Source organism: Quercus lobata, chromosome 11, assembly GCF_001633185.2.
Source record: "Quercus lobata isolate SW786 chromosome 11, ValleyOak3.0 Primary Assembly, whole genome shotgun sequence".
Lineage (NCBI taxonomy): Eukaryota > Viridiplantae > Streptophyta > Magnoliopsida > Fagales > Fagaceae > Quercus > Quercus lobata.
In genome coordinates, this window is record NC_044914.1 from 25473752 (window position 1) to 25545483 (window position 71732).

General features: G+C 34.9%; 5 protein-coding genes across 6 annotated transcripts; 3 read left to right on the forward strand and 2 right to left on the reverse strand.

Annotated features, from left to right (window-relative positions):
• The first annotated feature begins 409 nt into the window (after positions 1 to 409).
• On the forward strand, positions 410 to 7137 carry LOC115968483 (GATA transcription factor 28-like). Its single transcript, XM_031087892.1, has 7 exons — positions 410 to 918; positions 2147 to 2230; positions 2402 to 2535; positions 4273 to 4395; positions 4618 to 4723; positions 6593 to 6664; positions 6762 to 7137. Exons 1-7 carry the CDS (start codon positions 607 to 609, stop codon positions 6858 to 6860), a joined length of 930 nt encoding a protein of 309 aa, XP_030943752.1. The 5' UTR covers positions 410 to 606; the 3' UTR covers positions 6861 to 7137.
• A 24145-nt stretch (positions 7138 to 31282) lies between these two features.
• Positions 31283 to 31783, reverse strand: LOC115966618 (putative receptor like protein 25). The gene has a single exon (XM_031085818.1). The coding sequence runs from the start codon at positions 31781 to 31783 to the stop codon at positions 31283 to 31285; it is 501 nt and encodes a 166-aa protein (XP_030941678.1).
• A 12413-nt stretch (positions 31784 to 44196) lies between these two features.
• On the forward strand, positions 44197 to 56290 carry LOC115968281 (GATA transcription factor 19-like). 2 transcript variants are annotated; one of them, XM_031087625.1, is made up of 11 exons: positions 44197 to 44852; positions 45913 to 45999; positions 46092 to 46225; positions 46620 to 46721; positions 46855 to 46969; positions 51365 to 51424; positions 51823 to 51891; positions 52570 to 52638; positions 54645 to 54725; positions 55733 to 55801; positions 55915 to 56205. In XM_031087625.1, exons 1-11 carry the CDS (start codon positions 44532 to 44534, stop codon positions 55960 to 55962), a joined length of 1155 nt encoding a protein of 384 aa, XP_030943485.1. In that variant the 5' UTR covers positions 44197 to 44531; the 3' UTR covers positions 55963 to 56205. The 2 variants fall into 2 exon arrangements, with proteins under 2 accessions (XP_030943485.1, XP_030943486.1); XM_031087626.1 differs by lacking the exon at positions 52570 to 52638 and having other exon boundaries at positions 44198 to 44852; positions 55915 to 56290.
• A 13-nt stretch (positions 56291 to 56303) lies between these two features.
• On the forward strand, positions 56304 to 57431 carry LOC115968282. Its single transcript, XM_031087627.1, has 3 exons — positions 56304 to 56656; positions 56971 to 57059; positions 57188 to 57431. The coding sequence occupies exons 1-3, from the start codon at positions 56409 to 56411 to the stop codon at positions 57292 to 57294; spliced, it is 444 nt and encodes a 147-aa protein (XP_030943487.1). The 5' UTR covers positions 56304 to 56408; the 3' UTR covers positions 57295 to 57431.
• Positions 57432 to 60557: 3126 nt separating this feature from the next.
• LOC115969578 (probable glycosyltransferase At5g25310) lies at positions 60558 to 64087 on the reverse strand. The gene is made up of 5 exons (XM_031089254.1): positions 63307 to 64087; positions 62862 to 63118; positions 62300 to 62424; positions 61420 to 61595; positions 60558 to 60886 (listed from the first exon to the last, which is right to left on the reverse strand). Exons 1-5 carry the CDS (start codon positions 63934 to 63936, stop codon positions 60794 to 60796), a joined length of 1281 nt encoding a protein of 426 aa, XP_030945114.1. The 5' UTR covers positions 63937 to 64087; the 3' UTR covers positions 60558 to 60793.
• Between the last annotated feature and the right edge of the window lie 7645 nt (positions 64088 to 71732).

The window sequence follows — 71732 nt, forward strand, 5'->3', positions numbered from 1 at the left end:
CCACAATTCAGAGGTGACCTGACCTTATCACGACACGTCACGACCACTCACTACTAATTAAGACTAAATTCAGCCAATGCAAACAAACAAACACTCTTTTGTCTTTTTTTGACCACTCACACTATACTCCACAGTGGCATTCTGCGTAAATAACTCCATAAAACAGTGGCCATTATTTCTTCCTCTTCTTCAACGTTGTCTCCCTCTCCCTCTCCCAATACCAAAATTCTCACTTTTCATCAAATCCAACAAATTTCAAATTTCCTTCTTTTATTTCAACCTTCAAATTTTTTTTTTTTTTTTTAAGTTTTTCAATTATAATTACTAATAATTATATTATTGCATTTTTTTTATTTAATTTACTTCAAAAACAAAATTAACGAATAGATTTTTTTTTTTACTTATAGATTTTATTATTCAAATTGGACTTTTTTTTTGTTTTTTTTTTGTTTTGTGGTTCTGAATTATTGTCCCTCTCAAAGCTTTTAATTTTGTTTACTGTATTTGTAAAATCAAATTTCACTAAGAATTCTAGGGTTTCATTCTTTTTGCTTTTTCAAATTAGTGTAAAGCTGTAAATGGTGTAATTGTTTGTGACTGTTGACAATGGCGGAATCGAATCACGAAGCTTCGATTTACAATAGCAACATTCAACAACAACAGCAGCAGCAGAATGAAATTGAGGATGAAGACGACGACGTTGTGGGGGGAGACGAGGAGTCTATAGACAATCCCCAATTGCGATTCGTACCGGTGTCGACGCTAAACGGTGCCGTCCAAGAAGTTGCTCCCAATGCCGTGTTTGTGCCCGGTGGCTCGGATTATCCTCCGGTGAACACCGGGAACGGTGGCTCTGACCAGCTCACGCTCTCGTTCCAGGGCGAGGTTTACGTGTTCGACGCTGTCTCGCCCGATAAGGTATTGAATTTTGTGAATTATTTTTTTTTTTTTTTTTTTTTTTTTTTTTTTTTTTTGTGTTTTGGTGGTAATTTGAGTGAAGGGGGCTTGTGGGTTTTGGTTAGTTTTGATGAATTCTCAAAGTTTGTGGTGCTTTTTAGATAAATGGGTTTTGGTTACTTTGTCGAAAACTAAGCAAATGCTGTGTAATTGAGGTTTATAAGTAGTAGGGGAACCCTGTTTCAAGTTGAAATTAATGAATTTTATGAATTATGATACCTTGTTTATGCGTTTTGGTTGTAATTTGAGTGAAGGGGGTTGGGGAATTGGACTCGGGTTTGATTAGTTTGGTGAATTCTCAAATTTTGTGGTGCTTTTTAGCCAATAGTGTAATCACGCTTTATAAGTAATTGCCTAGTTGTTGAAGTAAGTGTTTCAGCTTGAGATTATGAATTTTGTGAATTTTGACACCTTGTTTTTTTGTGTTTCACTGTGTTGGTGTTAATTTGAGTGAAGGGTTTAGTAATTTGGCATGGTTTTTGGTTAGTTTGATGAATTTTAAAAGTTTTTGGTGCCTTTTAGCCATATGCTTTTCAGTTACTTTGTTGAATTATGCAGTGGAATTGTGCTTTATAAGTAGCTGGAGAAGTTAGGGTTTTCAGCTTGCTGTTGATTAGTTTTGTGAATTATGCTACGTTTTGTAGCTCTATGTTGCTGCTTAGCCAAAAATGTCTGGATTATTTTTTTTGTTTTTGTTTTTAATACAATTCACCTCAACTAGTTTCTTTTCTTTTCTTTTACTTCCCTCTCCCCTTCATGGGTCATTTTTGAGAATGTGCTGTACTTACAGTTGTATGCTAAAAATTGTTCAATTATGCGGTGTTTTGTGTTTTGGTGCTGTTTGAACTGGAAAAAGGTTTAGTTTTTCTATCTTCTGACTGTGTATTTTGACCATGTGGCTTTTTCTTCTTCTTTTTTGGTCCAAATTGTAATTATGTATTTCCATTTGTTGAAAATAGGTCCTGTTAGGATTTTATTTTGGTGAGACTTAAAGTCTGTTGGTTTTGGTTTATTTTGTGGTCTATGCAAGTTAAATTTCTGGATATTTTATGTGCATCAAGCTGAATCATTTTAGAGGTTTGGACTTGAGAAGGAGTTATGTGTGTTTTAGTTGATTCTTAAAAGTATTCTCGTCCCTCCCTCCCTCTTTCCAAATTACTTATTAACAATGGAATGTTTTCTTTAACAGGTACAGGCAGTTTTGTTACTTTTGGGTGGATATGAAATCCCTTCTGGCATTCCTGCTGTGGGAACAATCCCTCTTAATCAAAGGGTATGTAAATGCTTAATCCTATATCTGGATGGATGGAAGGGTCGCTTACGGCCTTCCTTCTCCTTATATTCCAAATATTCCTACAATCATTCAAGTTTTCTCAAAACTATAAGTGCTCCAAAAGGTGTTGGTTTTTTTTTACATTCACTGCCCTGAGTACATCTCTTCCAGGGTATGAATGACTTTTCTGGAAGGTCAATTCAACCACAGAGAGCTGCTTCCTTAAGCCGATTCCGGGAGAAGAGAAAAGAGCGATGTTTTGATAAGAAGATCCGTTACAACGTGCGGAAGGAAGTTGCACTCAGGTATTTTATTGGATTTAAGTTTAAACTTGTCATCCTTCATTTAATAGTGAAGTTTTAAAAAATTCTATATCTTTTTAATGCAAAAAAAATTTCAGAATAAAAGCTTATCAGCATGTTGAATTGCAATTCTAATTAATGTTATCAAAGAGAAGGAAGTTGAAAAATATTGGCGTCCTATTTTGTTGTTGTATAATTTCATATCATTGAGGTGTTTACTCTAGGAAGCATCAAGACAAATTCTGTAATGGTAAAATGAACAAACAAATTCTGTAATGGTTTAGGAGCATTTATAAAAAGAGAATACTTTCACCTTTTGGAGATTTCTGATTTGTGTTGTTTTTTGTTAAGAAAACATATTTCATTATGGTAATGGCGATTACTTGGATGTGTCTTAGCAGCACTGTTCAGAAAATGTTAAGAGATGTCTCAGTGTATAAATGATCAAAGAAGTTATAAATTGAGTTGGGTGAGAGGTCGTGGGTTAAGGGTATGACATCACCAAAGTTATCATAATACAATATTGATGGCACAGGTCTGAGAGGTTGAGAAGGGTTCAGGGGTTTGATACCTTTAACACCCAAAATAAGGTAACCTTGAGGATTTATATTCTCTGCCAACAATCATTCTTGTCTTTCTTTACATGGAAGTGGAACCTATAAATTTTTGACTGATTTAATGAACTAAAGATACTTGCTGATGGACAGATCATGTAATTCTTGCCTTGTCTTTGAGTTTATATGGATGATCCAAGTTTCTGTGTGGACATTTTATTGTTCCAGTTAGCTATGTGGACAATCTAGCACATGTTCCAATTGTAATAAAGAGTTGGTGTGTTTGTACAATGATGGATGGATATTGATCTATGTTCCTCACTATTCTCAGAAGCAGAACCTGGCCTCTTGCTATGTGAAGTATTAGGGCATGCAACTTTAGTCCCATGGTCTAGCTCTAGTTTGAAGAGATGGCTTTGTCCCATGTATTGGTCTAGCAGCTTCAATTTTAGTCTTGAATCATTACTTCCTTTTTTGATTGGTAATAAGACTTTTATTGAAAAAAATTGAACATCGTGTTCACGATGGTGAACACTCTGAATAAGAAACAAATACAATTTAATCAAGAACTAAAGGAAATAGATACTAAGAATTCAGATAAATCAGTACTTCATTAGTGTGAGTACATGTAATTATAAAATATTTCTTGAAGTTTTAGAAGTTCTATTCTTTGGCGTTGTTTATGAGAATGTTTATTTCTTTTCTTTTTTGCTTCAAATCCTAGATAGGAATGTGAAGTTCTATATCTATAGGAATGTTATGTCCTACAGACTCAAAGAGGTTGCTCTTAGAATATAATGTGAAAGTTTATTGATATTATGATATACATGAGGCATTGTTAAGTTGTTGCATGCTTGCCAATCACTGTGCCCAAGTGATTAATACTTATCAAGATTGGTTGATTAATGGATTTTGAGAGAACTGATGGGTCTTGAATGCTGAAATAATGAATATTTGTTCATGTCTATTGGTTCTAAGTGCAACATATATAAATGTGTATAAACTCGCTTTTCATGTTCAGCATGAGAATATGGTTGAAGTGGCCTTCTGCAAGCCTTTTTTTCTTCTTCTTCTTCTTCTTCCCCCCTTCCTGCAGCCTGTTCCTATATCTCTGTTTCCTTCGTTATCTTGTGAGAAAGGGTTTCCTTCTGGTCATCTTCTCATTTTCCATATGTGGCTATATCAGAATGCAGCGAAAGAAGGGTCAGTTTACCTCATCCAAAGCCATATCTGAAGAACTGGGCTCAGATTCTTCAGTTTACAGTACGACACAAGGTTCTGGACAAGATGACAGCATGCAAGAGACAATGTGAGTCTAAATCTATCATTCCAATGTATAACTTTTTATATAGTCCAAGGACCATTAGAATGATTTCCTATCTCCTGTCCATTGCCATTTTCCATTCACCGTAATATACATTTTCACTGTAATTCTAATGTGTCTAAAATGAAGATGATAGTTCTATTCTTGTTTATAAATACAACGTTATATGTCCTCTTTTTGTAAATCCTTGCCCAATGCTCTGTGCAGATGTACACACTGTGGAATTAGTTCAAAGTCTACTCCGATGATGCGTCGTGGGCCAGCTGGTCCGAGGACTCTGTGTAATGCATGTGGACTCAAGTGGGCCAACAAGGTTTGCACAATCACAAAAAATATACTGACTGATTTTTCTTTTTTTCCTTTAAACGGATATATGCATACAAAAAAAATCTGTATTTCGAGTGCATGGTGAGTCATAGTATTGGTTGCATAATCATCCCCATTAGGGTTTATTGTTATAGCCCACCAGATCCTTCTTGATTTTAGTTGCAGTATATGGTGATTTAGGGAATGGCTTGACAAATTCTTAACTGATTATTGGAGTTAAATATGATTTTACCCAATTATTGTTGCAATTGACCCCCTCCTTTTATTCCTTGGTTTTCTTTTCTTTGGGTCAAATTATCTTTGACCTATGATTCAAATTCAAGCAGTTCTGTAGCTTGTGTTGTTTGCTGATGCTGACAATAGTTTTAGATGGCAAGCTAGAGAAGGGAAGTAAAACTGTGAGAGATGATTTTTGAATTGAAGATTAAGGATAAGCAATACAAGCTTACATGGTCTACAGTTTTCATGAGTTGCAAGTGATTTCAAAAGTTGTTTTCTAGGTCTCCAGAAATGACCTTTCTGAAAAGTTGAGTTTGAAGGGGACGTCACTTATATATTAGGGGTGTATTGTAATGAATTTTTTCAGTCTAAAGGAAAATTTTCATGGAGAGACTTTGAGGCCATTGTTACATCTGGTCATATATATTGGTTGATTGGGTGAGAACAATGGGTCATAGTACAGGATGCTGTGTAGTTGGAGATATGTCCATATGGTATTTAACTAACGTGAGGATGTTAAGAGAACAGAGGATTGACACATAAGAAACAGATACATGTGGTGAAACATTAGCATCAGCTAAGAAGGGGATTTTATAATGTTCTGCAAAATTTGAGGACTCGGACAGTTTGGTGGTATATGGAGGCTACACACTACGATTTTTAAACATACTATAGAAGATTGGGAAATCTATGGTTGAGTAGAAAACTGTATAGAAGAGCTAATGTAAGATGGGGATTTTATAATGTGCTACAAAATTTGATGACTCAGATGGTTTGCTGGTGTATGGAGGCTACACTACATTCATTAAAAAAACATTATCATAGATTGAGAAAGCTATGCTAGAGTAGCAAATTGTATAGAAGAGCTTCTGTAACCCTTTTGTGATCAATAAATGAACTTTGAAAGAAATAGAAAGGAAGAAACACTGTTCTCTTGAATGATTTTAGTTGAGTCTTCATTGTTTGCATCAATGAAATTCTTATTCATCCATGGCCTTGTATACTAGTGATACAGGACAATATACTCAAAGAAGGGGACTTGTGTTGGAAAAATAGAAGAGGAATAAAACAAAGGGATATGACCTAGGGATTAGTAGCTAGGGTTTGATCAAATGTACCACCAAGTGATGAAAACCAAAAAAATATAGAATGTAACAATCAAAACCTAGGTTGCTTGGAATCAGCACCTGGACTTGCTTAGAATCAGCATCAAACATTGGAAGAATACTTCCAACTCATATATCATCAATTTAATCGTCTACAATAGTCCCGAATTACCAATAATAAAAGAAAATAAAACTCATAACGAGATTACATCATATATTGAAATAAAATTCAAATAGCAATCAAATATCTCTAGTAGCATCAATTAGTGAAATCAGTATCAAATATCAATCACGGTCATTTAGGTCCGACAAAATCAATTGATATTAATATGTCTAATTTGGTACTCCTCTTGGTCCCACCTTGTGTTTGCGTGTGTATTACACAGTGCTTGTCATCCTCTGGCCTGCTCATAAAATAAAAACTAAATAAGAAAAGAATTGTTTCCCTTTTTCTTCATCCTTATTCCACTCTCATTGTGGAACTAACTCCTGCTGCTTTCGGTGATATTGTGGGAAATTGAATTTTGCAGGGAATTTTAAGAGATCTGTCTAAGGTTTCAAATGTGGCTATCCAGGATCCTCCTGTGAAGCTAATTGAACAGGTATAGCTACTTCCCTAGTGTTTGATATTTGAAGCCTTCCCCCAGAAGACAATTCTTACCCTTTGTCTTCTGCTCTTCTCATGGGTGTTTATCACAGAATAATGGTGAAGCTAATGACTTAGTCATGGTAACCACAACTACAGACATTGTCCCCTCCTCTAATGGCGATATCTCTGCTGTAACTGCCGAAAGGTGAGTGAAAAGTTGCATCTCCTGCAGCAGTTGCTGTGCCATTTGTTGTTTTAGAGAAAAATGTTAAATAGATCTGAATTCAATGTAGTAACTTTCAACTTACTTTGACCAGGTGTAGATATATATATTCGTGCCCTCAATAGGTGTACTATTCTTCATACTTATTACTTCTGTAATTTGGGTATAGTAGAGCATGGGCCATTATGATTGTCATCTAAATTTTGTCATTTGTATTATATCTCCGCAATGAAAAAAGCAGAAATTGCCAATTTTTTTTCCCCCGTAAACAATGGTGAATTCAATTTCTACTAGTTTCACATATTCAAATCCCACCCTCAACTCCTCATGCACACATGTCTGAAGTATAGTTGGAATAATCAACAAGATCAATCTCATATCTTGAAGCTTTTTAAATTTTTATTTGTTATTTTTTATAATTGAAAATTTTAATGTGAAAGGGAACTAGGGTCCTCACCAGCTTCCTTAGCCTATATTCTCATCCTCTACTTCCTTTCCAACGTGTATAAATTTTACATATAGACTTTCTGAGAGTAAAAATTCTCTAACACAAGCTCCATTTTCCAAGGAAATAGCTATAGTTCATTCAACAATCAGATCTGCAAGCTAGGTTGCTCACTTGTAAACAAACTTGAACTATTTCTATATCTTCCCTTTTCTCATTTGCTTATTGGGTTGAAGGGGTAGGCCCTAAAACTTTAGGCAAATTGGACTTACCTCTCGTGAGGTTTCTTGAAATGACACACCTAACTAAATGTTTCATGGAATGACAATCTGTCTCTTGAAGTTTGTATAAATATTTTTTTTCCCTTAAAGTTGTTACTTTCCTAATGAAATATTTGATTTTTAAAAAAAGATACATATCTATACCATGAGAATACTCCCCTCCTTGAGAATGACACTCTTACCCTTGAAGTTTGTATAAATGTTTAGGAATGTTTATTGAATATTTAGCTAAGAAATTAAAAGTATGAGTGGATATGAACTAGTTTCATTTAGAAAAATTCTCAAAAATGGAAATGTCCTTTATTGAAATGTTTGGAGAAAGTATCATTTCAAGAAATCTCAAGGTTGTTTGGTTTATTCTTAAGAATCCTTATATTTGGTTTATTCTAAGAATCTTGTATTCTTCCCAAAATATTCTTAGATTATAAATAAAATGTCATGCTTTTTACCCACCACTTCTATGTGGCTTCCTATAAATAAATAAATAAATAATTAATATGAATCATATATTATTAAGTAAAATCTCCTAAAATAGTAGTCTAAGATTTCCAAATGACAACATTCTCAAAAAAAAAAAAAAAGATTTCCAAATGACACATACCAAAGTAACCAAACCAAAAAAATTATTTCAAAATTATTTTATGGTTTATCAGAAAATTATGCATTATCAATCAAACTTAAAAAAAGAAAAAAAAGAAAAGAAAAAAAAAAGAGACTAACAATTACAAATATGAGATAAAAATTAAAGTCAACAGTAATCCTGGAAGATAAATATAGCCGTAATACAAAATCGGTTTGAATACACAAAATAATCAGGTGATTAGAAAGTGTTACTAACTTCCTATATTTTAGTTGTAGTCTATTCCATTAGGGATATAATCATTCTCATATGTGTGAACAAGTTTGTTTGTTTTTTTGTGGGAATGTGAGAAAAAGTTGGTCAAAGAGAATATGTCTTGGTCTTGTTATTTTCGTAAATATTCATGACTTTTGGGACAGATTTTGGACTTTTATAGAGTTTGGTCTTGTTATTTTCTACGTGTGACTCGTTGTTTCTTTTTTATTCTTACACCAAAAAAAGAAAAACACAATTACATACAAATGCCCATAAATCATAAAATTGGGTCTCCTCCATTCCTAATACTGTAATTTAACAGTCATATGCTTGGGAATAATGCTCCATATCAATTTTCCACCAAGGGAATCCTTTCTATTAGAAGCTATCTCATGAGATGATTTCATGACTCATGTGACCACTCTCTCATAACATATGAGACCCACATATGTGGGATCCATACATATTATAAGAGAGATATCTTAAAAGACCGTCTCATACTCTCATAAGATAACTTTACCCTTTCTATAGTGATGTAGATGGACATCTTTCCTCACCCTTCACATGGCACATACCCTCCCTTACATGTGACTCACCCTCCCTAGGCTCCACCTAATCTCCGTCACACCATCCTCTACCGTCTACCCGATGTGAATTATGTTGATTGCCTCTTAAAATATGTGGTTTGACTAATGACATTTGACCCCCTATGTCTACGGATTTACACATATTCATTACTTATTTTATTAAATTGGAAAAAAAAAAACCACAATAATAAATAAATACCTCATTTTTATTTATTCAAATGAATATTTACATTTGGTAGAACATAAAAAAGAATATACTTGATTTTATTCTTAGATACAATCTAAAAAAAAATTAAATGACTTTGATTTCCTAGTTACATTCTAAACAAAAAAAATGAAAATTACATGATAAAGTCAAGTTTAGAATCATTGATCTAAGAGGCTAAATTATAGGGTGGGAAGGTATTAGACTCCCACCCTTCCCAATGAGCCAGTCTTATAGAATATGTTGGTCATGGTCATTTCATACAAGCATTGTCCCAACATGTTATGATCAATAAAACATATTGAAAATTAGGGTTTTTTTTTTTAAATTAAAAAAAAAAAATTTTATCGTTATTATATTAGGTACCGAAATTTATAACTAGCATGTTCATCAAATACAAACATGTTTTCATACATAATAATTAACCAAAGATTTGGATCTATACTACTCGGTTCAAGGTTTACACATGCATGCAGGCAAAAATGGCAAAATACCCCTTTCGCCCAAAAGTTCTAGTAAAATGTCCATGTTTTGAAACTATCTTGCAATATACCCCTATTTTGAAACTTGATTTTCTAAAAATCGATTTCAATGTAAAACTTGATTTGTAGAAAATTGAGTTATAGGCAATCAAACTTAAAATATATATATATATATATATATGGAACTCGAGTTCCATTTGAAAATTTTCAAGGAACTCGAGTTCCATGAACTCAAGTTCCTTACTGAAATTCGATTTTTAGAAAATTGAGTTTCAAAATAGGGGCATTTTGTTGGAACTTTTGGACGAAAGGGGTATTTTGCCACTTTGGCCCATGCATGCATGGTTGGCTCGGTGAAACAAAGTCAATGGTAGGGCTTCTAGTTATATAGACAATGCCTCTCTCTGAACATCATCTCAAAATTCCTTTTTTCTTTTGGAAATTTGGGCAAAGTCATGGCTTATTGATGATTATTTTTGAACATGGGTTTGGATGTTCTTTGAGATTGAATCTTGGTCTTGGGCAGCACCTCCTCTCTTCAAGGTTCCTTGGGTAATTAGGAATTAGTGTAGCACCTCCTTCCTTCAACCTAGAAAATTAGGTTAGCACCTCCTTCCTCCAATAGTTTTGTTGACACCTCCATTGAATCTTTGAAGATTTCAGTAGAGTTCAGATATTTTTACTATGGGAAGTGATTGGGCTTTTCTTTGAGTCACATTAATGCTAAGGACGTCATAAATTTGAGGCTTTTGAGGGATAAAGTGTTGTGATTAACAAAAAGGATTAGAAATAACCTAATGCCTCCTTACCAAAATTTTTATCGAAGAGCGAATTATACTTTTAAAGTCAAGATCCCTCATCTATTTATAGAAGAGAATATTACGATCTGTGTCCCACATAACTTAAGTGCAAATTTATGATTACTTTTAGTTTTGATCCAATTAGGCTATGCCAAGTAATTAATTAAATCAATTCTTTAAAAAACCAATCATCATAATCCAAAAATGCATATTAACTTGTAAAGATTTTATTTGGTTATGATTTTTTATTTGATTTAAGTATGCAAAATATCATTTTGATCATTAAAACTTTTAAATTTATTTTCAATGTAATACTGCACAATATAAGGATTAAATTTACGATATATATGTCCTTACGTCGTGAAGGTTGTAAACAAGGTTGTTAAACCCGGACAGGACCGTACAGTCCGACTGGGAAACCCGTGAACCGTTCAGATTCACGGTCCGTTTAAGGTAAAGAACCGTTTCACGCGAAAAAAGCATGGAATCGTCCGGACCGCGGTCCGACCGTCCGGTTCACATGGTTCGGACGGTTCCCTTGTTTCAGCCCTTAAACGACGTCATTCCAACCTTTTTTTCCCCCCCTATACGGCGTCGTTCCATCTTTTTTTTTTAACCCTCTCTCAAAAATCACTCTTAGCCTCACTTTGAAACCCTCTCTCAATCACTCTCAATCCTCACTCGTCTCTGCCTCTCTCAAAAATCACTCTCAATCCTCACTCTCTCAAGTCTCAATCACTCTCTCGTCTTTGCCTCTCTTCCTCGTCGCTGTCGCACTGTCACAACTCAGCCCAGATTTCTTCCTCAATCCTCACTCTCTCAATCACTCTCTCCCTCATCGCCGTCGCACTGTCGCAGCTCAGCCCAGATCTCTTCCTCACTCTCTCAAAGTCTCAATCACTCTCTCGTCTTTGCCTCTCTCCCTCGTCACTGTCGCAGCTCAGCCCAGATCGCAGCTCACTCTCTCACGCTCATCTCTGCCTCTCTCCCTCGTCCTCGTCGCAGCTCACTCTGTGCCTCGTCACCGTCGCCGTCGTTGGTACTTTAATCTGTTTTTTTTTTTTTGTTAATATTTGCAAGTTGATTGTGGATGATGATATAAATTTGAAGTGTTGGTGTGTAAATTGATTTGGGTCAATTGAAAATTGATTGTGGATGATGACATAGATCTGAAGTGTTGGTGTATGTGAAGACAAGGCTTGTGATATTATTGTAATTGTGAAAATTGATTTGGGTCAATTGGTGTTTCCGTCTGCCAAAATTACTTTGTTGTGTCTGCAGCTTCTTACTGCATGTTTTTTTTTTTTTTTTTTTTTTTATTGCTTTTGATTTCAATAATATTTACATTATTCTCAAATCATTTGCCCCATTACTAAAAGCAATCTCAACATAATTGAAATCCCAGAATTAACACAGCATCTAAATATGCTAGATTTCAAATTTACTCAACTACAATTATCAGACCACATATTAATAAAAAAATAAAAAGAGAAGAAGAAAAATGGCCCTCAAGAATAGAACAGGTGGACCATGGACCTGTTTCAAAATGAGTTCAGTGATAGAACAGGCAGACACCTTATAGTATCTTAACTAGTTTTTTCTTATGATGGTGTCCTGAAAACAATTGGCCCTAATGTCTCACATACTTGACAAGCACAATGAAGAAGAAATGACTAATCAAAATGTGAAACAAAAGTAAGCTAATAGCTAGTCAAAGTGAGAAGAAGCAAAAATAGCAATACAAGTACCAATGACTTGCAGAAACCTTGTGCTTTCCCAGATAAGAAGACATTATTCTCAGAAACCTGTGCTTTCCTAGCAATACAAGTTAATTATTTAGTTTTTTTTTTTTTTTTTTTTTTTGGGTCTGTTGTATAATGAGTAGGTTCTGTGGAAAGTTGAAAAGGAAAAGTGAATGTGGGATTAGGATGTTTCAGGGATCAGTTTTTGTATTATGGTTCAATTAACTTGTGGAAAGGATGTTACATTTGAAAAGTTTTTTTGTCTAGTGACTTGTTTCTTTCATGCATTTTTTATGGAAAGGAGTTTTTTTTGTCTAGTGTGTAACAATGTGTAATTGTGTACTATATTTTTGTAAGTTTTATGTATTTTTTAGAAATAAGCTTTTCTAAATGAATTAGGCTATTTTAGTTAATTTTTCTATTTTTTTATTAATTTAATTTTTTTATATATATTTAAAATAATTATTAAATTAATTATGACGTCATCACGGTTCGACTCCGGTTCAACCTCGGTCCGACCCCAAAACCCTTGAACCTCTCCCTTTTATGGTTCAATGAATGGTCCGGGTCTGAAAACCTTGGTTGTAAATTGGGTGCTACACTATTCCTTTATTAAATTTTCTCCAACAAAACTTAAGGATGCTTTTCCCACTATGTGTATGTATATTTTTTATATATTATTTTTTTAAATGAAGTTTTTGCCAATATTATAAGAGTGCAAGATGTTATATTCAAGTTATGCTCACCTTTTTAGTATGAACTCATTTTACTTGCACATGAAGAGCCATAACCCTCTAGTTTTTTCTGCTAATCTATTCCAGTTAACCCAAAAAAAGAAAGAAAAGAAGAGTTATATATTATCCCAAATCTGGTAAAATTAAATGGATATTGGATGGTGAACTATTTTATATTAAGTTCTATTACTCATAAAATAAAGTAATAAAGCTATTCTATATTACTTTCATTGGATTATTGATTGCATGATCTCAATATTTTTTATGTAGTATTAGACCTCGGGCTTGCTTCATTTAAAAAACAATAATAATATAAAATTTAAAGTTAGTTGCAGTGAAAAGTAAAGGTCGGGTTTTGGTGCGATGACAAGTGCCTTCTACTAAACACAACATGATAATGCCGAAAATTGTCAGTAAGTCACACAATCCTCACGTGCTCAAGACAACACTTGCAAAATAAAAGCAAAGAAGACCTTGTAGAGAGTACCAGTGTGGTATCGGCTAAATACCCTCCGAAGGTCAAGTTAGAGAACTTTCACAACTCTAGAGTGCCAGAGATGGAGAAATTATGTGTACCTCGGTTTGTGAGGGCTTTGAGGTTTTTATAGTAGTGTAGAGTTGACATTCATTTCTTGGCGGAAAAGATCCTCATTAATGCATGTATTTTGTGGAATCCTTTCCTTATAGGGGTTTTCTCGATTAGGGTTAATCGTGAGGCGTTAAGATATTTCCTTATGTCTTTATTTGTGGAGCCTAAGCAAAAACCATGCTGGAACCGTCAAGAGACCTTTTACTCTCGTCAGCTTCTTTCCATTAGCTTTCCATCATGTCAAGGCGGTCTGGTCGTCCAACAGAAAGTCGTCAGCTTGAGGGCAGAGTTGTCGTCTTCTATATAGTAAAGCTAATGAGTCCAAGACTGATATCTTTCTAAAAATTACCCTTATCAACTGCCCCCTACTCCATGGTCCCGTCAGCTTCAACTGATGGGTTATGGAGTTTGAGTTGTAGACCCTTTTTTTTTTTTTTTCAAGAAATAGGAATGGAGTATTTATTGATGATTTCTCGAGCAGCCAATATTAAATGTCAGAACATGTGGCATAAGCTAGTTGGCCTCGTTTCTAATTCATCTCCCGTGCATTCTTCTTCATCTCCCATGCATTCTTCTTGCTATATATATCTCACTTCCTTCCTCATTTCTTCTATTCCATCATTGCTGATCTTCAGAGAGAGAGCTCATCACTTTGAGAACTTTGCTTCCGTCATCTTGCTAACTTTGTTGCCTTTGTTGCCGTTCTTTTGCTGAGGCCATCACCTCTTAAGGAATCGTCTACTAACTTTGTAAGTCATCTTTTTCTTTTATTTCATTTTGACTTTTACTTTCATTTTTCTAGTTGATTGTTTAACTCTTTTAGAGAGGCCGTCAACTTAGGTTCTTAGAATACCTCTATCGCTTATAGGTGAATAGATGTTTAGAGAAGCAACGAGTGAGCAGTTGTCAGTCCGTAAGGGAGCGAGCTATGACGAAGTCTTCCAGTCAAGTCATGAGCCCAAGGAGGGCCTTTCCTGGTCGTTAGAGAGGGAAACGTTAGCCCATTCTCTTGACAAGGAAGTGGAAAGTTGTGATGGAGAGGAAGGTGATGAAGAAGAGGTAGATGAGTGTGAGGATGATGGTGATAAGGGAGGAAAGGAGGGAGAGGATGACAAGGACGAGGGTGAAGTTGATGGGAGAACCCCCGAATGTGGAAGTTCAGGAAGCCCTGGGGATGGGCATACCCATCCATTCATCTTCCCAAAAATGTGGACCGTTAATGACTTTAAGCCGATGATGATGGCGAACATCTTTAAGAATCTAAGGGATCGTTTCCAAATTCCTGACCACATCCCAATCCATCTCCCTAGGAAATTTGAGAAGTATTACTCGGGAAAGACTGCAGACATCGGCATGTACGATGCCATGTTTGCTGTAGGGTTGAGATTGCCACTGACGGCATTGCACCGCCAGTTGGCCAACTTTCTGGGATTGTTCGTCAGTCGGATTGCTCTAAATGCCTAGAGGATATTCATTGAAGCTAAGATTTTGTGGGGTCATCTTAGTGGTAGGAACCTTCAGCTTTCGTTGGACGAGTTCTTTTGGTACTATAGACCCCAACATATTGTCTCATCCCAAGGAATATACCATTTCACTGCACGGAAGAAAGGGCTTAGGCTCGTGTCAGATATGCCCGACTCTAATAGGAACTGGAAGGGTGGATATTTCTTTATTCGGGGGACGGATTGGGTATGCCCTCCAGAGGAGTGAGCTACGATGCCCCATGGTTTCGACAATACTTGGGGTATTGTCAAAGATTCAGGTTTAGCACCGTCAGTTTTTAATTTTACTTTTTCTATTTATTTGTTAAGTGTTTTAATGTCGTCGTTTTCTTTTTCAGCCAATGTTCGTCTGCGCATAACTAACGAGCAAGAGGCTTTCATTCGTCGGGTTCTTGAAATCCATTCGTCGGGTTCTTGAAATCCCGTTTGAGCAACGGAAGTGTAGGGATTTGATCACCCTTGATGTGCTACATGCCTACTATGGTGGTCCAGAGCCATCACCTGCAGCACGTAGATTAAATACTTATTCTCATCGACATAAGTTATTACCTATTTCTTTCCGTCGTTTTTTTTTCTTTTTGTTGTCTTTGTCTAACTTTCGTCACTTATCCTTTGCAGAAATGGAGGTAGCCAGATAAAGGGCATTGGTGACAGCAGCGGTGGCGCGCAAGAATTTGGAGAAGGGGAAGGAAGGGGAGTCATCGTCAGCCCCTAAGGTTGTCGGAAAGGGAGCACCAAAAAGGAAGGCTGACTGGAAGGATGACTACCCTTCCAAGAAAGTGTCAGTCACCCCTGGGGAGAAGCAGCCTAAGAAGTTGTCGCCTCCCAAGCCAAGCCATGGGGCAGGCAAAAGCTTGATGACGTCGTCAGGCCTCGTCATTTAGGGAGCTCGTTGTCTTCTTACGCACAAAGGGTACGCCATCTAGATGGTAAAATCAATCATCAAACAAGTGGACTGGACCCTTGCGCTAAGCAGGAGATGGAGGACCTGGGAGCGTCGGGTCTTTTTGATCTCTCTAGGGTATGCCCTTCTTTCAATACAACTTTACTTTATTGTTTGTTCATAAGCTGATGGTTGTGTTCCATTTTCAGGTGCTGGTACACATGAAGGCGCTCCAAGACAAGTGCGTTGCTGAGGAGGGGGTAATCAGTTGTCTTAGGAAGTGTAATGAAACGTCGACTAACAAACATGATCAGTACAAGCAGGCCCTCCGCACCCTCAACAAGGACGTGAAGGAGTTGAATGAGAAGCTGAAGGAGGAGACCCGTCAGCGGGTGAAAGAGCAAGAGGCCAAGGCATCTTTGGAAAAAGAGCTGACGGCTCTCCTTGAGCAGGTGGAGATGGCAAGGACTGATGTCGTGACAAAATTTAAGGCTTCACAGCCTTTATTGACTCATGTGCCGTCTACTATGGTAACAGGTTTGAGGACTGCCTCAAGCAGGTTAATTTTGTCTACCCACATTTGGATTTATCCAAGGTCACTATGGACGACTCCCTGCTGGCGACGCTATCTTTGGGGAGACCGACAACTCCACCCAGTTGGAGCGGGATCCAAAAGATGATGTTGTTGTCCTCACTCAGCCTGTTGTGGAGAAGCCTGTCACCTCTTTGATCCTGTCCAACAAAGCTCAAGAGGCTAAAAACCCATCTGCTCAGGACCCTCCTCCTAAGGATGACGTGAACCCTCAAGACGCCCCGGCTGCCTTAGTCTAGCTTCCCTCTTTTTTATTTTTAACAATATCTTGTTATGTGCTTTTGTCCAATGTTCAAACAATGTTAAGTGCTCCTTTGTGTTTTGGGCCTTTATTTGTAAAGATTTACTCTATTTATTATTTTATATCCGTTGCTTTTTATCATGTGTGTGGATTTTTATTTGTTGATATGTGTATGTCCATCCATTCTTGTATCTATGTGTTGAGATGTATTTGTCCCTTAAAGGACTTTGGTAGATAACTAGCATAAACCCGTCTACTTTGGTGGACTCGTCTTCCTTTAGGTATGAAAAATGAACTGGCTTTAATAATAAATTCGTCCACTTGTGTACTTAATGACAATATTTGATGAGTTTAGCCACTTGATAATCTCTAAGGTGATCTTATGGGATGGGCTTGTCTACCTTTTCATAATGGACTTGTCCGCTTTGTGGACTTGATAATAAACTGGCCCATTTGAGGGCCTTGGTAATGAATTTGTCCACTTGTGGACTTAACAATGAACTCGTCCACTTATGGACCTTCTAATTTTAACTCGTCCACTTTGTGGACTAGGTAAAGAACTCGCCCACTTAATGAACTCGTCTTCTTATGGACTAATTTTAATACGTCCACTTTGTGGACTTAGTAATGAACTCGTCCACTTGTGGACTGTAATTTTAATACGTCCACTTTGTGGAATGAACTCGTCCATTTGTGGATTTGGTAATATTAACTTGTCCTCATGGGATGAACTCGTCCACTTATGGACTTAATAATGAACTCGTCCACTTGTGGACCTGGTAATATTAACTCATCCTTATGAGATGAACTTGTCCACTTGTAAGATGAACTCGTCCATTTGCGGACTTAATAATATTAACTCGTCTTCATGGGATGAACTCGTTCACTCGTGGACTTAATAATGAACTCGTTCACTTGTGGATTTAATAATATTAACTTATCCTCATGGGATGAACTCATCCACTTGTGGACTTAGTAATAAAAGCAGTTTTGTAGAGACAGATAAATACATAGGTTGTATCTGAAAAACTCCTCTTATTATAATAAATGCGTGCATAAGTAAAAAATTGTTCTTTTAAAAAAAAAAAGATAAAAACTTGCCCTTTAGGCTTAGAAAGTATTGTAGGTAAAAATTAAGTAAATAAATAAATTGGAAAATGATGAGTGTCATTCTTCATGCTATCATCTACTGATAATATCTCCTGAGATGCTTGGTGTTTCATGGATGGTGTAACTTCTATTCGTCCAGCATCTCTAGGTGGTAGGTGCCTTTCCTCTGCCATGAAGTGATTTTGTAGGGTCCCTCCCAATTAGGGCCAAGCTTTCCTTGGGTGGGGTCTCTAGTGGCACCCATTACTTTCCTTAAGACGAGGTCTCAGACCTTGAAGTCTATGTGTCTGACTTTGGAGTTGTAATACCTGGCCATGAGGTCTTGGTATCGTGTAAGTCTTTGTTTGGTTGTTGCCCTGACTTCGTCTACTAGGTCGAGCTATAGACGCATGGCATTGTCGTTCCTCCTTTCATCATAATTGTCCAACCTGTAACTTGTGAGTTCGACCTCAGCCAGGATAACTACCTCACTCCCATAAGCTAGTCAAAATGGTGTCTCCCTTATAGGTGTTTTGATTGTCGTTCTATACGCCCATAGTATGCTTGGCAGCTCTTTTGGCCATATACCCTTGCCCCCTCAAGCCAAGTCTTAATGATTTTAAGCAAGGATTAGTTCGTGACCTCAACCTGCCCGTTGGCTTGAGGATGGGTGAGGGAGGATTAGTGGTTCTTGATTCCTAATTGTGAGCAAAAATCCTTGAAGGAGTCATTGTCGAACTGTTTCCCGTTATCTGAGACCAAGACTTTAGGGATCCCATACTTGCAGACAATGTTTCTCCAAACGAAACTTCTCACGTTCTTCTCTGTTATGGTGGCCAAGGCTTTAGCTTTTACCCATTTGTTGAAATAGTCTATACTGACTATAAGGAACTTTAGTTGTCGCATTGCTATTGGGAATAGGCCCATGATGTTCAATCCCCATTGAGCAAATGGCCACGAGGCTGTCGTTGGTGTGAGTTCTTCCATCGGTTCTCTAATGACGTTATTGAACCTTTGGCATTTGTCACAGGCTTTAATATAAGTCTGGGCATCTTTCTGTATGGTAGGCCAATAGTATCCAGCTTTAATCTATTTGTGCACCAACGACCTCGACCATGAGTGGTTTTTGCAAATCCATTCATGGACTTCTCTCATGACATAATCTGCTTCTTCGGGGCTTAAGCACCTTAGGTACGGGCAGGAGAAGCCTTTTTTGTACAAGACATCCTTTATCAAAATAAATCGTGCTACTTGGACCTTCAACTTCCTTCTGGCTCCCTTTTTGTCAGGTAATGCGTTATTTTTTAAGTAGGAGACTAATGGTGTGGTTCGGTTGCTTTCAGAACTTATCTCCTGCACATTGATGGGATCTATTAATGGTGAACACTGAATAAAGGAAAGTACCTTATCAGGGATGATCATGTGTTCTGCTGATGCGGCTTTGGCAAGGTGGTCGGCTTACTTATTCTCTCCTCTGGGGATCTGAACAATCTTGGCTTGTAGGTCATCCACCCTTCTCTTCACTTGATTTGTAACGACTTGGGAGTCACAATGAATAACCACACTCACGGCTCCTACTGCTTTAGCGAGATCTACTCGCGCCACTAAAGTTTCGTACTCCGCTTCATTGTTAGTTATAGGGAAGTCAAGACGAATCATGCATTCAATCTTGTCCCCTTCTAAAGAACAAAGTACAACACCCGCTCCACTAGCCTGTCTGTTGGACAATCCATCTGTGTGTATACTCCATTGAGGATACTCTTCTGCCCCTTGGTCTTCCACGTTAGTGAACTCCACAATAAAATCATCGACCACCTGCCCCTAATTGGCAGTATGTCGGCAGTACTGTATGTCGAACTCACTCAGCTTGATAGCCCATAGTGCCATTCGTCTGATAGCTTCCGAATTGCTCATTGCTTGCCGTAAAGGCTTGCCCAGTCAGGACGAACACTGTGTGGGCTTGGAAGTATGGCTTGAGCTTGCGGGCTGTTGTAATCAAAGCGAAGGCGTGCTTCTCCATCGATGGATACCTATCCTCTGCACTGCAAAGTACCCGGTTGGCATAGTATACAAGTTTTTGCACCTTATCTTCTTCTTTGATCAAGGCCGCGTTGATGGCGACCAAGGATACAGCCAAGTAGAGGAACAATTCTTCCCTTGGTTTTGAGGGACTCAGCAATGACAGGGAAGAGAGGTAGGCCTTCAGATCCTCGAATACTTGCGGACACTCGGCTGTCCATTCAAAAGATTTCTTCAACGTGCGGAAGAAAGGTAGACACTTATCCGTCGCCTTCGATACAAACCTATTCAGTGCGACTACCCTGCCATTGAGGCTTTGTACTTCCTTCACGTTCTTTAGGGGTGCCATATCTATCATGGCCCTGATCCTATCTGGGTTAACCTCAATACCTCTCTAAGATACCATGAACCCTAGGAACTTTCTTGCCGTCACCCCAAATGCACACTTGCCTAGATTGAGCTTCGTGTTGTAAGAGAGAAAGGTGTTGAAGGTTTTCCTGAGATCATCCAAATGACTATCCTCCTTTCAGCTTTTTACCAGCATGTCGTCAACATAAACTTGGACATTTCTTCCAATCGTGTGAACATCTTGTTCATGAGCCTCTTATATGTTGTGCTCGCATTCTTGAGGTTGAACGACATCACTTTGTAGTAGAAGAGGCCCTGGCTGTAATGAACAAAGTCTTCTCCTGATTCGTTTCGTCTATTTTGATTTGGTTATTGATAGGCCAAAAACGAATAAACCATTGTGATAAATTAATCAATTAATTTAGCTAAGTGAATTAATTAAGTTAATTAACATGCAAACGCGTGGTAGCATAAACAAATCACCAATAAACTAATTATGCAGCGGAAAATAAATAATACGGTGATTTGTTTACGAATGGGGAAAATCTAATGGCAAAAACCCCATCGGGTGATTTTCAGGTCACCACTTCCGAAATTCTATTATTATCACAACAAGCGGTTACAAGTAAAGGAATCCCAGTACCTTATACTAACCTACAGTTGAACCCTTACCCCAATATCCAATTGGACTTATTCTGTAGTGACAATTTCCTCTTTTGATGCATGGCTCCCAAGTACGTGACTAACCAATTTGATGCACGGATCCCAATACGCGGCTTACTCCTTTGCACGAATCCAAGTACGTGACTAACACCACAACAACCCCTTGATTGTTGTAGTTGATTTTTAGCAGCTTCACATAGAAACACCAATAAGATTTTCAATGTTGGTGCAAGAGACTTTGCTTGGTTATAGAACCCAAAGGCGTACAAGGAATGCAGCAAGAGCTCTTTCTTCTGTAGGAGGAGGCTAGGGTTTCAAAAAGAAAACCTAATGAAGCTCTCTAGGGTTAGATTTTTCTTTTTCCACCTTCTTTTAAATAAGAGCTTAATGGGCTCTCCTATTCCAAATAGGTTTACACAAACCTTGGGCTTTCCTAGTCTAATAAGGATTATACAAACCCATAAACAAATAGCCTTTTAGAGTAAAAACGTTGCTGGCTATAATTTGAAAACTCATAAGCTCGATAGATCGAGACATCTGTCATGCTTTAATGAATCTCAACAGATCAAGCTTCTGTCGAGGAGGTATTGAGACTTGCATATTGCACTTTTCTTGAACAATTCTTGAGTAATCTTTATGTCTTTAATGTAACCACTTGTAATGATCATCTTGAACCTACTTAGATTTACCCAAATACAAGTAAAGTGCATTTTGTCAAAAGATTTGCCAAATACATAAAAATATCCCTAACAACCTCCCCCTTTGGCAATCCGTGACAAAACCACAAGAGTACATTGAATGTCCTAGAATACATTCTACTCAAGATTACAGAATAAATAAGCCTAGTTTAAAAGATCTGAACCTTGGAAGTTGCTGCAAGAAGAAGGTTCGGAATCTTGACTTGGCTTTAACTTGTCTTTCCTGAAAGGCACTAAACAAAACACATCAAGGTACCATGTGGAAAATAATGACAAGTTAAATAAATAAGAAACATGTGTATAAAGAGATAAAAGAAACAACACATGTGAGATAAAGAGTGAAACACATACATCATCATTAAATATAGAAACAACACATGATGTATGTAAATGGTTACAAAACCAAAAGATACACAATACAAAAAAATATATCAATATCAATGTGTATCAAACTAACTCTCCCCCTAAGTTAGTTACATCAAAGACATTCTTCCCTTTAACATGAAGTTCTCCCTCTAAATCTATTACTTCCCCCTAAGAAAAGACATTCAATTCTCAAATTTCTTCCCCTTTTTGACACAATTGTCAAAGGGCATAAAAAGCCAAAAGACTTGACTGGAGATAGACAGAAAACTGATATAAAGGGAACGAGGAGAACAAGGAACCATAAACCTATAAGAAAAAGAAAAACAAGACGATGTGGACACAAAGGAAAAAAAATGCAAGACAAGGAAAAATGAGATGCATGCAAGGGTATCTCGATCGATCGAGAGGTGGTGAGACAGGTGTCGAGCATAATAGACATCGACAAATGCAGCTGTCGAGGATCTGTCAAGGGACAAATCAACAAAAGGCTAAAAGAAGCTCGATCGATCCACCGGCTATCAAGAAGCTATTGAGGGGACAGGAGATTTCTCGATCGATCCACCAGCTATCGAGGAAGTGTCGAGATTGCGATAAGAAATAGCTTAAGATCTCGATAGATAGCCAGGTTTCGAGGAGGTGTCAAGATAGCTTTTAAAAACAGTTTTTCGAGAAGAGAAAAACACAGACATGAATGCAATAAAGCAAGCAACTTAACCAAGGATCCAATCAGCAATTTAAACTCTCAAAATCATCTCTCAACAACAAGTTTAAGCACAAAGATACCAAAAACACACACACATACACACACTAAATAAGTCTAACTAATTTTATATTTCAAAAACAAGTTAAGACAGTTTAATGAGCATACATTAACACATGTAAAACCTTGTGATGGCCAAATCACATTATACCTGCACATGTATCAAAAGTAGCAAAGAATATTGCATATTGTGTGTGAAAAACATCGCAAGATTGCATAAGTGTATATATATTATGACGATTTGAGATATTAGAAAATCACTTTAACTCATATACAATCATAACTGTTTGATGAAGACTATCACCTTCGAAGTACATCCTATAACTCCCACATCTCCTAGAATACACGCTTGCAATCATATTTAAAAGCATTTTAATCTTTTTACTTTTTATTTTTCTTTGCATATTTTTATTTAAGCAAATCATGCTTGGGCATATAAGAGAGAGAAAAGAAATACCCAATGATGGTAAGCATTTGACGTTCCAATTTTGCTATGCCGAAGCACACAAATGTCATTGACACTGCACTTTTGGTATGCTGAAACTTACAGGTGTCATATTATGATTGGTGGGCAACAGTAGTGAGATGATTATTTATGCATTTCTCTTAGGATTTTCTAGTCATTCCTATCAAAAAGAGTGATACTAGTGTTAAGTGTAAGAGATAATTTAATCTTACTCATCACAAACAAGAGCCACAAAGCTCACTTGCTTAGTTGTGCATAGAGATGCTCATCTAAGTTACAAGAGATACAAAGTTCAGAAAACTTTGTTTCAATGGCCATCCAAGGTATACAAGTACCAATGTACACAAACAAACACTGTTTTTATTTTTATTTTTTTTTTTTCTGATTTTTCAATTTATTTTTTTTGAAAACAAAACAAAACAAAAACTGAAAACAATCAAACAAAAACATGTTAAAAAAAACAAAGCATAAAACAAGATGCAAATGCATGAAAGCATGATTCCAAAAACAAATAAGAAATCAAGAAAGAAAGTCCAACTTTAGATAGAAAGAATTAAAGAAAAGGACAAACAGAAAAACAATTAAGTCTTAGGATCCTTCATCACCCACACAGCATGAGTCTTTGGCTGTGAAGATGAAAAAGCACGTGTCCTAGTATGACTACTAAAGGACATAGAGGAATTAGAATTCCCCTAAAATTGAGTCAAAAAGCTCAAAGCTTTTAATAACTCACCAAGAATAGGTATAGAGCCTTTAGACAAAGGATGAGACCTATCGGACACACGCTTATGAGGAAACAATTTGAAACAATTAGGACGAGTGTGATTAGAAATACCACAATGGTGACAAATATGAGCAGTTTTAGAGCTACTCGGCTTCCTGGAAGGAGGCTTAACCTTAGAGGTCGACAGAGACCTCAACTTAGGACAATTTGGCCTAATATGACCAACAATATGACAATGATGACAAGTGGGGACAAATTCAGAATTTTTATTCAACCTAGGAGGAGTTTTAGACATAGGTTCAGAAACTTTAGCGTTAATATCGGATTGTTTACCTTTGTCTATCCTAGCAATATTAGCCTTCAACTCTTCATTATTCCTTTTAAATGGGGGAATATAAAAATCTTTTTCTTTTGAGTTAGGCTTAACAAGAAGTTTGTCACTAGTTAATTTTTCAACTTTAGTTTTAGATTCAACTAGTTTCTCTTCCAAACTCTTAATTTTGTCCACCTGATATGAAATTTGATTTTTTAAATTCTCATTCAAATTATTGGCTTCATCCAATTTTGCAATCAAATCATCTTTTTCAAGTTTGACCTTTTTAAATTTAGCTTTTAATTTTGTAGAACATTCAAGAGATTTCATACAAAAATTATAAAGCTTGCAATAGGCAGCTTGAATATCATCATCATCATTCAACATAAAATCATGCAAATCAAAACAATCAAGAGTTTTCATGACAACAGGGGTCAATGGATCACACAGCAAAGATTAAAATCTAATTAGAGTGTGCCTGCTCTAATACCACTTGATAGGCCAAATACGAATTGACCCTTTATGATAAATCAACCAATTAATTTAGTTAAGTGAATTAATTAAGTTAATTAACATGTACACGTGTGGTAACATAAACAAATCACCAATAAACTAATTATGTAGCGGAAAATAAATAATACGGTGATTTGTTTATGAATGGGGAAAACCTAACGACAAAAACCCCACCGGGTGATTTTTAGATCAACACTCCTGTCTTTCCCTCTTTTTGGGCTTCTCTTCTCAAGCCAACAGTGCGTCTTCTATGTTCGTGTACTTAGTAGCCTTGTAAAGCACATCCGACATGGTCTTTAGGTCGTTTTCATATAAAGAAAATAGGAACTTACCCTTCCGAAGCCTATTTATGAATGCAACCATGAGTATTTTGTCATCAGTTTCATCGATTAAGAGGGCCTCTTTGTTGAAATGGGTTATGTAAAACCTTAGCATTTCATTCTCCCGTTGCTTAATGTTCTTCAGGCATGTAGTGGATTTATTATACCTATGTCCCCCGATAAAGTGAGGCAAATTAGGCGCTTAACTCCTTGAAGGTTCTAATGGAGTTGGGCGTTAATCTGCTAAACCAAACCCTTGTAGGTCCCTTTAGAGTAGTGGGGAAGGCTCTACATATGATCTCGTCCTCCACTCCTTACAAGTGCATCATGGTCTTGAAAGACTCCAAGTGGTCCAGGGGATCCTTAGATCCGTCATAGGTCTCCAACTGTGGCATACGAAACTTTGGTGGATGGGGGAACGTAGTGACAGATGTCGTGAATGGCGAGTCAATTCGATGGACCAGGTCATCGAGGTCGCTAGACACCCATCCTCTGAGGGCATTCATCACGAAGTCCATCCGTTCCTTCATCATCTGCATCTCTGCGATTATGTGTGGTGGAGCCATATCTATAACGGATGGATGGCTTATGTCCTGTCACTCTGGTCTGCTTAGGGCGTTGCTACCTTCCGACCCTTCTTGGTCCCTTCTCTCAGTGCTAGTGCCTTCTTGGTCCTCTTTTTGAGTGTTAAGATCCGCATTCTTTTGGCGCAGCTGCTCTTCCAGATCATGGTTTTGCTTGGTGAGGCACTTTACGGCAGCGCGAGAGTTTGAATCTGTCTCTCGAGGGCGGTTGTCCGTGGTTTGTCTCTTTGAACATTGTCAGTGGTCACCATCGAGTGAGTAAGTACCATGCAACTCTTTATCTAGAAAGCGATAGTATGGTTTACAAGTTGCACACTCCCCACAGACGGCGCCAACTAATGATGTCAAAAATCATCAATAAGTCACACAATCCTTATGTGCTCGAGACAACACCTGCGAAACAAAAACAAAGAAGACCTTATAAATAGTACCGGTGTGGTATCAGCCAAATACCCTTCAAAAGTCAAGTTAGAGAACTTTCACAACTCTAGAGTGCTAGAGCTGGGGAAATTATGCGTACCTCAGTTTGTGAGAGTTTTGTGGTTTTTATAGTAGTGTAGAGTTGACATTCGTTTCTTGGCAGAGAAGATCCTCATTAATGCGCGTATTTTGCAGAATCCTTTCCTTATAGGGTTTTTTTCAATTAGGGTTAACCGTGAGGCGTAAGATATTTCCTTATGTATTTATTCGTGGAGCCTAAGCAAAAACCATGCTGGAACCGTCAAGAGACCTTTTACTCCCGTCAGCTTCTTTTCGTCAGCTTTCCATCACGTCAAGGCAGTCTGGTCGTCCAACAGAAAGTCGTCGGCTTGAGGACAGATTCGTCGTCTTCTGTATAGTACAGTTGACTGGTTCAGGATTGATATCTTTCTAAAAATTACCCTTATCACAACATATTGTGAGTTTGAGTTCAGGAATCAAGCTCTCCAAAAGTTCGGGATAACTGGATAAGGCTGTCTTTCATAATGACTTGCAAATCTCATAAAAGTGGGAGTTTTGTGCGGTGGGACGATTTTTTATTTTTTAATTATGGTAAAGAGCCTTCAGCTTTTGTTAGTTGATTTCGATATGGACTTAATATTTTCCTCTTCAATGCTAAATATTTGCAACACCTTAGTGTGTTTTATTATTCGTTCAATTTTTTGAAAGAAATTGATATGTATTGTTCGATAATCTTACATTTCCACCCCCCACTAATTCAATGGCCAATGTCTATACTCATTTTGCTTTAGTTTTAATTGAATAGTAGAGATTTGCTTCTACAATATTTAAAATAATTAAACATATATCTTCTTAAGTCATTAGTCATTACCTTGTATTAAATGTAAAATATAGATATCTTGAAAAGAAAGTAGTGGGAAAGGATGCCAAATTGGCCAAAGAAAGCATCATTCTCATAGGTGAGAACAGTACAAGTAGGTCAAAGAGACCATAGCTTGCACGACTTTAGGACAGACTTTGGACTTGAATAGTCTCTTGTTTTTTTAGGTGAGTCTTCGTTTATGTCTTAACTCTTACCCCAAAAAAAGAAAAAGAAAAATAAATACAAACACCCAAATATCAAGAAATTATGTGAGAGTTCCAAGTTCTACTCATTATGTTATCCGCTTATAATATTTGCATAGAATTTTGTGGATGAATATTGAATAAGGCAGCAATACAATTAATTACACACCCAAATTCATAACATGCCTAAGTGATATTGTAATTAATGCACATAATTTTTTATTCTTAATTTTTTTTAACAAATTGATACCTAAACATATTGTGAAATTGGGTGAGAGTTTAGATGTAAGTTTAGCTTGGGCCAAAAACCCAACACCATTTCCTTTTGAAATTATTTTAAGACCATAACTAATTTTACACTTTTTTTCAGAACTATTATATGTGAATTATGTGATAAATTGTGAGTTTTAGTTAGTTTAACTAATAAAGAATTTGATGGTTGAATAAGAGAATTGGTGTTCAATTTTTGTTTATACCAAAAACCAATTGGCATTTGACATAGTACTTGTCATTTTTAAATTGACTCATTCCTTTTTTTTCTTTTTCTTTTTTTAATTTTTATCACTCATTGTCACCCACATGGGATAGTCGAGAAAACTGAAAATGGGTGTTAATTAGTCATGGTTCTAGAATTTTTCTTTCCTTGTGTATGTTATCATGAAATTGGGCCCCTTCGCAACCACAAATTCCATCTCAATTCTCCACCACACGATCTCCTATCAAAGGTGATGATGCACACAATTAAACATCATATTCCACACCCCACACATGAAACGTACCCCCTTATATAATCAAGGTTTCATTTAATTTTTTTTTTTTTTAAATTTAAAGGTGAAAATATGTTGAAGAAGTTAATGGTGGTCATTGTAATGGAATGGTACGTTGCTTTCTCTCTAAACTAATAAACATGTTTGTTACATTGTTTCTATATTATTCTATTCTTAGTTGGTTATCTTTTTGGCATGTTATACAATCTGTTAGATTCGGGAGAGTTGCAGACTATGGCCTGGACTTTAGGAGGTTCACTCTTTATTTCTCAAGGAAGTAATTGAATTCATGTTTGAGTAAAGCAAATGACACTGAAATTTTTACTGTAATGAGTGGAGAATTTGGCAAACAAAAATCAACGATTAACTAAAATTACAGAGCGTCCACTATGGTCCATGGAGCATCTCAATGTGGGCACAAGAATACTTGATTGAGTACACTGGATTAAGAAACATTGCAAATTGATTTATGCTTTTTTTTTTTTTTTTTTTGGTTTAGTTTCAATGAGAGCCAATAAAATACAGAGTAATTGGGTGTGATGTAGATGTAGGGAAATCATTGACGGTAAAGTTGTGTTGTTTTATATTTATTTTGTTACAATTTTGATTATTCCTCACTACTAGAATTTTGTCTGTTTGATTTCTTAACTAATTAGATATACTCTCTATTTGTTCTTTATTCTAGATTTGTTCTTTTTCTTTTTCTTTTTCCTTGCAATAATGTAGAGTACAACTCCTAGCCTCATACTCATATTGGATTATGCATTATAATAATTATCTTGGTTCTATTGTGGTGTAAAAGAATTTTGTTATTATATCTAATTTTAATTTTCTCTTTTTACATGGTTGTAGTTCCGATTTTATGTGATACACTACAATTGTGGGACTAAATTTTACTCAAGATAATATAAAATAGTTGTCATCTATCTTAACATTTACCAAGGAATTGTATTTGTGTAATGGCACGTTATGATTATGTAATATATTATTGTGTAATATATTACCATATAAAATTTGAATGTTTCTCATTTTTAACGATGTTTAAAATTTTGACAATTTCCGTTTGGATAGAACTTATTTTGTTGAAACTGAAAACTGAAAACACTGTAGTAAATAAGTGACTGTAGATCGTTTTTAGGCTCAAAATACTATAGCATGTTTTTGTTTTTGTTTTTGTTTTATTTTTTTTTTATTTCACTCCTTCCCCAGTAGCCTTTTTTTTTTTTTTTTACTCCTTTCCCAGTAGACATCGATCTCTCTCTCTCTTCGATATGCACGAGGTGGAGCTTCCTCTCTCTTTCTCCCATGGAGTTTGGTCTTATGAAGAACTAATGTTTTAGTTTCTTGATTTGGGAACTTGGTGGTGGTGGATGGGTTGATCGGTGGGTTTGATGGGTTGATCAGCAGTGGGTTTGATGGGGATTTGGGATCATGGGTTGATCAGTGGGTTTGATGGGTTGATCGGAACTCGGTGGTGGTGGGTTTGCTAGGTTTGATTGGTTCTGTTTGCTGGGTAGATCCATTTGATCGGTTGCGTTTGCTGGGTTTGATCGTTTGATCGGTTGCTGGGTTTGATGGGTTTGATGGGTTTGATTTTATTTTTCACATGGGTTTGATTCATATGGTTTTGGTTTCACTGTTTTGATCACTTGTTGGTTGATGGGTTTCAAGAACATGAATAGTCATGTTCTGGGTTTGATCGGTGAAGAAAATGAAGAACGGTGAAGAACACGAAGAACAGGACATGCACACGCCCAGCTTTCATTGAAATGGTGCGTTCAAGCTGATTTCTTCCTGCATTTCTTCCTGCTGTAGCGTGGGTCCCATGAAGTGTAAAACACAAATGCAGAAACACTCAGCTAAACGCTAGATCCAAACAAATACTTTGTCATACGAGATGTTTAATTACTTTTTCTCAATTTCATATTGGAGATGATTTAACTTTAAAATAGTCGAAATTAGATAAATATTTAAACTTGAACATGTTAGCATTTTGAGCTAAAAGTTACCCGTGCATCGCACGGGTTAGTGAATAGTATATAGAATATAGATAAGTATTTGCTAAGAGTACAATAAAATTAATAAATAAATAAAAAAGAAAGAAAGTAGAGTGGGACTGTAATAAGCAAAGAGAGTATAGAAAAAACATCTAACATTTGAGCTAAAACCGGGGATATTTGCATATTAACATTGTGAAGATTTAGAATATAGTAAGTTAATATGGGTTTGAAAGAAAAATGCAAACTAGCATCTCGAGTTTTAGAAACTCGAGTTCCATATCAATCTCAAGCCTCAAAGTCTCGCTTCCCACTTGCTGAGTTGGACATGTTTATGCCACATAGATCTCGAGTTTTTAACTGTCGAGACCAAAAAAACATAAATCTTGAGTTTTTTACACTCGATTTCAAACAGATAAAAAAAAAACGTACAAACCCCAGAAAAAAAAAGATTTCAAATAGATAACAAAAAACGTACAAAAAAAAAAAAAAAAAAAAAAAAAAAAAAAAAACGAGAAGAAAGAGGGAAACCCAGAAGAAAGAAAGAAAGAAGAAGAAGATCCACAACAAAGGGTCTTGTTTTTGTCGTCTTCGGTTGTGGGCATTGCTTGCTTTTTGTTGTCTTGGTTTGTATTGAAAAGGGTCTTGTTGCTTTTTGGGTTTTGAAGGGTTGAACATTTGCTGGAGATTGGTGGGTACGCACTGGAAATCGAATCTTAGAGACTCGAGTTCCACGTGGAATTTTTATGCACGTCAGCTGTCTCAGATCTCTGGAACTTGAGTTTTTAAAACTCGATTTGCTATTGATCTCGAGTTTTTAAAACTCGAGATGCTAGTTTCACACATACTTTCAAAATCGGGCAGCTAACGAAATTGTTAGAAATCCTTTGTTATTTGGAAAGGGTGTTCAGCTAAAACCATCAAGAGGGATCTGTAAATAGTTACTTTACCTAACTTGTTGACTAGAAAACTAGTTTATAATTAGAAACGGCTCCGAAAGAAAGAAAGAAAAATGTAGTATAGAAAAGCACCACACGCCACACACCACACAACCCTATTGCATTGAATTTGGAGTAGACAATCAAATATTATCAAGTAATACAATTTATAAAATGCCCCTCCCAACTAAATTTATTTTTGACTCCTCCACATTACCCGTCTTCCAGTTGGATGGCCAATTGCAAAACACTTCATAAACTAATCACTGTTCCTTTTGATTATAATTTGCCCAACAAAAACTCCAACTATAAATCCACATCCGTATCCAATCACAACTGCTTTCCAACCAAACTCAAATATAGACTCTAAGCCCTGTTTTACTTCAAAATTTGAAGGTGGAGTGGGTAGGTCCTCCGAATCAGCACATTTTTTGGACAATGGGCTTCCGCACAATCCTACATTTCCATCGAATGAATTGATTCCAAATGTAGAAAATTGTTTCCCTTGTGGTATAGGTCCCACAAGATGATTGTGAGACACTCAAGAATGAAAGGAAGGTGAGGTCTACCAATTGCGGAGGAATTTCTCCAGATAGCATGTTTTGAGAAAGATCCAGGGATTCAAGATTTGAGAGGTTTGCCAAAGATGATGGGATAGAACCACTAAGAACATTGTTGGAAAGGTTGAGCATATTAAGTGCTTTTAAATTCCCCATAATATTAGGAATTTCTCCATCAAACTTGTTGCCTGAAAGATCCATGGCCACAAAGGAATCTAGGATTCTCCAACATTCCCTCTTTATGCCTTTGTTTGTCAATTCCATTGAATACGTGTACGAGAATGCCCAGGCCCAGCCATTGTTTCGTATATAAATCTGACCCTGCATATGCGTTGCACGATCTACACCAAAGCTCTCCATGCCTTCCAAATTTGGAAGTATTCTAATGGCAACTTACCAATAAAGTTATTGTTAGAGAGGTCAATGACACGTAATTTTGGGAATCCAAAATTTGTTTCGGGTTTTTCAATGATACCATGGAATTCATTCGATTGCAAAATGAGGACCCTTAGCTCTAGAAGAAAGCTAATCCAAGAGGGAAAAACATCATTTATATGATTGTTTCCAAGATCAAGAATTTCCAACATGACACAATTAACAAGTGACCTTGGTATAGGCCCCTGAAAATGATTTTGACTCAAGCTAATCATCCTTAACTTACTTCCTTTCATGAATATTTGACCAATGCTGCCATGGAATTTGTTGTGCCGTAGATTAAGAGTGGAAAGGTTTCTCAAGTCTTTTAAACATTGGGGAAGGAAGCCACTCAAGTCGTTGTATTGCAAATCAAGAAAAGAAAGAGAACTCAGATCACAAATCATTTCTGAAATAATGCCGCTCAACATGTTGTTATTGACTTGATAGACAACAATTGAAGGTGGTGGAATTGGGAGAGACCCTTGAAATTTGTTATATATAAGGTCCAAAATTTGTAGATTGGTCCAAGGGAGAGCATATGGAGTTTGATCAAAACCTGTGAGGAAGTTTCCAGACAGGTCCAAAATCTGGAGAGTGTATTTACTAAAGTTCGTGATCCACTTTGGTATTTGGCCAGGAATATTGTTCATGGAAAGAGTCAAAACTTCCAACTGATCTTGGTTTCGAAGAAAATCTGGGAAGTCACCTAAGTTACAAGAATCCAGTCCTAATAACCTAAATTTTTGAAGGACAGTGTTGTAACTTGGATCAATAAGCAATGAAAGATTGTTCATAGATAGTTTGAGGAAAGAGAGGCTATTGAGTTCTCGAAACAAGTCAAATTCCACTATGCCACTCAATTGATTTGAAGATAGATATAGAGTTTGAAGATTCATAAGACTAAAAATAGCCGTTGGAATTGGGCCTTGCAAAATATTTTTCTGAAGATACAAGTTTGTTAGTTGGGTGAGGTTTGCTAACCAGGATGGGATAGGACCAATTAATTCATTCCTAGAAAGACTTAAAGTTGTGAGGTGAGTTAAGTTTCCAAGAGAAAACGGAATGTCACCGTATAAATTGGTCCAATATAGACGTAACATAGTGAGTTTGGTTTGCTTACCAACCCAAGAGAGAGTCCCACGGCTGAAAAAGTTTTCTGAAAGATCTAGATATGTGAGCTTCGTCAGGTTAGCAAATGACGATGGTATTGGACCAGAGAAATTGCAACTTTCAACATCCAAGCAATATAAGGATTTGAGGTTACCAACTGAATTAGGTAGCTTGCCAGAGAAACTTGCGCCTGCAAGTCTCAAATCTTCAAGGGGGCTACTTCTATTAAATCTGGTACACTACCAGTGATTTTTGGATTAAAGCGCACATTGAGAGACTTGAGATTTGGTAGCTGAAATATTCTGGTTGGAAACTCACCATGCAAACCACAATCTCTAAGAAAAATAGTTGTTAAAGAAGATAAGTTTGCTAAGATACTGGGAACAGTGGACGATATGTCCACCTCACTCAGAACTAGTTCTTCCAAGTTTGTTAACTTCTCAGCTATACTTCTGAGACCAGGCTTGTGGAGCTTCAATGGATTCAGAGCGAGGTTTAGGGAAACCAACTTAGAGAGTTGTAAAATTTCTGATGAGATCTTACCTGAAAATCCAGAATAAGAGAGGTCAAGGTGAGTAAGCTTTGAAAGACGCCTTACTCCAACGGGGATTTCAGAGTGATTAAAGTTGTTGATGGAGAGATTAAGCTTTTGAAGGTGAACAAGCTGGAAGAGGCTGCTGCTGGGGTTGATAGAACCATAAAGAGAACTGTTACTGAGGTCAAGGCTGATCACATGACCCGTGTTTTCATCACATTGAATACCATCCCACGTGCAGCAATCACTACTTTGTGCCATCCACGACGAAATCTTTGAATAAGCGGATGTGGATTGATTGATGATAAGGCTTTCTTTGAATTGCAACAAGGCAAAGCTCTCATCATCATGACATAGTGGCTGCACCGAAGAAAAAGAGCCAGCGGAAACAAGAGAAAGCAGAGACAATAGAAAGAGAAACTGCATGAACATCACGAAAGAAAGTGAGAAACTCATTATAATGTTCTGTTGGAGTTTGTATTGCTGTAACGCTGGAGAAGCAAATAAATAGAAAAGAGAATAGGGATTTTCTAAACCAATCTCTACGTCACCCTTACACGCCATTCATTTCTTTTTCAATTACTCCATTCAGTCCTCCTTAACATTTTCCTTAGCCGTGTAGACTACTGTATCATTCTCAAGGACAGCTTTCTTCTGTGGAATTTGGCGAAGTAAGAGAGAAACAAAGACAAAGACCAGGCGGTGAGGAGAAAATCTGGCATCTATCTATGTAATGAAGGAATAGGAAATGTAATTTTCTTTCTTAAGTTTGGTGTTAATCTAACGATATATGCGGTCCCAGTGAGAGGGTGTTGAGCCACTCCGTGTGCCGTGTGAGATGGTGAGTCTAGCATTTGATGCTAATTTTGTGACAAAATTAAAGGAGAGAGAGTCATACACGAGGGTTAGAAAAAAAAAAAAGCTAATTTGCAGAAAAAGTGATGCTGAGAGCTAGCAAAATGGTGGGTGACAAATGACAATACTGGCGTAGACGGGCAATGATGAAGCCCAATTTGGTTTTTATTTATTTATTTTTAAAGGCATCTACTATTCTCACGGTTTGAGAATACAGGGTGTAGGCATTTCTCACCAAATTGTATTTCAATTTTCCTTAGTATAGCAGGTATTGTAGGTTAAATTCAAAAATAAAAAGGGCATTATATATTTTAAAGAGTAAGATCAAAGACTAAAGATTAGAAATTTTTTTGTATATATATATTAAAAAAATTTATTTGTGATTATATTTACTTGTATTATTAATTAGATAATTTATGATGTCACTAATTCTTCCGCCAATTGAACCCCAAGTTGGCTAGAAATTGAAAACCACTTTCTTTTTAGGTCTTATGTCCAGTCAAGTTTTTAAACCCAAGGTCTTGTTTTGAGTAAGAAAAAGGAAGATATATTTATATATTTAGTTGATAAATTTTCATTGAATTTAATATTTTAGTTAATAATAAGTTATGGTAAGAAAGTTTGAACAAGCTTCCTCCTTCTTTTTATTTTATTTTATTTTTTATTTTTTACAAGATAAAATTTCTACTCTAACTTAATCTAAGTGTATATGTATGTGAGATTCTTTTTTGGAGAATTGAACCCCAGCCCTTATCCCCCCACACCCCACAAAGATTTATACTTGTGAAGTGACCACTGTACCAACAATGTGTGGTAGTAATTTGAAGAAGTTTCAAATGGCTTGAAAGTTATGTTCCAAAAGGATTTTTAGTTTTAAATGGAGTTTATTAGTTAATTTAAATTGGTGGGAGGCACATTGTAGAAATTTTAATGCATTCGTTGTTGGTCCTTCCCAAGTGCACTCCGTGAGCACTGTACATCTTCCTTATATGAGAACATGTAGACGCAGTAGTGTTTCAACTTATAAGTAGAGTGAAAAAAAAAAACAAAAACAAAAAACCAAGCATGCTCCTATTATACAATCATTTTAGATCGATCTCAACTGAAATTCGTGAAATAAAATTAGAGTGGAATAGTGGATTAACTTAATCCTTTGTTGTACTTTGTTTAAAATATATCATATATAGTTAAGTAAAACTTATTTACAATGTTTTTTTTTTTTTTTTTTTTTGATGGGAACTTATTTACAATGTTAGTTGTGCATCAAACCCACCAAATAGAGTGGAATCCATATAATATGATACATGAAAAACGATAAAGGTTTTAAGACCGGTAGTCAATACTTAATTGCTACAGGGTCAATTTTTTACCTTCTTCCTTGAATTAAACTGAGTCTATTATCAATAATAAATGGCTACTCCAAATAGTTGATCAATAACACTGGAACTCTCCTTAAACATAAAAAAGTTCATCTCAGCTCCTCTAGTTTTGTGCTTTGTTTTAAATATATTATATATAGACATGTAAAAGAGGAAGAGAGACACCATCTCTATCATCAAGGTAAATAACAAACCCTAGGATATCAGAGATGGTGTCATCTTTTCAAAAATTAGAAACGCAAATTGTGTTTGATAATTTGATTGCTTTAACCAAAGCCACTTGCATATAATTATAATCTACTTGACTTTAAAATTGGTATTTAAGTCCCTTTCAAAAAAAAAAAAATTGGTATTTAAGCCCTACTACTGCCTAAAATACCTAACAACCATTTATTTCTTATCCCTTGTCATGCTCCATTCAGTCCTCCTTAGCATTTTCCATGAGATATTGCAATAAATGTATCATTCTCAATGATAAGTGTCTCTTGGCCTTGTAGACTAAAGCCACTTCTCCACGTGACTGTGGACCATATGTATCATTCTTAATGACAACAATCTTCTGTGAAATTTGGCTAAGTAGAAGAATAAAAAAAAAAAAAAACACACACACACACAAAGACCAAGCTGTGAGGAGAAAATATAGCATCTAGCTCCATGAGAGAGAGAGAGAGAGAAGTGGACTTGTGTTGAGAGTCTTGTATGATTTTAGTTGAGAGTCTTCATTGTTTGTATCAATGAAATTCTTATTCATCTATGGCCTTGTATACTAGTGATATAGGACAATAAACTCAAAGAAGGGGACTTGTGTTGGAAAAATAGAAGTGGAATAAAACAAAGGGATATGACGTAGGGATCAGTAGCTAGGGTTTGCTCAGATGTAGCACCAAGTGATGAAAACCAAAAACTAGAATGTGACAATCAACACCTAAGTTGCTTGGAATCAGCACCTGGACTTGCTTAGAATCAGCACCAAACATTGGAAGAATACTTCCAACTCATATATCATCAATTTAATCATCTACAATAGTACCGAATTACCAATAATAAAAGAAAATAAAACTCATAACGAGATTACATCATATATTGAAATAAAATTCAAATAGCAATCAAATATCTCTAGTAGCATCAATTAGTGAAATCAGTATCAAATATCAATCACGGTCATTTAGGTCCAACAAAATCAATTGATATTAATATGTCTAATTTGGTACTCCTCTTGATCCCGCCTTGTGTTTGCGTGTGTGTTACACAGTGCTTGTCATCCTCTGGCCTGCTCATAAAATAAAAACTAAATAAGAAAAATTGTTTCCCTTTTTCTTCATCCTTATTCCACTCTTATTGTGGAGCTAATTCCTGCTGCTTTCAGTGATATTGTGGGAAATTGAATTTTGCAGGGAATTTTAAGAGATCTGTCTAAGGTTTCAAATGTGGCTATCCAGGATCCTTCTGTGAAGCTAATTGAACAGGTATAGCTACTTCCCTAGTGTTTGATATTTGAAGCCTTCCCCCAGAAGACAATTCTTACCCTTTGTCTTCTGCTCTTCTCAAGGGTGTTTATCACAGAATAATGGTGAAGCTAATGACTTAGTCATGGTAACCACAGCTATAGACATTGTCCCCTCCTCTAATGGTGATATCTCAGCTGTAACTGCCGACAGGTGAGTGAAAAGTTACATCTCCTGCAGCAGTTGCTGTGCCATTTGTTGTTTTAGAGAAAAATGTTAAATATATCTGAATTCAATGTAATAACTTTCAACTTACTTTGACCAGCTGTAGATATATATATTCGTGTCCTCAATAGGTGTACTATTCTTCATACTTATTACTTCTGTAATTTGGGTATAGTAGAGCATGGGCCATTATGATTTGTCATCTAAATTTTGTCATTTGTGTTAATATCTCCGCAATGAAAAAAGCAGAAATTGCCAAAAAAAAAATTTCCCCTGTAAACAATGGTGAATTCAATTTCTACTTCTTTCACATATTCAAACCCCACCCTCAACTCCTCACGCACACATGTTTGAAGTATAGTTGGAATAATCAACAAGAACAATCTCATATCTTGAAGCCTTTTAAATTTTTATTTGTTATTTTTTATAATTGAAAATTTTAATGCGAAAGGGAACTAGGGTCCTCACCAGCTTCCTTAGCCTATATTCTCATCCTCTACTTCCTTTCCAACGTGTATAAATTTTACTTGTAGACTTTCTAAGAGTAAAAATTCTCTTAACACAAGCTCCATTTCCCAAGGAAATAGCAATAGTTCATTCAATAATCAGATCTGCAAGCTAGGTTGCTCACTTGTAAACAAACTTGGCCCATTTCTATATCTTCTCTTTTCTCATTTGCTTATTGGGTTGATGAAGGTGTAGGCCCTAAAACTTTAGGCAAATTGGACTTACCTCTTGTGAGGTTTCTTGAAATGACACCCCCAACTAAATGTTTCCTGGAATGACAATCTGTCTCTTGAAGTTTGTATAAATATTTTTTTTCCTTAAAGTTGTTACTTTCCTAATGAAATATTTGATTTAAAAAAAAAAAAAAAAGATACATATCTATTCCATGAGAATACTCCCCTCCTTGAGAATGACACTCTTACCCTTGAAGTTTGTGTAAATGTTTAGGAATGTTTATTGAATATTTAGCTAAGAAAGTAAAAGCATGAGTGGATATGAACTTATCAGTTTCATTTAGAAAAATTCTCAAAAATGGAACTGTCCTTTATTGAAATGTTTGGAGAAAGTATCATTTCAAGAAATCTCAAAAGGTTGTTTGGTTTATTCTTAAAAATCCTCATATTTGGTTTATTCTAAGAATCTTGTATTCTTCCCAAAATTGTCTTACGATTTTAAATAAAATGTCATGCTTTTTACCCACCACTTTTATATGGCTTCCTATAAATAAATAAATAATTAATATGAATCATATAGTAAGTAAAATCTCCTAAAATAGTAGTCTAAGATTTCCAAATGACAACTTTCTCAAAAAGAAAAAAAAAAAAAGATTTCCAAATGACACATACCAAAGTAACCAAACCAAAAAAATCATTTCAAAATTCTTTTATGGTTTATCAGAAAATTATGCATTATCAATCAAACTTTAAAAAAAAAAAAAGAAAAAAAAAAGAGAGACTAACAATTACAAATATGAGATAAAAATTAAAGTCAACAGTAATCCTTGAAGATAAATATAGCCATAGTATAAAATCGGTTTGAATACACAAAATAAGCAGGTGATTAGAAAGTGTTACTAACTTCCTATATTTTAGTTAAAGGCTATTCCATTAGGGATATAATCATCACTTTATAAAGAATAGAACATTCCCAAACATGAAAAGAATCAAAAGATACCTACATTTTTAAAAGGGAATTCAAAAAGATAGGATTGGTGTTACCTTAAATTTTTCCAACTAAACATGGCAATGCTCTTTAGGAATCCTAAAAGATCTGGTATGTGTAAAATTTAGATATGTGGAAGAGTGGCAAAAATGCTACAATTACAAATTATTTTTACAAATTGTTGATGTGACCAACTTTTTATTGGTTTTTATCTAAGCTCATTACTAACATCACATTTTTTTTCATTTACTAATAATTATTTACCGCATTAACAGTTTATTAAATTTTTTATAAATTTTTTTTTCTCTAGCTTTACTCAAGTAGTGGAAGACCATACCAAATTTGTGAGAAAAGCATCATTGGTCATCTTAATAAGAACAGGTTATTATAGCTATTGCTGGGATAATAGAGGATATTTTTAGACTTTGAGGAAAATGTTAAATGTAAAATATTAATATCTTCAAAAGAAAATAGTAGGGTGGGGAAGGATACCAATTTTTTATTTTTTTATTTTTGGGGAAGGATACCAAATTGGCAGAAAAAGAAGCATCATTCTCATATGTGTGAACAAGTTTGTTTGTTTTTTTGTGGGAATGTGAGAAAAAGTTGGTCAAAGAGAATATGTCTTGGTCTTGTTATTTTCGTAAATATTCATGACTTTTGGGACAGATTTTGGACTTTAATAGAGTTTGGTCTTGTTATTTTCTACGTGTGACTCGTTGTTTCTTTTTTATTCTTACACCAAAAAAAGAAAAATACAATTAAATACAAATGCCAATAAATCATAAAATTTCATTCCTAATACTGTAATTTAACATAGTCATATGTTTGGGGGATAATGCTCCGTATCAATTTTCCACCAAGGGACTCCTTTCTATCAAAAGCTATCTCATGAGATGATTTCATGACTCATAAGACCACTCTCTCATAACATATGAGACCCACATATGTGGGATCCATACATATTATAAGAGAGATATCTTAAAATACCGTCTCATACTCTCATAAGATAACTTTACCCTTTCTATAGCAATGCAAATGGACATCTTTCCGCACCCTTCACATGGCACATACCCTCCCTTACATGTGACTCACCCTCCCTAGGCTCCACCTAATCTCCATCAGATCATCCTCTAGAGTCTACCTGACGTGAATTATGTTGATTGCCTCTTAAAATATGTGGTTTGACTAATGACATTTGACCCCCTATGTCTAGGATTTTACACATAGTCATTACTTATTTTATTAAATTGAAAAAAAAACCACAATAATAAATAAATACCTCATTTTTATTTATTCAAATGAATATTTACATTTGATAGAACATAAAAAAGAATATACTTAATTTTAGTCTTAGATACAATCTAAAAAAATTAAATGATTTTGATTTCCTTGTTACATTCTAAACAGAAAAATGAAAAATTACATGATAAAGTCAAGTTTAGATTCATTGATCTAAGAGGCTAAATTATAGGTTGGGAAGGTATTAGACTCCCACCCTTCCAAACGAGCCAGTCTTATAGAATATGTTGGTTTTGGTCATTTCATACAAGCATCGTCCCAACATGTTATGATCAATAAAACATATTGAAAATTATAGTTTAAAAAAAAAAACATTTTATCGTTATTATATTAGGTACCGAAATTTATAACTAGCATGTTCATCAAATACAAACATGTTTTCATACATAATAATTAACCAAAGATTTGAATCTATACTACTCGATTCAAGGTTTACACATGCATGCAGGCAAAAATGGCAAAATACCCCTTCACCCAAAAGTTCTAGCGAAATGTCCCTGTTCTGAAATTATCTAGCAATATTCCCTTGTTTTGAAACTCGATTTCAATGTAAAACTCGATTTGTAGAAAATCAAGTTATAGGCAATCAAACTTAAAATAATAATAATAATAATAATAATAATAATAATAATAATTATGGAACTCGAGTTCCATTTGAAATTTTTCTAGGAACTTGAGTTCCATGAACTCAAGTTCCTTACTGAAATTCAATTTTTAGAAAATCGAGTTTTAAAACAGAGGCATTTTGCTAGATAGTTTAAGAACATGGGTATTTTGTTAGAACTTTTGGACAAAATGAGTATTTTGCCATTTTGGCCCATGCATGCATGGTTGGCTTGGTGAAGCAGAGTCAATGGTAGGGCTTCTAGTTATATAGACAATGCCTCTCTTTGAACATCATCTCAAAATTCCTTTTGTCTTTTGGAAATTTGGGCAAATTCATGGCTTATTGATGATTATTTTTGAACACGGGTTTGGATGTCCTTTGAGATTGAATCTTGGTCTTGGGCAGCACCTCCTCTCTTCAAGGTTCCTTGGGTAATTAGGAATTTGTGTAGCACCTCTTTCTTTCAACCTAGAAAATTTGGTTAGCACCTCCTTCCTCCAAAAGTTTTGTTGACACCTCCATTGAATCTTTGAAGATTTCAGCAGAGTTCAGATAATTTTGACTATGGGAAGTGATTAGGCTTTTCTTTGAGTCAAATTAATGCTAAGGACGTCATAAATTCGAGGCTTTTGAGGGATAAAGTGTTGTGATTAACGAAAAGGATTAGAAATCACCTAATGCCTCCTTACCAAAATTTTTAACGAAGAGCAAATTGTACTTTTAAAATCAAGATCCCTCATCTATTTATAGAAGAGAATAGTACAATCTGTGTCCCACATAACTTAAGTGCAAGCTTTCAGAATTATCCGACATGCAAAGATTTATGATCACTTTTAGTTTTGATCAAATTAGGCTATGCCAAGTAATTAATTAAATCAATTCTTTAAAAAACCAATCATCATAATCCAAAAATGCATGTTAACTTGTAAAGATTTTATTTGGTTATGATTTTTTATTTGATTTAAGTATGTGAAATATCATTTTAATCATTAAAACTTCTAAATTTATTTTCAATGTAATACTGCACAATCTAACGATTAAATTTACAATATATATGTCCTTACGTCGGGAAGGTTGTAAATTGGGTGCTACACTATTTCTTTATTAAATTTTCTCCAACAAAACTTGAGGATGCTTTTCCCACTATGTGTATGTGTATTTTTTTATAAATTATTTTTTTAAATGAAGTTTTAGCCAATATTATAAGAATGCAAGATGTTATATTCAAGTTATGTTCACCTTTTAGTATGAACTCATTTTACTTACACTGAAGAGCCATAACTCTCTAGTTTTTTCTGCTAATCTGTTCCAGTTAACCCAAAAAGAAAAGAAAAGAAAAGAAGAGTTATATATTATCCCAAATCTGGTAAAATTAAATGGATATTCGATGGTGAACCATTATATATTATCCTATTACTCATAAAATAAATTAATAAAGCTATTCTATATTACTTTCATTGGATTATTGATTGCATGATCTCAATATTTTTTATGTAGTATTAGACCTCGGGCTTGCTTCATTTAAAAAACAATAATAATATAAAATTTAAAGTTAGTTGCGGTAAAAAGTAAAGGTCGGGCTTTGGCGCAATGACAAGTGCCTTCTACTAAACACAACATGTTGTGAGTTTGAGTTCAAGAATCAAGCTTTCCAAAAATTGGGGATAAGGCTGTCTTTCATAACGATTTGCAAATCTCGTAAAAGTAGGAGTTTTATGCATTTCGACGATTTTTTATTTTTTAATTATGGTAAAGAGCCTTGAGCTTTTGTTAGTTGCTATCGATATGGACTTAATATTTTCCTCTTCAATGCTAAATATTTGCAACACCTTAGTGTGTGTTTATTATTCGTTCAATTTTTTTGAAAGAAATTGATATGTAGATAATCTTACATTTCCACCCCCCACTAATTCAATGGTCAATGTCTATACTCATTTTGCTTTAGTTTTAACTGAATAGTAGAGATTTGCTTCTACAATATTTAAAATAATTAAACATATATCTTCTTAAGTCATTAGTCATTACCTTGTATTAAATGTGAAATATAGATATCTTGAAAAGAAAGTAGTGGGAAAGGATGCCAAATTGGCCAAAGAAAGCATCATTCTCATTGGTGAGAACAGAACAAGTAGGTCAAAGAGAGCATAGCTTGCACGACTTTAGGAGAGACTTTGGACTTGAATAGTCTTTTTTTTTTTTTTTTTTTAATTTTTAATTTTTTTTTTTTTAAGGTGAGTCTTCGATTATGTCTTAAGTCTTAACTCTTATCCAAAAAAGAAAAAGAAAAAGAAAAATAAACACAAACACCCAAATAGCATGAAATTACGTGAGAGTTCCAAGTTCTACTCATTATGTATCCGCTCATAATATTTGCATAGAATTTTGTGGATGAATATTGAATAAGACAGGGATACACTTAATTACACACTCAAATTCATAACACTTAATTACACACTCAAATTCATAACATGCTTAAGTGATATTGTGATTAATACACATAATATTTTATTCTTAATTTTTTTTCACAAGTTGATATCTAAACATATTATGAGTTTAGCTTGGGCAAAAAACCCAACACCATTTCCTTTTGAAATTATTTTAAGACCATAACTAATTTCACACTTTTTATTTTTATTTTTATAGAACTATTATATGTGAATCATGTGATAAATTGTAGATTTCAGTTAATTTAACTAGTAAAGTTTTTAATGATTGAATAAGAGAATTGATGTTCAATTTTTGTCTATACCAAAAATCGATTGATGTTTGACATATTACTTGTCATTTTTAAATTGACTCATTACTTTTTTTTTTTTTTTTTTTTTTTAATTACTCATTGTCACCCACATGGGATAGTCGTGAAAACTGAAAATGGGTGTTAATTAGTCATGGTTCTAGAATTTTTCTTTCCATGTGTGTATGTTATCATGAAATTGGGCCCCTTCGCAACCACAAATTCCATCTCAATTCTCCACCACACGATCTCCTATCAAAGGTGATGATGCACACAATTAAACATCATATTCCACACCCCACACATGAAACGTACCCCCTCCTCCTCGTCCTCTATACGTGACCCCACCCCCTCCATGGGACCCCACACCTAATTTCCACACTTCTATCCAACGGCTGAGATCGCCTCTCCAAAAAGAGAGAGAAAGAAAAAAAAAATGAAAAGACCAAAAACCAAAAAAAAAAAAAAAAACCTAAAAATTCAGTTTTGATTCCTTCACTCACTCACAGACCTCTTTTTTTCTCAGTATTATTCGGTATCTGAAAATAAATAGAGAGTCTCTTCTAGGATACATAAAATAAACCTTTTCAATATGTAAATATAAAACACGTGTTTTATATTTACGATTTTAGGGTTTTATGACTTTTTATTTAAGGTTAAGAGAAGTTGTTATTACTTCTTATTTAGTAGAAGTGTAGAACGTGAAAATTTGTGTGTTTTTCAAAAAAAACTTCGAATTAAAAGAGTTTCTGTTTGGGAACCGAGAAAATTTTCACAGAGAGAGAGAGAGAGTGAGTGAGTGAGTGAGTGAGTGATGCTTGTGGTTGAGGAATGGAGATGGTGAATCCGCAGCCACTGCAAGTGAGGCCATTGGAGGAGGAGGAGAGAGAGAACCATCTTGTTCAGGTGCCGATAGAGATGGACGGAGACGAAGGTGGATCCGAATACGAGTACATGAATGGAAGAAGTGCTCAGCACGAGGCTATGAATGGTGGAGGAGTAGGAGTTGGAGTTGGAGGAGGAGGAGGAGTAGAAGTGGAGGCTCGTGCCAGTGGTTCTGCTTCTGCTTCGGCTTCGGCTTCTCGCACGAGCGAGCTCACCATCGCCTTCGAAGGCGAGGTCTACGTTTTCCCAGCGGTTACGCCTGATAAGGTTTGCGAGTACTATTTTTCTCTCTCTTTTTTTTTTTTTTTTTTTGACCCAATGGAAAAACAAAATCAAGTATTGAACGGCACTTTCTAGCTTTACTCTTTTTAGTAAATATATATATTTTTAGTAAATGTTTATTAGTTACTTTGATTCCTATTTGTTTGTTATAAGTTGTTTACTTATAGAAATGTATCAGTTTGTTTGTTAGGTGGGGCATTGCCTTTTGGGTATTTTGTATTATATGTTTGATGAATTACTATAAATATTGGCCAAAGTGCCCAAAGATTTTACTTCCAAATCAGTTTGAAGGAAAATTCCTCCAACCGTTACTTGGCGATGAATAAAAGCATCCCTGTGTATTTATAGTCACATGACTTATTTAATGAGTTATGTAATTTGTTTAAAATAATAGGCGTGGATGGCTTTATCGATCACCACATAATGGATGGGAGGAGATTCTTCCAGACTACTATGTGTAATTGACTATTATGTTGTTTTTTTTTTTAATAAATGGTAGAACTTCATTGAATGAAAATAAATCAATTACAGATAACTAAAGCACAAGGGAAGTGTACTGAGGTAAACATGAAAATAAACAGACTAATATGCATGAAAAGTACAACTATTGTGAAAACACCTGATGCCATTGTCCACCCAAGCAAAGTATGGAAAAAAAGCTAGTTTCAGGTCTTGAATTAAACTTTTGGCTCCTTCAAAATACGAGCATTCCGCTCCTGCCAAAATTCCATGTTTGAGATTCCTCTGCCATGTATTAGAATATGATATGTTAGATTTTGTAATCATCTCTTTTCATTGGGCTGGGTGCTAACTTGTTTTTTCTTTTTCTTTTTTGGGGTGTAAAGGTGACTAATTGACAATTATGTTATGATCTTTGGAATGTTCCCATGCCTATTTTATAGTCAACTTGCATGGAATACTTTTTTTCATTAGGTCAATTGCAATGTTTAGTTGGGGTACTTGTGAATCAACACACCTTTGCAGAATGACTTGAGTTTCTTTTTGGGTTAAGTAATGCTTAATTGGCTGGAATGTGCATATGCAGGTGCAGGCAGTGCTACTACTACTGGGGGGTTGTGACATACCCAATAGTGTCCCTAGCTCTCAGTTTCTGCTACAACAAAATAGCAAGGTATCCCTGTGAAAAACCACTTTTCTCTCTGATAAATTTTGTTAATGTTCCTTAATTCTTTTTTATTGTTTTTTTCCCCAAATACATTCTAGGGTATAGGTGAGACCTCACGAGGTTCGAAACTTTCACGAAGGATTGCATCTCTTGTTAGGTTCCGTGAAAAGCGGAAAGAGAGATGTTTTGAAAAGAAAATCCGGTACACGTGTCGAAAAGAGGTTGCTCAAAGGTGAGTTGTAACAATTTTTTGGGAAACTTCTGTGATATGTTGGAAAACAAAACCTTTTCTTATAATTATTACATTATATAAGACAATGTTGCCAATGAGGTATTGCTCAAGTGGCACCTTCCCCCCCCCCCCCCCCACACACACCCCCCTTCTCTTTTTCTGCTTTGAATATATAGATACTTAATCTTCTCTCTCTCTCTGATGGGGACACAAAAACCTGAATTGGATGTAGCATGTATTTTATGTCTTCCATAACCTTTGATTTTCACATTTGAAAGGAATATTGGTACATTTTTTTGTGTAGAATTTGACACATAAAATATCCTTCAATCATTGAGGCTGTTATTGTGCTAGAGTTTGGTAGTATATAAATTCAAATTGGTTTGTCTACTAGGATGCATCGTAAGAATGGGCAGTTTGCATCATTGAAGAATTCATTTAAAGTAGCTGGTGAAAACTGGGATTCAAGTGATGGCACACCTTGTCCTGCACCTATGTGAGTTTGAAGCTTAATGTTCATTTACCAGTTTAAACCTTAGAAAACAGATAAAATCAATTCTCTTTAATGATAGGATGGATTTCTGTGTATCATATTTTGTGTTTATATGTTTCTTCTACATTCTTTATAGTTTACGTAGATGCCAACATTGTGGGATTAGTGAAAAGTCTACTCCAGCGATGCGTCGGGGGCCAGCTGGTCCAAGATCCCTTTGCAATGCTTGTGGGCTGATGTGGGCAAACAAGGTAGGTGTTGTCTGTTAATATATTTTATGTAAGCCACTGAACTCTACTTCAAATGGCATTTCCTCCACTCATAAGAGCAAGGTGGAGGGTGAGGGCTTGGGTCCAAGACTCATTGGGTGTATGTAATTATCAACAAAAAAGATTTTATATAAATTCTCGTTCTTGCAATTTTTTATCCAAGTCTTCTTTATTCACAAAATGCATTATTTTGAGTTAATTATTCATGTAATTTATCAGTTTTTTGACATTCTATGAGATAGGGACTCAAGACTATCATTAGATTTAGCAAAGATTTATTTTGTGATGAAGTATGCAATGGAATCATAAAATGTAGGTGACCATGCTAATGGAGATGACAGAACATGACAGAGGTATTAGATGGCCATTAGCAAAATACAAAAGAAATGTACTAGATGTCTTTGGACTATGAACTTAGCATCAATATTTGGGTATAGCAGTCAGTATGTATGGAAATGAGCAAAATGAAAGCCAAGTATGAGTATACTCAAGCTCAGCTGATGAATTTGGGTTTGATTGAGTTGGGCTAAAGCTCAAGTTGAGTCTGGAAATTTATGTTACATATAGATGATTTATTGAACTTGTGAGCAGTTCAAGTTTGGATCATGGGTTATCCGAACACCTTTTATTTGGAAGAATTCAATTAAATGTTGTTCTTGACTTCTTGTATACATGTCAAAGGAGTCGAATCAATTTAGTAAGAATTTACTTGATGTCTCATCTGATGGCTTCACAACAAAGATGTGGTCAGAAATAATACCGATAATCGTAGTTTGCAAAAGTGCTTTCAGGATTGTTGTGACCACATTTTTTGAGCTACTAAAAGAAAACCTGCTGGAACTAAAAGTATGTTCTTGAACTGTTCTTAAGCCTTCTTGGGCTATTTTTTATTTATCTTTTCACTGAAGAGGCTTCAGTACAAACTCTTTGTTTGGTTTCTTTATTAAATAAACAAATCTTGAACGGTTAAATTAGGACGCACACGACATTGAAACTAGGTTTAATATTGTGATGGGAAGGTAACTGGAAACCCCCTTTGAAGACTTATAAGAGGTGAGGGTAAGCTGGTTTTGTGCTGAAGCAACAATTTGGGATATTTTGGATGATGGAGAGATCTTTTGGGACCTTGCTTAGTTAATCTCAGTTGAATTGAGTCTTACTTATTGTTTACTTTCTGTTGAATCACTTAAGTTTTACTAGAATAAGGACAATCTAGTAAATTCCAGATTTTTTGAAATGGGTTGTCCTTAGCTGTGCTGAAGGCTCATGAATCTTATTTTGCATTTTGAGTCCTTTTCTTAGTTAATTTAGAAGTTCTTAAGTACTTTCTTTGTGTTATTTGTAATCTTAGTCTTTCTTTTTTGATAATTCGATGGTTACAAGTGATGAAGGGGAAATTCAAACCCTATTTCTCCTTATAAAGGAGACCAGTCAATACCAATGAGCTGCTAGTTTCTTGGCTAATATTAGTAGTCTTTCTAGGAGTAGATTATTTGGGAGTCCTAGTCCTTTTAGGAAAGGATATAGGAATAGCCTATAGGCTTGATTGTAGTCAATAACATTCATAGATAGATTGAGGGTGTGATTGCAGCAAATTGTGTTCTCAATTTGGCAAATAATCCTCTCCCTTGTCTTCCCTTGTGTTCTCAAATTTAAATTTTAGTGGAATAAATGGGAGATGCACTCTCACCCTTGATGTTGAGTACAAGAAATCTTTCTTGACTTGCAATTTAGGAAGACCATCTAGCGTTGCAATTTCTATTTTCTTTTGTATCCTCCTGGGACAGGATTGGAAGAATCTACTTAGTAATGAATTTGGGAGAACATGAATGAGTTGATTTAAGGGTTTCCAAATGGGAAATAGAATTTTATTGGGGAAGACCTGAATGCTCATGGTGAAATACATATTGGGGCTTTGAAGAGCTCATGGAGGCTAGGGATTTGGAGTAAGGAATGAAGCAAGAGATGCTATTAGATCATGCAACAACAAATGCTTTGTTATTAACGAAAACTTGTTTCAAGAAGAGGGAATCAAACTTAACTACCTTCAAAGTGGGACATACAATAATAAAATAGATTTCATCCTTACTCAAAAAATGGATAGTAGATGTAAAGATTGTAAGATGATACAAGGAGACAACATAACCACTTAAAATATGTTGGTGGTACTAAATATAATGGAAGATGGAGAAGAAGAGGTATTAGACCAAGAAACTCGCAGATTAGTAGTGGGCTTTGAAAAGGGAAGAAGCAAGATGTATTCAAAGATAAATGATCAAGGAAGACAAGTAGAATTTTAGATGAAGATGTTGATAAGATGTGGAACGAAATGACCAATTGTATAGAGAGGCTAAAGACATACTTGGGAAATCTAAAGGATGTTGGTGACCGACTAAGGAGACTTGGTGGTGGTATAGGGAGGTTCAAGTAACAATTAAATTAGAGATAGAGAGATAGAAGTCAACCTAGATGTAGAGATAATGTTGCTTATGAAAATTATAAGCAAGGTAGCCTTAGTGTCTTATATGTTGGATCACAACATTGGTGAAGAGGTAAGGAGTTGGAATGTAAACTTTTCCATGGAATTGCACAATTGGGAATTGGATTCAGTGACTTCCTTCATTACCCATATTTACTCTCTGGTGCCTACCGGGGGGCGTTGGGGGTGATAGAATGAGATGGTGTTTAAATGGGAATAGTACATTTGATGTTCGCTCATTCTTTCCATGGAAGAGTATATGGTGTGTCAAAACCCCAGAGAGGGTTTCTTTCTTTATGTGGACAGCAGCTTGGGGCAAAATCCTTACCATTGATAATCTCTTTAAGAAGGGCTTATCTTTAGTAGGTTGGTGATGCTTGTGTCGGTGTAGTAGGAAAATAGTGAGTCACTTATTGCTTCACTGTGATATTATTTATGCCTTGTGGTCTGGAGTTTTCTCTATGTTTGGAGTTCGGTGGGTAATGCCTATGACAATTTTATCCTTTTTATTTGGGGGGAGGAATTGGTTTGTAAAGCACTCCTCAGCAATTTGGCATTTAGTGCCATCTTGTTTGATTTGGTTAGTATGGAATTAGTGCAACTCTTGCAGGTTTTAGAATATTGAGAGATCCCTTAATCTGTTGAAATCCTTATTGCTTTGCACCTTGTTCGAATGGTCTTGGGTTTGGGGTTTTACTCATTGTACCTCTGTTTTAGATTTTCACAATGCTCTTAGCTTTGCTTTGTTATTTTTTGGTCTTTTGTGTCATCATCATGAACATGAAGTGTTTTTATTTTTTAATAAAGCTATTCTACTTATAACAAAAAAAGAAAGAAACTTATAATGTGGCAAAGACGGAAGCAAAAAAGGTTGTCCAAGAGGCTAAATGTGTTTATGATGAACTATGTAGCAATCTAGGGACGAATGACGGATAAATGAATATTTATTTTGATAAATGTTTTAATGGAAGTGATACAAAAGATTGTCTGAAATGAGTAATCAATTGAGGATAGAAACTGTAGGTTTGTTTGAAGAATTAGGATGACTAGGTGGACACATTGTGAATGATGAAAATGGGAAAAGTCATGGGATCGGATAATCAATTAATGAATTAAGAAGGAAGTAACATAGAGTATGACTTGGGATAGAATAGAATGGCTGAAAAGAATATGTGGTCAATCCTGACTGGCCTATTCAGGATTCATAGCTGACCCTAAAATTTTTGGAACTAAATTGTTGTTATTATTGATGTATTGTAATAAGTAAGAAGTCCTGAATAATGTATGTTTTGAAGATGTTAGCTAAATTCATTTTGGATTCTCATGGTGCCATATTTGAGATAAAGAGAGGGTTACCCCGCTTTATGTAACCCGTCTTTAAAGATAATTAATAACAAACAATTAATGTGTTCAGTCCTTAGTGCCCATTCTTGGAAAATTAGATTCACCCCTCTGCTATGTGGATTGCTAGGTGTAAGTTTTTTGTTTGTTTGATGTTTTTATGGTTCTTATGTGCTTATCATTCTTTGTGATGGATTATTTTCCATGGATGAGACTCTTTAATTCACCTTTGTCATGTGAAATACAGTATTTTACTGGATCTTAGATGGTCACCAAGTTGTACATGACTTCTGTAATTTCCATTACTATACTATTTCATTGAGTAATAAAAATTTTAAGTATAAAATATTTTATATGCAGAATGATTATATTATGTGTGCAAGGTATCATTGGTGTTAAATTCTATTCTTGCTTCTAATTTATCAAAAAAAAAAAAAAAAAAAATCTTTTTTCTATTTTACAAGCTACAGTGTTGTTTTTAATATTTATGTGAAGTTATTATAATTACATCCATTGCCCTTACTTACCCTTATCTAATCTTTTTGCTGATATTGAAGGGAACCTTGAGAGATCTTACAAAAGCTGGAAGGACTATTTCTTTTGACCAAAATGAACCTGTACGTATTTTGATCTATGTTTATTATAAGAAACAAATTTTGATCTGTGTTTACTTTCCCTATATTTCACATGGGTATCCGTGTCCAGTTGACATTGGGACATGCTTGGGTATGGTTTATGCATTACAAATAATTATAATTCTTTGAAAGCAGATGCAGATGTATGCTATGCATGCAAACACATGTACCTGGATATCTCATACCCAAGATCTGTTCGCATACCTTGAGTCGCAATGGATTGTTTGTTTAATGAAAATTTTTGTTCTTTGCCATTTCACTTTATATGGACCTGATCTCAACTGGCTTCTTGTATTTATAGGGTTCATTTCTGATGATAATATCTTAACTAATATATTATGTATGGAATCTCATTTCTGATGATATCCATGTTACCACAGGAAACTCCAGCTGATATTAAGCCTTCAACCATGGAACCTGAGAATTCCTATGCCAATCAGGATGACCAGGTATAGATTCTTAGGATTCATTGTTAATCAGTGATGTATATGAGCAAAGCAAATTAATCTTCAGTGTGTGTCTGTGTGCATTTCAATTTAATTCTTAAATTTGGTAGAGTCTTGATTTCTTGATTTCCTGTTACCCATTGTTAGCTCTGTTTACTAGTTCTTTATTTGACTGGTCTCATGTTTGGGGCTTTACTAGTAGTTTTTTTTAATTAGTAACTTTACTAGTAGCAATTGTTTCTGGAGTTTATGGAGTCACTGTCTTTCTGTACATAATACTGCTCATCTCTAATTTTTTGGACTTCTTTATTTCAATTGTAAATGAATTAGTCACTTATCAAAAAAAAAAAAAAAAAAAAATTGTACATGAATTAGTCGTTATGCAATAAAATACTTCCTTATTTTTTAAAGAATGGTTTCTTGTTATACAAACTCATCTCTATCTTTCTGGGCTTGCCAAATAATAAATCAAATTAAGTTGTTTAAGATGTGATGTCAAATAAAAACTTTAATAGGCAAATTCTTTCCAAGATAGTGTATTTGTTGATATGTTTTCAAGAGTGGTTCCGCATAAAACATACTTTGCTATAAAAAAAAAAAAAAGCAGTCTAAACCATGGTTTCAAAATATTAATGCTCTACTGGGTCCTTCTCACCGGACTGTCCTGTGTTGGCTGCTCAGGGAAGCCCGGATGACAATAAGCCTGTACTTTTGGATCCTGAAAATCCTTCTATGAGGTCGGGTGAGCAGGTATAATGTGTTTTTGGAGCTGGAACAAATAGTGCATCAGTTACATATGATCTGATGTCTGATCCTATTTCATGGACAGTATCTTCAAATCTTTCTGTGTTTTTGCATTTTTGGTTTTGAATGATTAGTTTACTTGACTTCACAAGAGATTTTAAAGACAAAATAAGGATTAGACAATGTAGGCAGGCAGTTTTTGGAGCATTCCAGCAAGCGTTTTCAATTGGAACCTTGAGTCCTAACCGAACAAGAAGCTGTCTGGTTAACATCTAGGGAAATAAAGGAAGAAAAAAAAAAATGAAAGAAAACAAACTATTACAGTATATTTAAGTAATCTGAATAAGGAGAAACAAATGAGAAGCGTTTGAGGGATAAGATTTTTTATATTGAGCCTTGGTTTTTATTAGTCATATACCACTAAAAACTCTCTTACCTATTTGGTTCTAAGTTATAGTATTTACCAATACCGTTGAGTAGAAAAAGGTATAAGAGCGTCCATATGCTTGGCTAGTAAAGTTTGTGTTGTCATACAAGTGTTGTGTGTGTTGTTTTTTTTTTTTTTTTGGGGGGGGGGGGGGGAGATTAGGTTCAAGTTGCACTTGGTTTAAGTGTCTATTAATGTAACACCACTTAATTTTGGATTTAATAAGGGTTTTTTTTTTTTTTTTGACACCGTTTTGATTACTTGTTATTTTTGTTCTGAATGTGAAGTCAAATTTTATATCAATAAGATGTTATTTAATATCCTATTCATTATTTTAGAGTACAAAAAACTTGAACTCTAATATTTTATAGATGAGATAGTTATCGATTTATAATTATCTTGATATTTTGCAAACCTTGATTTTATTAAAAAAAAAAAAGGACAATTGAATACAATGATAGCTTTGTCAAAAAATCATTTGATTATGGTTACACAAGGTGTATATATATGTGTGTGTTTTGTGTATAAAATTGGGGATAGATCACAAGCATGCTCTTGATTGAAGTAAATCACGCATTTTTCAAATATAATTTATAATAACTGCTAGAGGTTCGTAGCATATGAAAAAAAAAAAGAGGTTAATAAACTCAAAAATACTAATTTTCTTTTTTGCATATCTCTAATGGATGGTGTAAATGCACAAAGTTTGTAAGTTCAAATTTACCGAATCTATTTCAATTTCATATATTTTTATTTAGTAAATTAGAAAACAATTATCAATGGAGAATACGATAATAATATAAAGTTTAAACATAACATTTTCTATAATTCTTATGTGCTTTATATAAATACATAATTGTGATAGTTATGATCATAATGATGTATATGGCAAAGATAAAAAGGCACAAGAATCATAAATTGTCCTTATTTGTGTCTTTTCATATGTGAAAAAAGATTTGTTGTGTAGTGCCTCAAGAATATTATTTATTTCATAGATCAATTACTCATGTCATCCTTCAAGATCAAACGGTTATTTTGAATGATTCATATATCTTTTAGTGTGCTTTGTGCTCTTTCAAAAAGCATTAGAAAAGTGCATGCCTCACTAAATAAGATTCGCTTTGGCCATGCTAAGTGTTTAAACTTTGGAACTTTGAGCTTTGAGTTTTAAGCACACTTTTAACAAAATAGGATAGATGTGATCAAATGTGACCAAGAGGGTTATTAAGCTTGATAGATATGGCATTTTGTTTTGTGCACATATAAATGGTTGTTATTATCATTTACAACCTAACTGGGGAATTTTGCTAACCACCACCACCCACCACCATTATTATTATTATTATTATTATAACCATTTCAGCTTGTGGTTTTGATGCCTATGATCCTTTGTAATTTCATGATCATGTTACTGTATTACTAAATTAGAGAGCCATTTATAATTAATTGTTACCTAAAAGTTGCCATTTATGAACTCACCAAGTAAAAAAAAAACAATTTGAAGGCGACTGCTTATGTGTCTGTATTTGGTTATAAGTCAAAAATTTATTTTAATTTTAAAAAGTTGAAAAAATATTTTATGCAGGATTTCCTGGACGTTGCTGAAGCTGTTACCGAACATCTGTCCATCCAATTGGATAATCCATCCATTGGCCTTGATGAGCAGGTATTTCTCTCTGTTAATAAAGTAATTTGAAATGATAATATGTTCAGGACAGATTATATTCTTGGCCTCTATATCTTTGACTATTCCTCCAGTTGTCATCATCTTTGGTGGATTCCTTTGCTTTCAAACAAATTCTTTATGTAATGTCTGTACACATGTATCTGACAATTTGTACAAAATTTGATGAAGCTTTATTGCTTGCATTCCATTAGCTAATATTGGTATCTCTAAATTAAGGTTCTATGAGAGATCTGGATACAGTCCTATCCTTCAACACCTTTGACTTGAAGTGGCACTCTAATGGCTAGTTTGGATGGAGGGGGAGTAGAGTAGAGTTGGCCAAAACCTAAGAGGGGGAGTAGAGAGTAGAGTTGGCCAGCCTAATTTTTGGCCAACTCTACTCTCTACTCCTGCTCTCTCCCCCTCCATCCAAACTGGCCCTAAATGATTACAACTGCTTACTTGTGCCACAGATCTGAGACTTTTCCCCTTTGCACCAAACAGTAACCCCCTTTTCTTGCATGCAACTTATGTTTCATATAATTTAATTTAAGAATTAATTAAAAAAAAGCTATGTACAGTTTAAATATATACTTCAGCATTACACTAAATTATATTAGATGCTATTTTGTTATCTCTTAGATCACTGTTTTGATGTTGGATTTCCATTATTATTGCTGGGTTAGATGTGAACTTAAGGACCATCTTGACTATGCCTATTCCTTATTTCTTGATCCAAGGCCCAGAGTTATCTTTCGGTGTTAAATTCCCCTAATATTCCACAATAGGATCATATTATCAATTATCTGTGTACTTATATCAATGATAAAAATTAGAATATAAATTATCAAAACATGAAAGACTGAAATCAACCAATGTAACTTTCTTCCCTTTCTCATTTTTTCGGCCATCTGAAGAAATTTATTCAACTTTGTTGAAGGGAACCCAGTGTCATCATGGTATTATACCTTTGGAAGTTGCAACTTAATATTATATGGTTCTTACAGGAAACTCTTGATGAACTTGCAAATGCTTCTGGGACGGAATTTGAGATTCCTGAGAATTTTGATGATCAGGTATTGGTTTCTACTGTCTTGATGTTAGATTTTAAGCAACACCACATGCCCCAGCTGAGTAAAAAAAGCTTTTGTTAATTACTTCCTTAACATTCATGAATACCTACTTACAGGTTGACATCGATGATTCCAGCATGGTGACTGACTGGCCAAGGAGTTGAAGAAAATGCCATGTGCCCATAATATGATCTCTAGTAAGTGCATATGGTCTGTTCTTGACCGGGTTGCTGGTGCATTGCTTTTTTCAACTAACATTAGATATCCCAGATATGTTTTTATGTTCATAGACAGATTTCCCTTGTGGATGCGAGTTGTACAACACAGATTTTACTTGTGAGTCGCTGTACATCATATTGAAATCATATAATGTGAATAAGCTGTTCCTTTTTCCTTCTCTTTTGCCACTCTCGTTTGATGGAACTCTAGATATCTTTGGCTCTGTCATTTGTCAAGATTTTTGTTAATTTATATTTATATTTATATTTATTTTCTGAATGGTCAATATGTTATTTATTTTTTGAAGTATTGTCAATATGTCTTTGATTGAACTGTAAAGAAAATGTGCTTCTAGCTTTCTGCCTACCTTCTAATTTAGCTGGCGCAAACGATGAGTAAAATAGCTGGTCTAATGGGCTTTTGGCTTTCCTACTACGTTCACATGAAGCAGCCGAATGGGTCAACTTTAATTTGTAGTCATCCTTTGATAATGAAAGTTTCAACTTGTATTCTTCCAGGAGGTAGCTCAGTTATCAGTGCTGTTTGTAGTCATCCTAAACACATGCAAACACAAAATAGCATACATGCAAACACTGTCCTATTGCTAGAGTTGGTGATGAATCTCACACTAACTTCAAGGTAACCTTCCCAACCTAAGGCCGTGGAAAGACAAACCAATAAGTTTGTGCTTGGATTTTTATTTTTATTTTTTAAGGCTTGTTAGCTTATTCGCTCATGTATAGTTTTTTAAAACCTCATTTTTGAAGGTATAATTATACTTTTTGCCAGTTTGGTGGGTGATTTTTAAAAGGTGTTTCTAACACTTACAAACAAAATCCTATGGAATTCACTAAAAAAACTTGGTTAGGAGCTGGAATGTAAACTTTTACAGGGTGTTTCTTGATTGGGAAATGGATTCAGTTACTTCCTTCATAACCCATATTTGCTCTTAGGTGCCTAAGGTGGAGGGGGGATAGGATGAGATGGTGTTTAAATGGGGACGGTTACATTGATGTTCACTCTTTCTACAAGGCTATTCGAGGTACAGATGGTAATCCATTCCCTAGGAAGAGTATATAATGTGTTAAGGCTCCAAAGAGGGCTTCTTTCTTTATGTGGACAAATTCATTACTATTGATAATCTCATTAAGAAGACCTTATCTTTAGTAGGTTGGTGTTGCTTGTGCTGGTGTAGTGGGGAAACTGTGAGTCACCTTGTGATGTTACTTATGACTTGCAGTGTGAAGTTTTCTCTATGTTTGGAGTTTAGTGGGTAATGCCTATGACAGTTTCATCCTTTGTATTTGGGCGGAGGAATTGGTTTGGAAAGCACTCAGGAAATTGGAATTTAGTGCTGTCTTGTTTGATTCAGTTAGTATGGAAGAAGCGTAACTCTAGTGCGTTTCAAAATATTGAGAGGTCCCTTGATTAGATGAAATTGCATTGCTTTACTACACCTTGTTTGAATGGTCAAGGGGTTTGAGGATTTTCTCGTTGTACCTCTGTTTTTGAGAATTAAAACTCCCTTACCTTTTCTTTGAAATTTTTTGGACTCTTTGTGTTCATTTGAACTTAAGTGTTTTTATTTACAATAAATCTATTCTACTAACTTAAAAAAAAAAAAAAAAAGGTTTGGTCCATTGTTTTTGAAAACTCATCTCAAAAACCTATGTACCAAAAACAGTGTAGATGAGTTTTTAGAGAAGACCTTTCATTATCAATGTTTTCATCCTCCAAATAAGGGTGTGGAAAACTTGTAATAAAAATCCAAAAATAGAAACATATTGCCAGACAAGTTTTTAGGGGGGAAAACACACAATTTTGAAACTAAATTCTCAAAGCACAGTTTTTCAGTGTTTTTTTTTAGAACACTTGCAAAAAAATTGCTACCAAATAGCACATTTGGCAAATAAGTAAATAAGCTATTCAGAATAAAATTAATCCAAAATCAAACTTAGAAAGCCTAAATATTTGCCAATAAAAGTAGCCCTCCTTAACACCAAGAATGCCCCTAATGTCAATGCTCTGACTCCTCCGAGTGCATTGGGGAAAAACAATTTTGAACTTCGAGACTAGTTTTTTGTCAAGACATCTCACAGAAATGACCTAAAACGTCCTAAATTGCCACATTATTCTTTTTTTTTTTTTTTAATAAGAATAGTACAAATTGAAAGAACTAGATTGTTCGCAAAATAAAAGATGAGAAAAAGGATTCGATTGAGAAACTTTAAGCTTTAAAGGGCTTCCAAGGTCCTTGTTGCTATAACATTGGCTCAATATGGGAGATTGTCATATGGTTTTGCTTGAGGAAATACCACACTCAATCAAACTGCCTATTTTCTATGTATATATATAAGGTCACACGAAACATATTATTGCAGACATTCTATTCTGGTTGAGATACTCATTTGATAGCAGTAAGGCTCTGTTTTTGTTTTTGTTCAATAATTCGACTTTGTAATAGATACAATGGCAAACATTTTTATCAAATAATAGTCAGACCAAACACATTTTGTCGCATTACTGTGGATCACTATTTTAACAAACATTGTCATCAAATAATAGTTCAAATTTCAAAAGGCACAATCTATAGTTCACAAGGAACATGCAATCAGGTAATAGTACAACTTACAGTATGACTCCTTTGGTAAGATTTATATAAAGAAAAAAGAACAAAGAAATAAAGTATAACGCATATGCATTTTGCTTCATATCATTTTAGATAAATATTTCCAGTCTTCCTCCTTCGCGCTGATGTGCAGATTTCAAGTATAGAGAAAAAAGTTGGAATGTCCTCCAATCATTTACTGGTTTATGTGCAGCCAGAGTTGGTACATGAACATATGAAAGGCATCAAATTTGACTGGAGATTTATGCCAGACAAAGTGGGATTGGACCTGATTCACAAAGAAGAGGAATTTTCAAATATAAGTCAGTTTGTAATTCTAGGTCTGAATCATTTCAAGGAGAATATATCACTTCTCACATTTCTGAGAAGCATTTTCCAGATTTAACTTTCTCAAGCTGTGAATACTAGAACCTCACATTACTTTCTCACATTTCTGAGAAGCATTTTCCAGATTTAACTTTCTCAAGCTGTGAATACTAGAACCTCACATTACTTTAACTTAAGACAGTCTTGCATGTTTTGCAAGTAAACAAACTAGTAAACTCAACTTTAAGTTACTAAGTTGAGTGAAAAAGGGAAATTAAAGATCATTTTAGCCAATATGCATTCTAGAAATCAGTGTTTGAAACATCAATTGTCTTCTAGGTCTGAATCATTTCAAGGAGAATATATCATTTCTCACATTTCTGAGAAGCATTTTCCAGATTTAACTTTCTCAAGCTGTGAATACTAGAACCTCACATTACTTTAACTTAAGACAGTCTTGCATGTTTTGCAAGTAAACAAACTAGTAAACTCAACTTTAAGTTACTAAGTTGAGTGAAAAAGGGAAATTAAAGATCATTTTAGCCAATATGCATTCTAGAAATCAGTGTTTGAAACATCAATTGTCTTTAGAGAACTAAGAAAAAAATTATATCGTAATGCATGACACGACGTTCATATCAGTTGTCTTTCATTTATAGACTTTTTATATCAAAATCAAAATTTTATAATTTTCTAGAGCAACACAACATGCTGGGATAATTTTTTTTTTTAAGAAAAATAAAAAAGTAAAATGAAAGCACTCCCCGATAGTTTGGAATTCATTGACATCTTGTTTGATGTGTTTAGTATGGAAGGAGTGCAAGTCTTGTACGTTTCAAAACATTTAGAGGTTCCTTGATTAGATGAAATTGTCACTGCTTCACACCTTGTTTGAATGGTCTTAGGTTTGGGGATTTTACTCATTGTACCTCTGTTTTTGAGTTTCACAACTCTCTTAGCTTTTCTTTGTAATTTTTTGAACTCTGTGTTCATCACTGTAAATATGAAGTGTTTTTATTTACATTAAATCTATTCCACTAACTCAAAATATATAAAAAAAACGTTTGGACCCATTGTTTTTGAAAACTCATCTTAAAAATCATGTCCCAAAAACACTGTGCAGATGAGTTTTTGGAGGACACCCATTTTGTGTTTCAGTATCAATGTTTTCTTTTCCAGATAAGGCTGTGGCAAACTTGTAAGAAAAAATCCAAAACAGAAACATATTGCCAAATAAGTTTTTAGGGGGAAAACACTATAAAAAAATTTCAAGAATAAATTCTTAAAGCACAGTTTTTCAGTGATTTTTAGAACATTTTCTAAGAATTACCAAATAGCACATTTGGCAAATAAATAAATAAGATTTTCAGCATAAAACTATTCCAAAATCACACTAAGAAAGCCTAAATATTTTCCAATATAAGTAGCCCTCCTTATTACCAAGAATGCCACTAAGAAAACCAATTTTGAGCTTTAAGATTAGATTTTTTGGGACATCTCACATAAATGACCCAAAACGTCCTAAACTGCCACATTATTCAAAGAGTAGTACAAATTAAAAGAACTAGATTGTTCTCAAAAGAAAAGATGAAAAAAAGGACTAGATTGAGAAGCTTTAAAGGGCTTCCAAGTTCCAAGTTCCTTCTTGCTATAACATTGGCTCAATATGCTATTACAACATGACTCCATTGGTAAGATTTATATGAAGAAAAAAGAACAAAGAAATCAAGCATATGTTTTTTGCTTCACATCATTCTAGATAAATATTTCCAGTCTTCCTCCTTCATGCTGATGCACATATTTCAAGTATAGAGAAAAAAGTTGGAATGTCTTCCAATGATTTACTGGTTTATGCGCAGCCAGAGTTCGTACATGAACATATGAAAAGCATCGAATTTGACTGGAGAAGTACACCAGGAAAAGTGGGATTGGACCTGATTCACAAAGAAGAGGAATTTTAAAAGATAATTCAGTTTGTAATTCAAGGTTTGTATCATTTCAAGGAGAATATATCATTTCTCACATTTCTGAGAAGCATTTTCCAGATTTAGCTTTCTCAAGCTTTGAATACTAGAACCCCACATTACTTTAAGTTCGGACAGTTTGGCATGTTGTAACCTTTTCTTTTTGAGCACAAATCAAACAAACTAGTAAACTCAACTTTAAGTTACCAAGTTAAGTGAAAAAGGAAAATTAAAGATCATTTTAGCTAATATGCATTCTAGAAATCAGTGTTTGAAACACCAATTGTCTTTACAGAACTAAGAAAAAGATAATATCATAATGCATGACAAGACATTCATATCAATTGTCTTTTCATTTATAGGCTTTTTTATGCCAACATCAAAATTTAATAATTTTCTAGAGCAACACAACATGCTGGGAAAAAAATTGTTAAGAAAAAAAGTAAAATGAAGCACATAGTTTTATAAACAAGATCAGATAAAGACATCAGAACATTATTTACCTCGTGTAAGTTGCTAAACAATTTGACTAATGTTTCATCTTCTATGTCTTTAACATTGTCCTGCAGCTGCTGGATTATATCATCCACAGGAACATATTTCTCGGAGGCTATTACAGAAAATTTTGTCCAATCAAGAGTATTATTGAATGGCAAATCAGGGTTTCTGAACGAGACAACTGCAAGTAACACACAAACTGCTTAGAAAAGCAATTAGAAGAGATCATATTGGAAATATAAAAGTAAACCTGGTGTCAGCAGAAAGAAAAAAAGAAATGACCTTCGAAAGAAAGAAGATCAAAAGCATAATACATGCCATAAGCTTATTCTACAATCACTTCATAGGCATAATGTGAATATGAAACTAAAGCTTATGTAATGAGCTAAATTTCCCCAGTTTGGTAGATGACATGCATAACAACGAAATGACTATTACCATTTAGAGATTAATACTTTATTTATCTTTTAAAATTATGCAGGGTTATTTTTTGAAAGTCACAGGCCATGGGTTATTTAATCCGAAACAAAGGTAGATGCTATAATGCTATAGCTTAATTTTGGGAGGTTGTTCGGCCAAGGAACTGTTTTATACTAAGTTTTACACAAATCAACCATTAAGGATGACACTTTCGCTTAGTTCTATAGCTTGGTGAGATTGTTAAATTTTGCTTTAAGTTTCTATTTTATTGTTAGTTTTGCGGATAAATTTACTTCTTTGCTAAAGAATTTGTGCATTCTCAAAAAGTGTTTTCAATAGAAGGAAATGATGCAATGCACAAGGACATGTCTAAGATTAATGTAAAAATTTTCACAGGGAAACAGTAAGGTTAATTTATAGAAAACCATAGCATTTAAAAAAGAGTCTTGGGGAAGATGATATTACCAGGAATACAGTTCTCAACGATCGCTTCTGTTATACAGGCAGCATAATAATAGTATAGGGCCATAGAGCATGAGCAGACGTCTATTTCAAGATCCTTCGAAATTTTTGATTTTACTAATCTTCTCCTGCAATATGAAACACATTATTTGCGTGGAAGATTTAAAGATACATAGAAATACAAACTTGTACAACCAAAACTGACTATGCTGATGTATGCAATATTAGCCAAAGAAATAAAGTAAATGCCAAAACAATGCCCTTAAAAGAGTTCAAGACCAAGCAACAATGCCCTTAATGTCCCATGAGAAATTGGTAAAACAAATGCAACAAAAGGATTTTATTCTCCAATTAATACAAAGTTTGACAATTTTCCAATAGAGAAAGTAAATTTTTGCTAGGCATAAAAAAGAAAAAGAAAAAGAAAAGTGGGGTAGTTGTCCAAGAGGGGGGAAAAACCCATGTAGCAGATGAAGAACTAAATGAAACAACCATGCTTAGAACATGTGTGCCACTGAAAAAAGAGATTTTTTTTTTTTTTTTCTTGAGTATACGAGCTATATACCTATATTCTATAAAATCATATCCAGGAGGTGGGAGAAACATATCCTTGGATCGATCAAATTCGAAAGCATGCCAAGTTGCACACAGAACTCGAATTGCATTCTTGAGTAATGGAAAATTTCTGGTTGCCAACACACCAATTTTGTGGCAGTTCACAAAAAAGTGATCAGCTCCTTGGCTTCGATTCCAATAAGGGTGTTCATTGATCAAGCTTTGGACATAATTCTTGACTACAATTGCCATTTTCTTATAGGGTCCCTGCATGCCACAAGAAAGTCCATTATCAAAACGGTTCTGTTCTTGAATAATACCAAGAATCAGCTTTAACACATGCATATTGTCGAAAGCAAGAGCAAAGTGATGTTATTCTTTAAAAGAAATATAGACAAATAAATACAAAGATAACAATAAATCTCAAAGATTATAAACTAAATCATTATAGATACCGTGGATTGCATTAGATGGGTGCGAATTGGAATAAAGAAGAGCTGAGCCTGCTTAGGATCGGTGGTGAGGAAGGTGCTCATATTGATATTACGGAAGAAGTAGCCCTCGTTTCTATACTCCCATGTGAGTCTATCAGGATCAGTAGTGGGGAAGGGAAACTTGTAGTACTTGTTGAGAACATCATCTTGGTACACATACACCTTGAATTTGCTTTCCATTTCTTTGTAAGTCGATGAAAAATCAACCCGGTAGTTTGAATCCTCATCCCATTCAGCTTTCTTGTAATTGTGGCTGCCAGTTGGTGTTGGTGCAGGGTAATGGGGACTAACGATGAAGTCTGAGTCTTCATGCTTCGAATCTTCATCCCATTCAGCTTTCTTGTAATTGTGGCTGCCAGTTGGAGTTGGTGGAGGGTAATGGGGACCAGAGATGAAGTCCGAGTCTTCATGCTTCGGTAAAGAAACATTGAAAGGTGGATGAATATCGCTCAACAAAGGGTTGTTGTTGAGGGAGTAGTACTGCACAGTTTGCACTGCGATGAAAAAGATTGCAGCGCATAGAAAAGCTGTGAGTAGTAAATGGTTACGTGGATTCCAAATGCAAATGCCTTGGATAATCTTCTTGACCATGGTTGGGGTTTTTTTCTTTCTTTCTTACTTTCTCTTGGAGGTTGGATTTTCTCTAGAGCGGGAAAAGGAAAACAAAGTTGGTTTCTTGGAAAAGAAATGAGGAAGGTAGGTAAGTTAGTTAGTAGGAGCTGTAGAAGTTAACTGGTCTTATATATAGAGAGAGATTTTTAAATGTGTGAATAGTATCGTGGGACCCATTTTTAATGAAAAAGTTGCTGAAAAGTGAAATTTGTGGGTCCATGAACAGTACACGATGTGCTGTGATTGGTCCAAAAAAATTTGAAAAGTCAAAGTTTGCGGCTACTGTTCATTGAACAGTGCATGAACAGTAGCCGCAAACCCAAAACGCCCCAAACACGTGAAAAAAAAAAAAAAAAAAAAAAAAAACGCAAACGCAGGATTGGGCAAAAAACGCCCAATCCAAACGCACTCTTAGAGAGGGAAAATCAATGTTAGTGTTGTACTGTTAAAATCTGTTACACGCAGTGTGACACTACTGCATGACAGTAAAAATTAATTAATGTCATTCTTTTTTCTTTTTTGGGGGTGGGATCTTCAAATTAATTGATATTAGATCAGAATACTGAGATGTAAAAGCTATTTTAGATGTTAAGTGTTTAGAAGTCCACTTCTAATAAGATTGGGCTAGGTTTTGTAGAAGGTGCATCTTCCTCTCATATGTCTTCTGTTAAGACTACAAGACCCCGTCTTGTGCAGGGTTTTGTCCCTCAAAGTGGAAAATTGACCTCTAATTTAGAAAAATCTGAAAATAGTAAAGGAAAAAGGGTCATGAATAAATCTAAATCTAAGCTTTTTCCACGTCCCAATGAAACAAGATCAACCTCATACTCCATACTTCTGTGGTGTTGTTGGACATATTCATCCAAACTGCTAAGATGACAATGTCTGTGCAAGTCAGATTAGCTTTGACTTGCACCACACTAGTTCCAAACTTTGAGCTATGCGAGATTATTTTTTTTGCAATTTGTTTGTAATCAAATTAAATTCGTGATATATTTCATTTGATATAAATTATTAAATCTGAAAAAGGGTCATGAATAAATCTAAATCTAAGCTTTTTCTACGTCCCATGGGCATCATCTTTATTGTAAGCACCGCCATACAGCCATCTTAACAGGAACGAACAAGATGGTTGAAGTTTTCAAATTATAACCTCAATATTTCACTCGGATGCCGCTCAGATTGTTGGTTCTATGCGAGAGTTGAGATGCTACTGTTATATTATCCAATAAGAAATTTTAGAATTTCCTTTCTTTTATACATATATTCATTTGACTTTTCTTATAAAATAATCAAAGTTTAAAATGAAAAAAGAAGAAGGCTAAAATACCTTTTTGATCATTACATTTTGGGAAATTTTTCACTTTGATTCCCACTTTTTTGGATATCCTATTTTACTCCCTAAAAATCGAAAATCATTTTCAATTTAGTCCCTACCTTTCAATTGTGAAATGGCGGTAGGGACTAAATTGAAAATGATTTTTTTTAAAAAAAATATTTTTGGGACCAAAATAGAAGCTCAAAAAAAGTGGGGACTAAAGTGAAAAATGACCTAAAATGTAAGAACCAAGAATGTATTTTTGCCAAAAAAAATAATTGACATGCCATGACTAGTGGAGCATAAAGTGGGATAGAGGTTGGTGTCTATTTCCATTAATAGACCATTTAGCAAACTTTTATTTTTTTTCATCTTTGATTTGATGTTAGATGCGGTTTCGTGTTCTATGGCTAAAGTGTGTTCCTTGTTATTGAGTATTCACTTCATTTCTTGTAGAAAAATTCTCGGACTACAAGTAATTTTACATCCATTTTTACAACTATCCAATGTGACTGATGGTGAGTAGCAGAAAAAAAATTATGTATCCATATGAAATTGACTGGCAATCTAGTGATAGTTTGCACATAGGATAATTGTGAAAATGTGTGTGAAATTGGCTGTGGTCTTAAAATAACTCTCTAATTGTGTTTGTCATCTTTGATTCTTTGGTACTTCTTTTCAAACACTGGCCTCTCTCTCTCTCTCTGGGTCTTTAATTATATATAGATAGCTGTCCTAGGATGGTCATCATTCATCAATAGAGCACCTAAGCATGCGGTTATTGGGAATTGCCTACTAACAAAAATTTAGGTAAGTTTTACTTGTGATTAATCAAACTATTAAAAACATTTACTTTCATTAGTGGAATTATTTTTGGAAAAAATTGAAAAACGACTTATTTATGAAAAAAAAAAAAAAATCCTTAACTGATAAACAAAAATATAATGAATATGAGAATGTTTTATGGGTTTTCTTAAATAAGATATCATTTAATATACTCTTGAATGACTTTTTATATATCATATATTGCTGTCAATTCTTATCCAAAAAAAAAAAAAAAAATCATATTGGTCTCAAGCACAATATATTGATGCACAATAGTTTTAAAACTTGCTTAAAGATGCTGAGCCACAAATCATTGTGCATTTACACCTCTAAAAGTGTCTTAGCAGTTGGATCAACAAATCATGTATCACTAATGGAAACATTTCATCAATGTTAACATTCTACAGGTAACAGAAATATTCATCTGTTTGATGTGAGCAGAAAGAATTTGAATGGCGAGAAATATGCAATCAAGTAATGTTGAAAGATGAATGTCTGCGTCGCCAGAGTTCGTACATGACCATATGAAAAGCATCAAATCTGAATGGAGGTGTATTCCTATTGCAAGTTGGTAAGGCTTCACACAGTCACACATAAGTCTTCACCATTGCAGTAAAAGAAAAGAAAAAAAAAAAAAAAAGCTTAGGGAAAGATGATTTTACCCGGAACACATCCGTCAAGGATCGATACTGCAATACAGGCGGTATAAAATTGGGTTTTCAGGCACGGGCATAATTTCTTATTAAGTTCTGCATCATCCTCCGAATGATCAATTCTGCTATACACCAGAAATAAATTCTAAGAGGCAGCAATGTTTCCAACAACGAGATATATGAAACACATTCTTTGTGTGGAAAATTATAAAGCTACAAAGATTAAAAAAAATTGTACAACAAAAAATGATTTAAGAGAAAATCATCCAAAGAATAAAAGTAAAATTCCAAAACATATCCCTTAAAAGAGTTCCAGACAAAAAAAAAAAAAAAAATCTAACTACATGCTAATGTCCTAAGAAAATTCTAATAGCTTTATGAGAGTATTTTATGGATTTTTTTAGAAAATAACTATAAAACCCAAACAATATCATTAATTAGGAAACATTTTAAACATATTTGGTTTCTAACAATTTGAGTTCAGAGGAGTTGATTTTTGGGTTATAAAATTGAGTATATTGTACTCGAGTTTCTTGTTTTGCCAGCAGCTGAGGTGGCCAGAGTGTACACGTAGGCCAGAAATCAAGTTCATTGGACTCGGTTTGTAAGCCCAGAAACCAAGTTCATTGGACTCGATTTGTAAGCCAAGAAACCGAGTTCATTGGACTTGGTTTGTAAGACCAAAAACCGAGTTCATTGGACTCGGTTTGCAAGCCCAGAAACCGAGTTCATTGGACTTGGTTTGGTTTAAAGGAAATTGAGTCCATTGTACTCGGTTTCCTTTCGGTCCACGTGTCCATCATTGCACGCACTCAAAAAAACTCAAGTTCAAAAATACACAGTTACTCTCTCACTCTCATTCCCTCTCACTCTCAGTCTCTCTCTCTCACTCTCACTCTCTCAGTCTCTCTCTCTCACTCTCAGTCTCTCTCGCTCAGTCTCACTCTCATTCCCCCTCTCGCTCCGACGCCGTCGCCCCCTCTCGCTTCGTCGCTCCGTCGCCGTTGTTGCCTCTCGCTCCCGTTGCTCCGTCTCCGCCTCGCTCAGTCTTTCTCCCTCAGTGGTTGGCTTCGACTACCTTACAAAAGTAAGGACTCTCTTTTTTCTGGGTTTATTGGTAATGGATGATTGGCATGCATTGTACTCGATAGATTTTGGGGGGGGGGGGGAGGGTGCAGAGTTTGCTGCAAATACCATATCTGATATTGTGAGGCATTTGTAACTTTGAATAACCAAATTTATGTGAGGAAATGATTTGTTCAATTCAAGGAAAATGTAGGATTTTGATTATGGTCATCTAGCTGGCCTTTAATAAAAAATGTGCTTAATAGAGCTTTTTTTTTGGGGGAAGTTACATATTTAAATAGCTTGTCTTTACACTTATACTAAATGTTCTTCATGTTTTACTTGTATTATTTATTCAAAAAGTTTCTCATTCTGTCAAATGTAATTTGTGTAAGCTAAAGATTTTGCTTGTACATTTTAATTCTTCCATTGCCTTAAATGCCTATATTCTTACTGAAAAACAAGGAGAATTCATCTCTTTAGCTGGTATTGCTTGCTTTGGGTGATTAAGAAATAAGAATTGATCATGACCTGTTGATACCTCCCAGATCTATTTTGTTATCTTTCCTTCCTTTGCATGATTTGCATCATTGTTTCTAGTCCTAATAAAGTATTTTGCACTTTAACCTTATTTTAATAAAGAGCAGCTATGTTTTGATTTTGTTAAAAAAAATGTCATTTTTAATTAATGATTTATGATAATCTGTTGTTAGCACATGACCTGGTTGAGAAAATTAGAAAGACTAGGAGGTGGAAAACTTGGTTGGTTGCCTATAAAGTTGATATGAATAAAGTTTACAATAAGATGTATCTGGGACTTCATTTTGACTATGCTGGAAGAAATGAATTTTTGATTAAGTGGTGCATTTGCACAATTTCTTATCAGATTCTATTGAATGGTTCCCTAGGTAAAATTATTTTCCCTCAATATAGCTCAAGGCAAGGGGATCCACTTTCACTTTCACCTTATAAGTGTGCAAATAGCTTGTCTTTGGCCCTTTGTTCAAGGCAATAATGATATGCAACATAGTTTTTTGAAATTTTTTATGTGGTATTGTTTGTAATTCTTTCTAGAGACATTGTAGGGAGCAGGCAAATTCTTTTACTAAATTGGAATTTTATTTGCAGATCTAAGAAAAGATTGTTGGTTAGGATGTAGAAAATGGGTCTTTTAAATAAGATTTGATAGCAAAGCAGTTCTGTTAAAAAGGAGTTATTTGTAAACCAAATTGTTTGCTGCATAAGGATTTAATGGCTAAGTACTGCGAAGGAAAGCATTTTTAGTTTCAGATCTAAGCATTCTGACTATTGGGTTAGAAAGGTGTCCTATCTTGTAGATATTTAGCTTTGACTGAAACTACATGCTGTATTGGAGATGGTACTTTAGTTTCACTGAATCAGAGTTCTTATGCAAATTGAAGCAGATCTAATTGATTGTGACAGATTGTGTTGTAAATTTTATCTCACTAGGAACGTTCACCAACCTACAGTGGCAGGTGAAATGCATAAGATTTCATTGTCTAGAGGAAAATTTAAGGAGAACTTAATTTGGCTAAACTCTGAATCTAGACTTTATATTGTTAAAAATGGTATTTCTTAAGCAAAAACCAGACTTTGGAACATAATGATGGTACTGTTGTTTCAGCTTGGCAGGATTCTTTTTGGGCTAGATATGAGAGCTTGATATTACCTTTTAAATGTACTTTTTTTTTTCTTCTTCTGTGGAAGTAATTAATAATGATTTGTTTGTGAAGTCTGACCTAATTAGAAGAGAAGTTATAGTTTCTACCTCATGTGTGAATGTGTAATCCATGGTGAATATGAGAAAATTTTGAGTCATTTGTTTTTCCGTTGTCTAATTCCAAGTACAATTTGGTTTACTTTAGTGTGTGGTTTTAGAGTGGATTTTTGTTTGTTTGTTTGTTTGTTGTTGTTTCTTGGGATAAGTTAAAATAGATTTTTTGCAACCCCAATTAGTGAGGGTTAGGTTAGAGCACTGGCTATTTGATTTCTTTGAAAATAATGTTATTTTCAAATTCAGGATGTGAAAAAAAAAAAAAAAAAAAAAAAAAAAACCAAACCATAGGGATTCTTTCTATGATGGGTGTCTTAATTTCTTCACAAATGAAGAAATTATATATATGATGGGTGTCTTAATTTTGAACCCTCGTGTAATTCTAGGAATTTACATAGAGAAACTTGTCTTGTGTGATAAAATTGAGCAATGTTATTGATACAACATTTTTGACAACGAATTTCACACCTGTTGAGTTCGCATATTATTATTGAATCTCATAAGAGTTCATCATTAAATACTATTTTATTATTCACTATTAACAACTTGCCACCTTAGATAGTTATATTTTTGTTCTGCTTATATTTTAAACAAAATAAACCAATAGAAATAAATTAAATTATACTAAATTACCACTTAAAAATAAACCAATTCAACACTATAAATCCCAAAGAATTAGGATTATCCCAAGTCAACTCAAAGTTACATTTTCTTTTTCTTGCCTTAAAAAAAAGGTTACATTTTGTTTTACATCCGGCCCAAAGCTTATAATGAAGAAATGTAGAAGGCTTAATTAATTAGCTCATACTGAGTTTTTGGCAGCATATTGAGTTTTTTATATGTATCTTTATTCACTGTGGTTGATTGTCATACTTATCGTTTGTGTAAGAAATTAGGCTATACATTGAGATTCTTGCCAATTTATCTTCAACATGTGCTTATATTACTCTTGACTCCCTAAACATCGTGCAGTATGGCTGCTGTTCCTACTCAGATCCCTAATGAGTTCGGTCCTAGTCCCATTGAGGATTCAGTGTTAAGGTTTCTAAAAGAACATCGATCGTGTGCTGTTTGGGAAGGCAAGGTAAAATTAAAACCGACCACCTGCTGAATATTCTCTTCTTATCCTTTTACATTATGTTGATTTTTTTTTTCTTCCCATTTCTAAAATTCTAAGTTTGTCAATGGTATTACTAGCTTTGAATGCATAGTCATGCCCATTAGTTGGGTTAAGTTAGATTGGCAGACTGTTGCACACCTTTATATAAAGGTTATACCCTTATGGCATATTGCATCTCATCACCATGGTTCTATCATGTGCAGGATTCGGGGGCACTGAAATGCCGTGGTCGTAATGACAAGTTCCGAAAATGACGCCCGATAGTGATGGATGATCGTGTCCTCGACATTGTCAAGAGAGTTGGATTAGAGGGGTTGTATAGGACCCCATGTAGAGAGATTGATCATAACTTGATAACGGCCTTCGTTGAGCGATGGCGGCCTGAAACCCACACCTTCCACCTGCCACATGGTGAGACAATGATCACGTTACAAGATGTGGCAAGTTTTTTATTTTTATTTTAATGACATACACACGCATATATATTCTCTCTATAATCCAAGATCATTTCGGAGTGTTTGGTTCGTCATGATGTACCCACAATGTGATGCACATTACATTCATGAAATCCCATAGCAAAGAAATTAGTATTGACATTTTTGTAATTAATTCGAAAGAAATCTAGCACCAATAATATCTACATAAACCATTTTTTATTAACCCTGTAAGGACACAATTCTCTGGCGGCCCAATAAGGATGTTGGGCTCGTGCATGAAAGATCCCTCAAAATATGATTTGTAGAGAGTGGGCTTGAAAAACTAGCCGTTGGTCACGGGGCGGTGCCCGGTCCTGGTTTTAGAGGAATTCGTGTAGAAAAAGGATTTGGGCTTGAACGTTTAAACCCTACGGCATCGCATCCTATGGGATGGGCCTCCTCGGACTTGATCTGAGGACCATTAGGGTCTTACCCCAGTTACCCGACGATGGGTTTTTTCTGTAATCTCAGGTGTTGTTGAGATGTTCTCCCCAGATCGTCTCCCTTTTTTTTGGAGGTGGAA

Bases quoted from the DNA above. Each gene is read 5' to 3' on its own strand.
- LOC115968483 (XM_031087892.1), top strand. From the start codon at position 607: ATGGCGGAATCGAATCACGAAGCTTCGATTTACAATAGCAACATTCAA. The intron at 2,231-2,401 runs GTATGTAAATGC...CATCTCTTCCAG, and splicing joins CAATCCCTCTTAATCAAAGG to GGTATGAATGACTTTTCTGG. The intron at 2,536-4,272 runs GTATTTTATTGG...TGGCTATATCAG, and splicing joins CGGAAGGAAGTTGCACTCAG to AATGCAGCGAAAGAAGGGTC.
- LOC115966618 (XM_031085818.1), bottom strand. From the start codon at position 31,783: ATGGAGAGCTTTGGTGTAGATCGTGCAACGCATATGCAGGGTCAGATT.
- LOC115968281 (XM_031087625.1), top strand. From the start codon at position 44,532: ATGGAGATGGTGAATCCGCAGCCACTGCAAGTGAGGCCATTGGAGGAG. The intron at 46,722-46,854 runs GTGAGTTTGAAG...CATTCTTTATAG, and splicing joins ACACCTTGTCCTGCACCTAT to TTTACGTAGATGCCAACATT. The intron at 46,970-51,364 runs GTAGGTGTTGTC...CTGATATTGAAG, and splicing joins GGCTGATGTGGGCAAACAAG to GGAACCTTGAGAGATCTTAC.
- LOC115968282 (XM_031087627.1), top strand. From the start codon at position 56,409: ATGAGTAAAATAGCTGGTCTAATGGGCTTTTGGCTTTCCTACTACGTT. The intron at 56,657-56,970 runs GTAACCTTCCCA...ATTTGCTCTTAG, and splicing joins AATCTCACACTAACTTCAAG to GTGCCTAAGGTGGAGGGGGG. The intron at 57,060-57,187 runs GTACAGATGGTA...TATCTTTAGTAG, and splicing joins TTTCTACAAGGCTATTCGAG to GTTGGTGTTGCTTGTGCTGG.
- LOC115969578 (XM_031089254.1), bottom strand. From the start codon at position 63,936: ATGGTCAAGAAGATTATCCAAGGCATTTGCATTTGGAATCCACGTAAC. The intron at 62,425-62,861 runs GTATATAGCTCG...TTCATATTGCAG, and splicing joins TATGATTTTATAGAATATAG to GAGAAGATTAGTAAAATCAA. The intron at 61,596-62,299 runs GTAATATCATCT...TGTTACTTGCAG, and splicing joins CGTTGAGAACTGTATTCCTG to TTGTCTCGTTCAGAAACCCT.